At 35.5% G+C, this 72,089-nt stretch overlaps 4 protein-coding genes, 1 non-coding gene and 1 pseudogene across 10 annotated transcripts in view; 1 reads left to right on the top strand and 5 right to left on the bottom strand.

The window, feature by feature from the left end:
* Nucleotides 1–5,098: 5,098 nt before the first annotated feature.
* On the bottom strand, nt 5,099–7,664 carry LOC149407587 (uncharacterized; annotated as a pseudogene).
* Nucleotides 7,665–17,120: 9,456 nt separating this feature from the next.
* LOC149407588 (uncharacterized) lies at nt 17,121–21,110 on the bottom strand. Of its 6 annotated transcripts, none has more exons than XM_089614502.1 (6): nt 19,021–20,628; nt 18,761–18,895; nt 18,405–18,529; nt 18,098–18,286; nt 17,710–17,817; nt 17,121–17,396 (listed from the first exon to the last, which is right to left on the bottom strand). In XM_089614502.1, the coding sequence occupies exon 1, from the start codon at nt 20,345–20,347 to the stop codon at nt 19,454–19,456; it is 894 nt and encodes a 297-aa protein (XP_089470628.1). In that variant the 5' UTR covers nt 20,348–20,628; the 3' UTR covers nt 17,121–17,396; nt 17,710–17,817; nt 18,098–18,286; nt 18,405–18,529; nt 18,761–18,895; nt 19,021–19,453. The 6 variants fall into 6 exon arrangements, with proteins under 6 accessions (XP_089470628.1, XP_089470622.1, XP_089470638.1 ...); XM_089614496.1 differs by having other exon boundaries at nt 17,121–17,401; XM_089614512.1 differs by lacking the exon at nt 17,121–17,396 and adding an exon at nt 20,957–21,110 and having other exon boundaries at nt 19,021–20,349.
* Nucleotides 21,111–44,864: 23,754 nt separating this feature from the next.
* Nucleotides 44,865–50,533, top strand: LOC149407589 (dihydrolipoyllysine-residue succinyltransferase component of 2-oxoglutarate dehydrogenase complex 2, mitochondrial-like). The gene is made up of 15 exons (XM_089614524.1): nt 44,865–45,049; nt 45,391–45,455; nt 45,562–45,612; nt 45,707–45,767; nt 45,893–45,920; nt 46,006–46,076; nt 46,189–46,263; nt 46,357–46,412; nt 46,501–46,545; nt 47,038–47,304; nt 47,403–47,497; nt 47,621–47,711; nt 49,142–49,252; nt 49,343–49,537; nt 50,019–50,533. Exons 2-15 carry the CDS (start codon nt 45,420–45,422, stop codon nt 50,208–50,210), a joined length of 1,374 nt encoding a protein of 457 aa, XP_089470650.1. The 5' UTR covers nt 44,865–45,049; nt 45,391–45,419; the 3' UTR covers nt 50,211–50,533.
* Nucleotides 50,534–52,233: 1,700 nt separating this feature from the next.
* On the bottom strand, nt 52,234–57,555 carry LOC149407590 (DNA repair protein RAD16-like). The gene is made up of 16 exons (XM_089614532.1): nt 57,396–57,555; nt 57,171–57,281; nt 56,043–57,016; nt 55,818–55,940; nt 55,628–55,701; nt 55,335–55,398; nt 55,096–55,242; nt 54,921–55,006; nt 54,438–54,507; nt 54,140–54,259; nt 53,563–53,793; nt 53,374–53,478; nt 52,958–53,110; nt 52,785–52,873; nt 52,625–52,705; nt 52,234–52,528 (listed from the first exon to the last, which is right to left on the bottom strand). The coding sequence occupies exons 1-16, from the start codon at nt 57,442–57,444 to the stop codon at nt 52,459–52,461; spliced, it is 2,547 nt and encodes an 848-aa protein (XP_089470658.1). The 5' UTR covers nt 57,445–57,555; the 3' UTR covers nt 52,234–52,458.
* A 10,166-nt stretch (nt 57,556–67,721) lies between these two features.
* On the bottom strand, nt 67,722–67,916 carry LOC149407591 (U2 spliceosomal RNA). Its single transcript, XR_016301883.1, has one exon. It is a non-coding gene; the product is annotated as a U2 spliceosomal RNA (small nuclear RNA).
* Nucleotides 67,917–68,188: 272 nt separating this feature from the next.
* LOC149407592 (ATP-dependent helicase rhp16-like) overlaps nt 68,189–72,089 on the bottom strand; it is a 5,421-nt gene continuing 1,520 nt past the window's right edge. The window contains exons 4-16 of the mRNA XM_089626804.1: nt 71,907–72,029; nt 71,748–71,821; nt 71,501–71,558; nt 71,280–71,420; nt 71,106–71,191; nt 70,652–70,721; nt 70,407–70,508; nt 69,630–69,860; nt 69,443–69,547; nt 69,109–69,261; nt 68,934–69,022; nt 68,642–68,722; nt 68,189–68,564 (exon numbers count right to left, since the gene is read on the bottom strand). Coding sequence (XP_089482930.1) covers nt 68,495–68,564; nt 68,642–68,722; nt 68,934–69,022; nt 69,109–69,261; nt 69,443–69,547; nt 69,630–69,860; nt 70,407–70,508; nt 70,652–70,721; nt 71,106–71,191; nt 71,280–71,420; nt 71,501–71,558; nt 71,748–71,821; nt 71,907–72,029 — 1,383 coding nt within the window. The 3' untranslated portion in view covers nt 68,189–68,494. The remainder of the gene's footprint in view (nt 68,565–68,641; nt 68,723–68,933; nt 69,023–69,108; nt 69,262–69,442; nt 69,548–69,629; nt 69,861–70,406; nt 70,509–70,651; nt 70,722–71,105; nt 71,192–71,279; nt 71,421–71,500; nt 71,559–71,747; nt 71,822–71,906; nt 72,030–72,089) is intronic.

Raw genomic sequence — 72,089 nt, forward strand, 5'->3', positions numbered from 1 at the left:
CAAAATTGATTAAATAATATTAATAATTATTATTACTAGTCAATCTAAATTATTTAAGCAACTTTTATTCAAACGAATTACCTTTTTTGTCTTATTATTTTTCCTTTTTTAATATTTTAAATCTAATCTGATTTAGTTAGTTGAGTTTTCGCATATATATGCATTTAAGTCTAACAATTTAAAATTGTGCATGCTTAAATAAATAAATTAGAGAGTGTTTCTCTAGCTGCTCTTTTTTTCCGTGAGAGAATGAACGAGAATCAGAAGTACGGGTGGGGCTTTATTTATTATAGAAAATAGGGAAATGACCTCAATTAGTAGTAGGTTTGATACTTTTGATCAAAATAGTAGCAATTATGTTTTTCGACACTTTTACTAGTAACGGTAGACTTTTATATCTACAATTGTTGCTAATTGTAAACGTGTAAGTCTACAGTTTAAAACAACTGTATATTTTGATATTTACAGTTACTAGTAAAAGTGTCTAAAAACATAGTTGCTACTATTTTTGTCCAAAGTATCAAAATTACTACTAATTAAGGTCGTTTCCCTAGAAAATAAGGGATTTGAGTAGGATTAGGAATCCGGACTCATGAAGTTAGGGAATATGTTAAAAAGGCTTGTATATTTAGCCTGGATTTTGTTTTAATTTTATTAACGAGCAGCTGATCTGGGCTCCAATAGCCCACTGAATGGAGACAGCCCGACACCCCCTAACACTTTAAACTAAATAATTACGTAATTATTTAACAATGATGGGATTGCTGTTTAACAATGGGATTGCTATTTCGCTTTTAGATGTTTTTATCATCTGAATTTATTTATATCTTTGGTAAAACGATGGTTTCAAATATAAGTGATTTCTAGTTTATATCTACACTTTTAAAGAGCCTCGTTGTGATATATTTTTTAAAGTAAAAATGGTACAAAATAGGCATTTGAAACTTATTTATTAGCAAAATAGTTAAAGTTTTAACTTTTCAGTAAAGTAGCCGAATTTACGTTTTCAAAATTTTTTGACATCCAAGATTAAAATTTTTTACGATTATTTTTTTTTAGGGAAATTGTCTTAATGCCTGTCATTGTGGCATATCAGCCTTGATCAAAGAAAAAAGCCCAGGAGGAACACTCTCCTCCCAAATCCAGTCTACAGAGGCTCTTGCACCCCTTTTGTCAAACAGTGGGCAATAAAATTACAATTCCTCAAATGATAACTGACATTAAAGGTATTTTCTCATTAGAGGATACAAGGAGAGATTACAACCACTGTTGTTGTTCTAGCTCTTTATTTATTTTATATTTTTTTTAACAAATTTTAAAACAAAATGAAAAAATACGTGAGGGTAAACTAGAAAATTGTTGGAGTCATTTACAATAACCTAACACATTTCTAGAAACTAAAGGTAGGAACTTAAAATTCACATAGATCCCCAAAATATATACGTGTAATTTTCTTTATAGCTTTTTTGCTGTGAGGAGGATGGTTGAAGACTGTGGCATTTTGAAATATAGTTGAATAGTATTCACTTTAATTATCGAAGAAGTTATATTAATTTAGTGATCCTATGTGTCTAAAACAAAATAGTGATTGTATATTAATTAACTCTTCAATATTAATGAAGAAGGTCATACAAACAAAATAGTGATTGTATATTAATTAACTCTTCAATATTAACGGTATTGTTGGAAGTGCTTGACAAGATTGGGTTGAGACTTGAAAACGACGTGGCGGAGGTGGTCGAGGCTAGCTTGTTTGTCTGCATTGAGGAAAGGATCGAAGGAGGCCATGTCTCGGAGGAAGGTGGCGTAGGACTTGGGTGATTCGCGCTCCAGCTTCTCCAAGAACCCACCGCACTTCTTCACCGCCCATTCCATCGCATCATCGCTCGTCATTGCTGTGTGTACGGAACAGACTAGTAACGATGGACCCACTGTTGAAATAATAAATTGATTTTGAGTTTATTAGTTTTGGGCCTTAGGAGTTTTAAGCCCAAATATGTGTTGTAGTAGGTCCATATTCTAGAAGCTTATTCTAGAGAAATCCATAGACTACTCTAGAAGATAAGGATAAGATAGGAAATGTGGAGAAAACTCTAGAGAATTATTTCTAGCCATTAGATTAAATTTGTGGTGGCAAAATCCTATCTATTGGTTTAGGAATGACACTAGTATAAATAGGGATCATGTACTTGAATTTCCATCAAGCCAAAAAAATAAAAGTTCTATTTTCTACAAAGAAATTCTCTACCTCTCTACTTTATACCCATATTTGCTTTTTTTGCCGTGAGAGAATGAACGAGAGAACTAGAGGTACGGGTGGAACTTAATTTATTATAGAAATTAAGGGATTTGAGTAGGATTAGGAATCCGAATTTACGTAAATATGTTTAGATGCGTAGGTTCTTCACAACAACGAAAGAAAATCAGAGTGTGTTTCTTCAGGTGCTTGGTACGTATTTAATAAGGGATTCGGATTCGGATTCGGATTAGGAATCAGTGTACGTACGTTGCTAAGCAAAGGTTTAAAAGGCGATATATCGTTTTTAAGGGAGCCTCGGTAAAAATTCGTCCATATATCGTATCGTTTTATATGTATCGACTATATCTCGTGAAAATGACAAAGCTTAAATAAGTGAGGCTAAAATACTGCTTCCAAAGATTGTGGGAGTCATTTATAACAAACTAAATGTATTGAAATTTCTAAAACTGAACGTAGGAACTTCAAATAGTAATTATTGATACCATTGGCCTTGAAGTTAATTTAATGATTTTATGTGTCTAAAACAAAATAGTGATTTATTCTTCAACGTCAATGAAGAAGGTCATACGAACCAAATCAAGGACATAACAAACATCAGTTATGGTAATGTAAACATGGCAGCAAGTAGTGCTCAAATAAATAATTATTCTCAAATGAATACCTCCTCAAAGGATGACTACAACATTCAACAAACAAAAAATAAAATAAAAACAGAAAAAGAACATTCAAGTGTGAGTTATATTTTTTTGCTTTGGAGGTTGCACAAGATTATAAGCTCGCTTGATGAGTTGCGACTTGGAATTTGAACAAAAACGAATCATCCTATTCTGTACAACCAAATAACCATTGAAACTCATCTTCCTCATCACGCAAATCACCGACCCATCTTTCTTGGGCGTCGGAGCCTTCTCGCAGGCCTTTGCAATCCCGACCATGTAACAATCTCGAATCATGGTGTTCCACATGTAGGCGTTGGGGCTGTGGAGCCACGGGAAGAGAGCAAGGAAGATGGCCCTTGCAATCCCGGCCATGTAACAACCTTGAACACCCATTTTTGCCTTCTTCAATTGTTTCGGTCTATTTACACATGCATTCAACAATTTTCGAAACCTAATGAAATCAGGTACTAACATACCTTTTCTCGTCGATTTCGTTTTTCGTTCGTCCAATGATTTTTAATTTTTTCCTCGTCTTCCTCTCTTTTTTTTCTCTCAGCTTCCAATCTTTTTTTTTTGGTAAACAAAATGAAGAAAAGTGGTGTGTTCAAATGGATATAATTGGTTAATGAACAGCCTTCCCCCGATTTCCGGGATTTAAAATCAATATCGAATAAAATCCTCCCTCAATTTGTGCGAGTAGTTATGACCGAATATTTGTTTTCCATTTAAATTAATAGGCTGAAAATAATGTGCGAGAATCTGGCAGGGGTTATTTGAGGTCACTCACGTCTTTTAACATGCTGTAAATAGATTGTTGTGGCTATTAACAGAAAATTAATAAAATATTCGCTAGAACTAAAACTTCTATAGCCGTGTGGCTATATACCTATATAACCCTATTTTAATCCTTGGGTCTAACTAACTAACTCCCTTTTAAGTTAAATCGATCAGTTATTTCCTATAGTGTTCGACTCTACTTATAGGGCAACACGTAGAGAATTTAATATATTATTGACAAATATCATAATTACATTTCCATTTTTATTTTTATTATGAATGTAGTGTATTATATTTTATAATACAATATTATTTGTTCAATTTTTTTTTTTATGTATTCTCTATTTTCTAAATTTTGTATTACTATTATTATAACATTTTTTACATTATTGAATATTATAATTTTTAATATGAATAAATAAATGATTTAATGAAGTGTTGGATATGCTACTCATTAATATATTAATTTAGTGTTGAGATTGATTAAGATATTTGGTAAAATATTAGTTTAAGAATGATTTATAAACGGATTTTGTGTTTATGAACATTGAGAAATAAATTATTGAAATGTTTAGAACCATACCCAATAATAGAGTATATATTTATGTGATTTGGAATTAAGGTATTCTCTAACTTTTGATTAATTGTATATTTTGAGATATTTTTAATAATGATGAAATTCAATGTATATATACGTAAAATTATAATAAAGTAATAAGCCACATAAAACTTGCCAATTGTATTTTAGTCATCGTATTTAACTGGTTAGTAGTTGAAAATTAGTGAATTTGATGATGTGTAAAATGAAGCCAATTATTTATACTGAATATACCCCTTTATTAATATTCAAATTTTAAAAAAAAATAATAACTAATATTAAACTTTCCTAAATATGATTTCTTTAATTAATTCATTATGTACTTGTTCTCTCTCTCTCAATATATATATATATATATATATATATATATATATAAGTTTTATTTGAAAAGAAAGAATTTAAAATTAATCAGTTTTTCTTAACTACAATACATTAAAGAGATAATGTGCTAGTTTGGTATTGATGTGCTTTTAAAAAAAATGCTTTTAGATTTTGCTGTGGAAAAAAGTTGTTGTTGCCAAAAACAATAAAGTGTTTGGTAAACTGTTTTCAAAACAGCTGTTGCTGTAAGCAGAAGCAGATTTAGTGTTTGGTAAAATTGATATGAATATGAAAAATTACTAATATGGACATGTTTTTTTTATAATTAAATAGTTATATATAATGGATTTATATATTAAATAAAATATCTAATAATTATTAAATAAAATTGGACAATTACTACTAAAAAAACTTCATGATATGATCACAAATATAATACTAAAGTATCACATAAAAAAACTATACTAAATTGATGATGGACATGGTAATTATTTTAATTTAAGAAAATGAATGACGTACAAATTAACTATTCATTTATCATCTCTACTAAACTTGAGGCAATATCATCCCTCAATTTATCCATTAGTTGAGACGTACTACTCGTAGAAGTTTGAAACTCTTCTTCTTGATCTTCAGTTATGTTGTCTTCACCATTCTGTTCATCGTTCGTCTCTTCAAACGTCTAATCACATATTGCATGTCTCCTGATGTAGTTATGTAGTGCCATAGTTGCGATCACTATTTTAACTTATTTCTTGAATGGATAAGTTGGCATGTCTTTAAGAATCCTCCACCTCTTCTTCCACACTCCAAAACTGCGCTCGATGACACTTCTAAGGGAAGAATGTGCGCGGTTGAAAATTTCCTTGGGACTAGTTGGTTGTGTTCTTCTCGTGCGGAATTGTTCAAGATGGTACATTTGCCCCTTATACGGTCCAAGATATCCAGGTAGATTTGGATAGCCTGCATCTACTAGATAATATTTTCCTGTCACAAGCCAACATTCAAACACGATTAGTAAGTTACAAATGTATAATTTATTTAAAATTAAATGATACAAATTCTGTAATACCTTCTGGGGGTTTCGGAAAATGGAGCGTAGTATCACGAAGAGCAGCATAGAATACTCTTGTATCATGTGCACTGCCTTCCCAACCAGCATATGCATAAGTGAACTGCATATTGAAATCACAGACTGCCATTACGTTTTGAGTCGGAATCTTTTTCCGACCAAGAAATGGTACTTGATCTTCTGGCGGCAACGAAGCTGGAACATGAACACCATCTATAGCACCAATGCAATCCTTAAGAAAATACAAATAAGTCAATTTTCTTATATATATATATATATATATATATAATTAAATACTATTATGAAAACAATGAACACATAATTTAACAATAATATACCTTAAAATGTGGCATGTATCTTGAATCTCTTGCTATTTCCTCAGGTATGTCTTTAAATTCTGGATCAGATGGTTTGATAACATCTATCGCCATGAGACATAATGCATCCAACGTCGATGTAAAATATCGACTAATGGTCTCGCCTGAATGTTGAAACATCTCTTGCACTAATCGATTTGCCGATCCATGTCATAGAATGCTCAGAGTCATTCCTAAAATCTCCAACGCACATATTCTTCTTGATCCTTGAAATCCATAACTTGTTTCCAAGTCGTTGCATAAATTTAAGAGTACATGTTTCTCCATTCGAAATGCGCTTTGACACCGGCTTTCGTTTCCTCTTAACATTTCTTGCAACCTCACTTGTCCCGTATGTTTCGAATCCATACAAGGAACTACTTTATGTATATATAATTTGTAATAACATTCAATCATATGGACAGTGCTGCATACGACGTCATTGACCTCATTGTCATTATTGTTTACAATGACTTCCAACTCTTCGTCTTCAATCACATCCATATATTCCTGGAAATAATTATTATTATTAATATATGTAAAAGTTATTTCATTATTCACTTCATTGATTATTTAACACATAAAACAAAGCAATTTATAAAGAAAAAACAATTAGTACCCTCCGCGGGCCTATTTTTATATTCATAATTAAGCCAACAAAATCTATGTCTATCTTCTTTCATGGTCGCAAACATCTCTCTCTTCTCTTTATTTAGAAATAGTAGAGTAGCGTAATGCCACAACTCATCTCCAACTTCTATGTTGGGTAACGATTCAACAACTTCCATCACTTCAGCAATACTAGTACCAGGCAACTCTTTGCGCACTACATACGTCGTGTTACTTCTTGCTTCAATTGCACTTACAAGACGATCAATTTGAGTTGATAATTTGGCCGCACCACCAACTTTGTTCCTTCCGTCGACTTTTTTGAACTTCCGACTCTTGTTGGTGTTTAGGATATTTTTTTTTTGTCGTTCGTAGTATTTCTAGGATTTAGCTGAGGTGAAGACTCGTCTGCTTCGTCACTGCTTTCGTTGAGTGTTTGAGCATTACCAAACATATCGTTTGTCTCGTACTGAATAGGATCCGATGCAGACGAGAAAGCATGTACTCCAGTAGCTACTATATCCTTGAACATTATATCCAACTTATCTTCCATTTCAGGAGAAATGCCGTCTTTGCGAAATTTTGCAACATTTGGGTACGCCTATAAAGAAATAAGTATTATTGTACTACTAATTAGTTCAACATATTTTTTGTATTTATTTTTTATAGTGAGACAAACCTGTATTTTACTTTTCCACCACTCATCAGATGCATCAACTGTATTTTTCTGCTCATTCCAACCGAGACCGGTTTCCTTTCCGATAAATTGCTTCCATAGTTTCCAATCACCTTTTAGAGAATCCCATTTGTTCTTCAGCTGGGCCTTTGTGTAAACTTTATTAGTTCTATGACTAAATTTTTTCACCAAATTCTCTCATCCTGTCTTAGAAAAATGTGTCCCTGGACGATTGCCAGCTTCTACCTCTTCAATACAGATGTCACATAATAGATGAAGAGTATCTTGATGCCATATCGCTTTTAATCGCGACCCGCTGCTACTACTTTCAGCCATCTATATAAATGAAATATATATATGTCATTCACTAAGAATAGTGTTATGATGAACTGAGTGTCGCTACAAATTAAGTCCTTCAGTTCGTATATATAATCACACCTAAACACATTAGTGATCATTATTATTTGCAGCCATATATAAACACGTACTTACGCTTTCTCAAGAGTAGATCAGTTAGTATTTAATAATATTATATATATGTACGTTCAAACTTAGTTACTTTCTCAACTACACCGTGACTGAATTACCTTATTTATTGCTGTAAAGATATAGTGCTATTAGTATAGCAAAAATAAGACTATACATTATTAATATATACCAGCCTACCACTACTAGTAACATAGGACCTATGTGAGCAATCAGGAAGAGAGAAAAAATTACTTGGCAACAAAAAAAATATCTGACATATTGTTAAACTAAATATTTAATAATATTATAATAATTATACCACTTAATTGTATGATGTGGGTACAGCAATGACTAAAAGTAATATAATATGTATAAAAAATAATGTAAAGAAGTGGGCAGTACTCAATAGTATGTAACGACGAATAAATATAAAAAACATATAAAAAATAATAGAAAGAGTATTATTATAAACAACTCCACAACTCTAACGACTAGATGATTAGACTATACAACTTTTGGTACAATCTAATCTTCTTACTAGTTAAAAAAGAAACATTACAGTAAATAAAAAAGTCTATTAAAGCTCTGCAAAATCTGTAACATCACGTGAATATACAGAAAATGTACAAAAAGAGGTGTTCACACCTTTATTGTTCAGCAAACGTTGGAAAAAAAATAGAAATAATTATAGCTACGACACAAGCTTAAAATATTTTAATAACGTAAATGTATTCCATATTTTTAGCAGAGTATTTTCTTTCTCACTTTCAAAGCTATTCCCAGCTGAAACTTCAAAGTCTCTCCATAAACTTAGTAGAAAAAACCCTCCATAAAAAATAAGCAACCCTATAAAAAAAGGACGAACTGGTGTCGGGATTCTCGCCGCCGCGGTCCCTCCGGAGAAATCGATGACGGTTGAGCTCGGAGTCGTCGACGTTTTAGTCCCTCCGTCGCACGACGTCAATCAATAATTTCTAATTCTCCTCTCAACTCGATTTACTAGGGTTTGTTCAATGTTTTTATTTGAGTTTTATTTTGTTTTTCACATATTTTTATGTTTGTTATTCTTAATTTGTAATATGAGCATTTGTTGAAATATATAAATGTCTGAAAAATAAAATATTTGAGAAAAAAGGTAGTACCTTCAGGTAGTGATTCCAGCTTCACAATATTTGGAGGAGATGAACTGATGAACGTTTATTTGGAGGAGATGAACTGATGAAAGTTTCTATAATATATATATTTTGTCAAATAAAAAAATATTTCAGTAGTTTTTTCTACATCAATCCATCTAAAGGGTTTAAATAGTTTCATTAATTCTATGAAATTTTATCAGTTGAGATAAAATAGGATGATACGAACGTGAACATGTTACTCGCTCTTCTTACGTGGTCTTTAAGCAAATATCATTCTGACTTATTCAAGATTAAAACGTGTACTTTTTGTGTGTAATTTTGTTATATTGATCAAGGATAAATTAGTAATTATGTTCCAACAACAATGCTATTTACGTGCTTTTCAACTCTGTACGTATTTGTGAAAAGCACTTTTTAGCTTTTACAAAAAATTATTTTACCAAACGCTCAACAACGGTTAAACTTTCTAAAAAAGCCAAAAGCAGTCTGAAAAAGCAACCCCAAACGCAGCCAATAAGAATTATAAACGTATTCACAAACAATAAAGCAAGTATCGTATTGAATATAAATGAGTAAAATTAATTTAAAATAATGAGTTTCGCTTTTTATATATATATATATATATATATATATATATATATATATATATATATATAATATTATAAGTGCAAATCCGAAATCACTGTTCATAAGGTTTTACCCAATTGAAATAAGACACGTAAGCCCATTGAAATAGGATACACCCGTTCCTCTCCCTCTCTTTATCTCCGACCTTTCCTCATCTCTCTCTCTTTGATTCTCTCTTCACACCCATTCCTTTCACACCCGTTCCTTTCACATTACCTTCCCTCTCTATTTCACACCCGTTCCTCTTCTCCCATATTCTCTTGTGTTTTTTAACTTTTAACTACCGTTTTCTCTGTCTTTTGTTTTCAGACTCTTGCGTCTTTGCTCTCTCCTACGCAAGTCTCCTCGATCCTCGATGACGAACTCAGGTTCTCATCTCTCTCTATCTGTTACACACTCACTTTATTCAGTTCTTTAATTTTAGTCTGAATAGCTTGATGTTATTTTTCTTTGCTCTTAAGGAAGAAAGAACAACGGTCTAAGTTTGTTTTCCATGTCTTGTAGCTTGATCTATTACCGGAGGAGAAAATGGACTGATCAAGTAAGACTCGTATAAAAATAAAACAAAACAAAAGGCTTTTCAAGATTCGCTCGAAACATCCCCGTGTCGTTCTTCTGACGCTCGGCTCCGCCATCCACGGCCGCCACGTCAGATCGTCACTTTGGTCCTCATCTCCCTAACCCTCCTCTTACTCATCTACAAGGTGTTTCTTTGTTTCGCTTTCTTAAATCTCATAATCTTTCTTTCTTTGACGCATTTCGTCGAACAGATTGACGACGCCGCGTCAAATGACCAAAACCATTACCAGCCACAATCTCCACCCCACGCCATGGCACCTTTTTCTCGCCAAAATCCTTCTTCGGCGAGTCCCGCCGCGCCATAGCCATCAAGATCCTCCGCTGCTCATCCTATCTCTACTGTGGAACCGCGGTGATTCGGCGCCGATCTCACTCCCAATCCCAAACCCCAATGTCTAGAATTTTTCCGGTGGATCCACCATAATCTAGAGCCGTGGGTCTGGGAGGGGATCAGCGCCACGGCGGTGGAGAGAGCGCGGGCGTTTAGGGCGGTGATCGTCGGTGAACTCGAAGTCCAAACTGTCTAATCAGTGTAAAACTCGGTTAGTGTCGTAAATATTTAGTTCTCAGGATATGATGTTGGTTTTTGATTGATTGGAAGTTCAGAGAGTTTGTTTCATTTTTGTAGGTATAAAATATATGCAGAAGGGTATGCCTGGTCTGTGAGCTTGACATACATTTTGTCTTGTGGCTCTCTCCTGCTGATAACATCGCCCGAGTACGAAGATTTTTTCAGCCGCTGTTTCGTTCCTATGGAAAACTATTGGCCGGTCGATCTCCTCAACCCATATATGCCCATCCATAGAATGTGTCCTTGACTGGAGAATCGCTCACCCATCTAAGGTATGGATTTATTTATTTATTTTGTTGGTGATAGAAACAGACCTTATCTCATAAAATACCATCTGCATATAGTGAACTAACAGAAATACTACATAAAACAGTGGTCCTCACAGTACCACATCATTATAGTAGTACTAGACAACAAGGAAGGAAGAAAAGGGAAAAGAAAAAAAAACCGTGGACCTATAGAGATTTATGATATATTTTTTTTTTTGTTCTGATGTGTTACTTTTAAAGAGATTTTGCTCTTGCTTTTTCTAAAACCGAAAACAATTATGCATGGACAGCCTGAGAAAATATCTAACCGGGGAAGGACTTAATATCACGTCCGAGTATATGATCCAGTATAAATGACATGGTAGAAAGCTAAAATGGCAGTGACAATGACACAAATTGAATTCTTGACTTGTAGTTTATAAGACTGTAATCAATGACTTAGAGAACATGAAGCCACATATACATTCACCAAATAAACATTTTTAGTGCCCTTTATTTTATTTTTTTGTCACACTTATAGCCATAGGAACCATTTTTTAGGGAATTTATACAAGTGATTTCCAATGAAGTTCATGGTCGATAGAATACACATTTTGAAAGAGACAATTTTAACTTCTTGTCTATATAATTAAGAGAAATTGCCCCATTTGCCACCAATTTCATAACATTTTCCCATTTTCCACCAAAACACTAATTTGTCCCAAAATGCCACCGAGATGAATCAGGGATTTCATAGTGCTGGTACATATGCATCGAATTTTGGTTTGAAATCTTGTATTTAGGCTTCTGAATTGTCGTGGGTTTTTTTTTTTAATATATATTTTTATTTTGCATTTGTATACGCGGATGAAATAATCGTCGTAGAAAAGAAATTTAGTAATATTTGTACAAAAGAAACAAAGCTGTGAGTTTTAGTTCCTAGAATGCCTATTCTTACAATTTGTTAGAATGGACTCTTTACCGGGAAGAATCATAGTTCCACTATCCATATATAGTCCCAATTTTGAATTATGTTTCAGCCACACTCTATTTTCTATTAGAATTTTTGGCTAGAGTTTCCGACTCAATTATGTATGTCCATATTATAGCTGACAACTATGTTAAATGATAATTCGGGTTCTTGATTTAACTGATTGTCATTTTCGTCCTTCTCTTCTCCTCTTCCGATTTCAAAGAAAGTAACTAGGTTTTGAATCATGTGTATTTTTTTCTCTGAATCAGGATTTAAAATTGTTGTTAAATTCAAGTCTTTGGTTCACATCCTCTTTGATTTATTGCACGCAAGTTATCTATTTTTTCCTCCGAATCAGGATTTAGAATTGTTGTTCAGTTCAAGTATTTTGAATTAAATTGTCTATTTTTACTAGGTTTAATTTATTTTTTCCTTGCTAATATAAATAAAACTTTATGTACACCATCTATCTGTTCCTATGACTAATCACAGAGGTCGAAGCTTAAATCTACATAGTTTAAGAGATTTTGAACTCACATATTTGTTTAGCATTGTAGCTTCTCTTGCTAAATTAAATTAGCTAAGTTTTGACTTTTTGTCATTATAATCCATTTTCATTTACATCTTCCTATTTTAATCATTTCTATCTCTTCTTTTTCTTTAACAAAGAGCCTGGTGAGAAGTGCAGCGGTCGATGCCTTCGTGAAGTTTTATATTTTAGAATATTTGGTATTATTACTGGACTTATGGGAAACTAAACTCAGCCCTTCCATCAGAGGCCATTTCGGCCAACTCCCGCTGCGGGTACTACGCCGTCCTCCCGGCGGGGGCTTACCCGGCGGGCCACTGGCAGAGGATGGCCTCGTAAATATTTATTAGTACTAATGTCCACCTTGAAGTAAGAAAATGGCTTCTAGACAACGGTCAAAACTGGGTAGTGGTAGTTCATATGTATCTATGCTAATCATTTCTTCTTTGTGGTATTTCTATAATTCTATTCTCTATGTCTCTATGCTACTACTTCACACATTGAAGTTTCATCTATTGTTTCTTGATTGTTTTTCCTATATTTCCACGTACTAAGATTTTTATGCAAGTATTTGTAGTTTCAGCATAAAAGAATTTGCATAAGTTTGGAGTTCATGGATGTAGAGCTTGCAAAAGAACAAGTAGTTTTCATGTTTGTCTCTTTTCATTTTTTGGTATACAGAGCACTATCCTAGAAGAATGGTTCACTTTCGCTTGAGCTGAATGATTTATTTATTTATAACCGTTTTCTTTAAAGGTATTCTTTGTAGAGTATATTTTGGTCATTCGAAGAAAATCCAACACTTGAAAGGGTGAAAGAAATGCTTCGGTAGTTTGTTCAAAGCAGAGTAATAAAAAATGCTATTTTGACACTCTTGTTATTGGTTGCCAAGCGTTTTTCACATCACCTAGACGGTTTCACTCTGACCCACTGAGTCACAGGCTTGATTTTGTGGGGTTTTGGGTTTATTGTCATGTCTTAAAAAATGAGTTTGGTGTTTCATGGGTTTTGAGAATTTGGGTAGTGCATTTTTTGAACTCTTATACTTGTTTGCTTAAATCAAATAAGGGAAGTTGTCCTAGTGATTTAAATTTATAAGATTTCAGGTTGAACTGAGATGTGATGAAAGTATGCTTAATGTTCTAGATCACGTACAAAAAATCCTTCTGTGAATGTTGATCGTAGCGTTTTAAGGAGTGGTCGTTATGTCTGTCTTCTATGGCTAAAGTGTCTTTCGACAATAGAAAACATGTTCCCAAAAATAGTTGTAGACCAAAATTTGTTTTTTGACATTGTCTTCGATGATAAAAATGTCACTTGAAACCAATATCATTGCATAATTTGTTTTTCGACGTTGTCTTCAATGAGAAAAATGTCACTTGAAACCAATATCATTGCATGTAATTAAATATCATTTCATTAAATATGCTGAGTGTTTCCTAATTTTAACTACTATTATGTGGAAAATCTTTATTATTCACATAATATGCTTGAATAAAAATATGACAATAAGTAAATCTTTATTATTCACGTGTGAAAGCAAATAAGACACATCATAATTTAATATTGTAAATGGTTTAACAAGATGTATTAATAAGTCATAACACTATTTTAAGATAAATTTACCAATTAATATCTAAAATCATCACGTGCAAAGCACGTTCTACATCCTAATATATATATATATATATATATATATATATATATTTGTCATTGAAATTACATAATTTTTAGTAATATGATTTGTTATCCAAACACAATAACACATGACGTGTAGTACACATAGTGTGGTGCATATAAATTTCATTGGCATACATTTAGTAGAGATGATAAATAATTTTTTTTATTAGCAAGTAATTAAGGATTTCTTTGGAGGTAATTAATTATTATAAAATATTTCAAAAGATTAGCATCCAATACTCAAATATTCACAATAATGAAATAAGCTAATATATGTTGTGCATTCTTCGGAAATGATAAACTAAAAAACCATGAAAAAACAAAACGAGTCAAATTGATGAGACTGAAAAAAGTTGGCACACTCGACATAAACTGGTTCATAAAGTAATTTTTTTTCTCCATAATATACTTGTGTCATATTTTGTGTTTTTTATTTATTTTATGAATGATAAATTCAAAAAAAAAATTGACACTCTTGATATAAAGCATAATTATAAAAAATAAAAATAAAAAAAGTCGTGGATTAATACCAAATAAATTAGGAAAAACTCACACACCGACGACGACGAATGGCAATTGAAGCCAAGAAATCCCAAAACAAAAATAGATCTAAACAGCTAACCAAAAACATAGTCTTTTTAGAATGTTAACCAATTAAATTATCGTTCATAGCATCAGATTTTCCGCTTGCATTATCATTCAACTTACACTTTCTCTACTAAATAATTAGAAAAATAATAATTACTTGATCATTTACAAATAATCATGTTCGTCGCAGAGACGCTGCATGGAATTATCTTTTGACCAGTATGCGTCTTCAACTTTTCAATCACCTGCTCCCGAGTTCTTATGTATTAATATGGAACTCTTAAGAAAAGAACAAAAGAAAAATTAGTGGCTACATATACATTAAATATTAGCAAAAAACTATTGCCTTGACCATGACTTGATGGGATTGTATATGCGATGTTTTACTTCTTTTTTTTTCCATTTATACAATTAGTCATCGGTCATTAGATTTAAACAATGAAGCAACTACAAGAAAAAAGCATAGATTTAATTAGTGACTGTTCTTGTATGTATTTAGGTTCAAATGGCGGTTAGAGACTCAGAGAGTCTTTGAGCCTAAATTTGGTTTGTTATATTTTTTGTTGTTGCATATTTTGAACTTGAGATTCAGTCTCTCAAAACCTCGAAGATATCCTCGATAATGATCAGCCATTGTCAAAGTCCGAGAGAACCTTCGGGTTCGTTAAAAAAAACATTTTTCATCGAGGAATTTGTGTAACCTTTTTGTTAACGGGTAAAGCTTGAAAGACTCGGAGTTCACTGGATGCCGAGCCCTTGATTACTCGCACAAAAAGCCTCGTTCTTTGGGTGTATGCTGCGCGGTTTGGCTTAACATAGATAAAGTAGCTTTTGCTCCGACTCTTCCCTTGGTTAGTTCTCTCTCTCGCTCTCTCTCTCTCTCTCTCTCTCTCTCTCTCTCTCTCTCTTTGTAGGATGTAGGCATAACCTTTGCTGAAGATGTTCGACTTTTGAGACCTAATCGACTCTTCTTTAGCTGATGAATACGGTTCACGGAAAGTTAATCTCGTGCGCTTAGCTGCTTCTTTGTGTATACATCAGTCTTCGATCCGTCGCCCGACTATGAATCAGGTCAAAATCTGATTTCTTTTTCTCAAAAAGTTACTTAATTGTATTAGAGATGCATTTGAACTCTATTCTCAAACTTTGGTTTCTTGGCATGCCAGTTACGATTGTGAAGCTAATTCTTAATTTCCTTAGCTTTAATTAATTTTTTTTGGTAGCGAATTTATAGTACCATTGTTAAACCAAGATCCAAGTTCAACTACTATTGTATTTTCTAAATAAACTTTTATTAATCACGTGCGTAGCACGTGTGGAACTTAGATTCGAAATCAATGGGGATACCGTTCAGAGCTATACCATTATGACCATGGGTTGTCATGAATTTTTCCCACATTCAAGGATTGCAAGCTTTTATTTTAATTTTATATTAATTTGGTGTTTGATCAAGTCAAGATTTGGCTTAAATTTTGATTTCTTGATTAAGTTGTGTGCTCGCTAAAACTTCAGATGAAAATTAGACTTCTTTATTTAAAATGTATGATAAGGCTTATTTCAACATAGTTTTTTACTTTGCTATTAACTGAAATGTGGATTAAAATATTTATAGCCGAGATAGGCATAATTTTTCTTCTAATTTTCTAGTTCAGAACTCTGGAAGCCTGATCTTCAGCAGCTGCAACGTGTTGGTCGATAAGGAATAGAAGAGGAGATCGAGAAGAAGAGAATCAAGATCACCATAAAAAGAGTTAAGCCTTGGTCATAATCTTAATTAAATTTTCCGATTGTTTAATTATATTGACTGAGTAGTGGCACCCTCGTGGCTGTTGATCACCAGCTGGCCGGTGACCAAGATGCATGTTTTTGGTTTTTTATTTTTTGCATGTTTGTTCTCCGTTTTATTTTTCCTGGTATAATGCTTAGCATGTCTTCGAATTCCGTCGTTTAACGTGTAACGATGTGTATGTGGTATAAATAACTTTTGGCTCTGGCTTTTTTTTTGATGAATTTTTGGCTCTGGCTTAGGCTTGAATAAAAAATGTGCGAAATGATCGCCGCTGCAAAGTTCACTCTCATGTCCCCCAACTAAAATCTTGATTGTGATCACATCTAAGGTACTAAATCATATCAATTTTTGTCTACACGGTTATATCGCTTAACTTAATAATAAATTTTGCTTACAATTTTATTTTGAATAAGCAAATGGACCCGTGATAAAGTTAATAAGAAAATATTCTTGCAGTCTCATTCGGAGGGTTGCTACACATATCTAGTTGGGCACAAGGCCACAAATAGTGTGTGCTGTGATTGTGTACCCATACATTATATTTTCTTTTAAGCATTTATATTGACATATCTAGTTGGCTATGTCACAATTTGTAATTACAAGGTTTAAAAATACCAATTTAACATGGAAGATGTAAGATGAAAAACACAGCTGCATGTTGGACCTTTTATCAGACTATTACTGAACAAACCCAGCAAAAAACATGCCATTTTGAAAAAAAAAATATTTTAAATAAAAAGTGATACCAAAGTAAACTGGGATGGATGGCTTAAAAGCACATTCAAGATCAAAACTTTACCCTGTTATGAAGTAAATATCCCAAGCTATAACCAATTAAACTAAAGCCCGACCTTCCAAGAACTCGTACTCGAAGCTCCACCTTCTCTAATCACAGTTCAACAGGAAACAAACACTTTCGAGACAATTTATAACATAGAATTGAATATATCAATCATCATGTCAGCTTAATTACAGGCGAGCTCAAGTGCACAAATAAAAATTCACTTCTTCTGGGAAATTGGGTATTCAAGAACGAATTTAGTCAAATGATTGCAAGTCAACGGAAGCCAAGTTTGAACTCGTTTTCTTTTTTTTCTCTTGTTCTGCGTTTAACTTAACCAAAAACTAAGGAATGCTTTAATAAAAATAATGATAATATAAAAGTCAATTGTGAGAGTCGAGATAAGTCATACCTGAAACGAGGAATCGGAGAGAGAGCCTTCCAAGTCCCGTCGACGGTCGATCCGGTCTCCACAATTCTCTGGAAGATGGCGAGAGCGGAATCGGACGGCCAAGTTAAGCTGAAATTGGCATCGAAGCAAAGCTCTACTCTCAGAATCTTCTTTGTAAATGACCCGACCGAAAACGGGATGTAACAATATAACGAAAGACCGGTAAATTGAAGAAGCAGCCACGTAAAAGTAAAGTAACCAGATTCACTCGAGATTTCACATTGATGAAATTTGATTTCAAGAAGAACTCTCTTTCATATTGAAATTCTGTTAAATTCTTACTAAACTCGAGATTTCATGGGATAATGATAACATAAAAGTCAATCGTGAGAGTCGAGATAGCTCATACCTGAAGCGAGGAATTGGAAAGAGAGCCTTCTGACTGTAATAAAATCCATGCTGATGTGTTGAGCTCTTATTGGTTGAAAATGAAAATGAAAATGAACAGAAATGATCATTATTTAAGATATAGATATATATTAATTCGTGATATGGTATCACCTAGAAATGTCCGTACGAATTGCCAATTGCAGCTTTTCTGTAAGGAAAAAAAATTAGTGCAGAAGTTAGAGACAAAATGTTCAATGACTGGAATTCGAATCCCCTGAAACAAGTACAATATAAATAAATAAATAGATAAAAATCCATATGCTTGCCTGTTATTTCTTACTTCTGCAGCGACATCTCGATTCCGAGGCATACTAACAAGCCATTTAAGATTTTTGCGAGTCATTTCAACTGTCTCAGCTGCTATATGGAAAGCATTATCACCTTCATCATCCTGGAAAAAAATACGAGCAGAAGCGTCACAAACATGCGAGTGAAAATCATATTAATCAAGTGAGCGAAACAAATAGCCGATTGGCCTAGCATATATTCGAGGACTGCCTAAACATTCCATGTTTATCTCACAACAAAGAAACTCTGAGATTCACCCATTTCAAGACATCGATAAAAGGAATAGTCCAATTCAAACTACACAAGATGAAGAAAGAATATTAAAAATTCAGACCTGCAAATTATAATTTGCCCCAGCTGCCTGAAGCAACCCGGCACATGACTTGGCTCCTCTAGCCAATGCTACATGAAGAGGAACTGTATTTTGTTCATTCCGAATGTTCATATCAACCCCAACATCAAGAATAATCTGCTCAACAATAACAAACTCGAGGTCTGACATGTCTTGAAAACCGTGGAGAAAGAAACTTGCATTCAAAAGTTACAATAAGAAATACTTATAACATTCTTCTGAAATAGATATGTCGGGTATACCATGACCAGCTCGATATCATTAGCCATTGCAGCTGTATGAAGAGCAGTTCAACCATGTTGGGCGTCTTGAGACGTAGGATCTGCCTCAACATTAAGTAGTATCCGCATCATTTCCTTCCCCTCTGAAAACAGAACCAATACATCAAATTAAACCATCAAAAGATATCTTCGAAAGGTAAGAAGGTTATTTATGTATCTAAAACAAAATAGTGATCGATTGTGTATTCATGTATTCTTCAATGAAGAAGGTTAGAGAGTCTAACTCATACAAACCAAATCAAGCACACAGGACATAACAAACATCAGTTATGGTAATGTAAACATGGCAGCAAGTACTGCTCAAATAAATAATAATTCTCAAATTAAAAGCTCCTCAAAGGATGACTTCAACATTCAACAAATAAAAAATAAAACAAAAACAGAAAAAGAACATTCAAGCGTGAGTTATATTTTTTTGCTTTGGAGGTTGCACAAGATTATAAGCGGGTGATGAGTTGCGACTTGGAATTTGATGAGCCAAGAGGTTGAGTTCCAACTCCATTGTCTTCATCTTGGAGCGGAGATCATCCAAGATACGGTCGTGTTTGTCTTCTCCAGCAAGTAGATGCAATTTACGCCAATGTAGACGAGATTGAATGCGGCGATCCAAGATTGCGAGTTTGGATTCCACTCTCTTGTGGGTCAAGCGGAGAGCCAAGTGAGATAAGGCGTTGGGGGTCAGCTTTCGAATGATGCCTCGCGTGAGGCGCCTCTCCTTGATTTGGGCCTTGATGAGCTCAAGCTGGTGGGGTGTGAGGAACTTTGGGCCTGCCTTGACCAGCTTCTCCACGAGCCGCTTCAGCAGCACCGGCAGCATGTCCGCCTCGAACAGCTTCTCTTCGCGTTTCAACTCATTCTGTTCCTCTTCGCTGCTTATATTTCGGCTCTTGAAATTCCTCTGAGTCGCTGGCAACAGCTCGCAGAAGCCGTTGTTGAGGACGTGGCCACGTGGAATGTCGGACTCGGCGCACGCGAGGATGCTGTAGTTGGACTTGTTCCTCACGCGTAGGTAATCTGGTAGTCTCTTAGCATCATCACAATCCTGGTCATCGCTGGTTTCGGGTTGTTGGAGGTATTGTTGGAAGTGCTTGACAAGCTTGGGTTGAGACTTGAAAACGACGTGGCGGAGGTGGTCGAGGCTAGCTTCTTTGTCTGCATTCAGGAAAGGATCGAAGGAGGCCATGTCTCGGAGGAAGGTGGCGTAGGACTTGGGTGATTCGCGCTCCAGCTTCTCCAAGAACCCACCGCACTTCTTCACCGCCCATTCCATCGAATCATCGCTCGCCATTGCTGTGTGTACGGAAGAGACTGGTAATGAGGGACCCACAACAACAGCAACAAAGGAAACTCTGCTTTTTTGCCGTGAAAGAATGAACGAGAGAGGTGTACGGGTGGAAATTTTTTTTTTATAGAAATAAGCGATTTGGGTCGGATTAGGAATCCGAATTTTGGTGTTGTGACTAAATTAAATAGCCTCTAGTTAATAAAATTATAAAATAAGTAATGTCGTATAAAATCTACAAAATGTCAAAATATAATAAAATTTAAACTTATATATATATATATATATATATATATATATATATATATATATATATACATCTACTCATATGTATGTATAGAAATATACATTAATAGGTTATATAATGTCAAATCTTAGCTATTTTTGGCTAATAATAATATATTTAAGTGGATTACTATGTCAAATAAAAAAAATATTTTTTTACCCTAGAATTATTAGTTAAATTATTGGCCTCTACTCAGTTTCGTTCCTTGTCGTCAAAATACCGGTTACGAAGAGGGAAGAGGATGAAATACTGAAATCAAAAGGAAAAAAAAAGAAAAAAAAAAAAAAGAGATGTCGCGCTTCTTCTGCAGAAGCCTCTTGAACTCATACACGTCCTTCCCTTGCGAAAGACATAGCTCGATTGGCTTCCATATCCTTTTGCGCCAGCCACTGCGTGTCTGTGAAGTAATAGAATAGGAGGAAAGAAAGAAAGTAGAAGACAAGTGGAAAAGTGCACTGGATTTTCGGGAAGAAGAAGGGTGAGGCATCAGAATTTTTTTTCGTTTTTTTTTGCAGAGAAGAGGCGCATCTGGAGAGTTAGAGAGCCAACCATTACATTAGGTAAAATGAAAAGGAAATCTAATAAGCCCAACACATAGAAAAAAGCCCAAAATAATGTTGCTTAGCCCTTTATTTATAATTAGATTTTGAGCTATATGTTACTATACATACTAATATCAACAAGTGCACGAAAATAAGTTTCTCTAACTTTGTCTTTAACATAATAAAATAATAATGAAAATAAGAGGATAAATTTAAAGGGGATGAAAAACTAATTAATTAAAAAGATATAGGTATTTTTTTTTAAAAGGGTGAGAAGATAATTAATTAAAAAGCTGTAGTAATTAATTTGTACTTTTATAATTTGGAATTGATGATGTATATGCATATATATATATATATATATATATATATATATATATATTGGGGTTTTTAAAATTAATTTTTTATAGAATTTTTGTCGATATATCCGTTGGTAATCGATATATCACCGATATAATCGGTAGTCGGTATTGAAATTGTTATATAATATCCGTCGATATATCCGTCGATACTCGATATATCCGTAAAATCAGAACCTCGGTATGAATATCGGTATCGATATTTTAAACCTTGGTTTAAAGCGTTAAAAAGGCTTTGCTGATCTAACTTCTATGGCCCAGTAGCCCAATACCTTAATGTTTATCTTGGGTCCATCACGTTAGCGCATAACCAATCAATCGTTGGCACCAAAATTGATTAAATAGTATTAATAATTATTATTACTAGTCAATCTAAATTATTTAAGCAACTTTTATTCAAACGAATTACCTTTTTTGTCTTATTATTTTTCCTTTTTTAATATTTTAAATCTAATCTGATTTAGTTAGTTGAGTTTTCGCATATATATGCATTTAAGTCTAACCATTTAAAATTGCGCATGCTTAAATAAATAAATTAGAGAGTGTTTCTCTAGTTTTCCGTGAGAGAATGAACGAGAATCAGAAGTACGGGTGGGGCTTTATTTATTATAGAAAATAGGGAAATGACCTCAATTAGTAGTAGTTTTTATACTTTTGATCAAAATAGTAGCAATTATGTTTTTCGACACTTTTACTAGTAACGGTAGACTTTTATATCTACAATTGTTGCTAATTGTAAACGTGTAAGTCTACAGTTTATAACAACTGTATATTTTGATATTTACAGTTACTAGTAAAAGTGTCTAAAAACATAGTTGCTACTATATTTGTCCAAAGTATCAAAATTACTACTAATTAAGGTCGTTTCCCTAGAAAATAAGGGATTTGAGTAGGATTAGGAATCCGGACTCCTGAAGTTAGGGAATATGTTAAAAAGGCTTGTATATTTAGCCTGGATTTTGTTTTAATTTTATTAACGAGCAGCTGATCTGGGCTCCAATAGCCCACTGAATGGAGACAGCCCAACACCCCCTAACACTTTAAACTAAATAATTACGTAATTATTTAACAATGATGGGATTGTTGTTTAACAATGGGATTGCTATTTCGCTTTTAGATGTTTTTATCATCTGAATTTATTTATATCTTTGGTAAAACGATGGTTTCAAATATAAGTGATTTCTAGTTTATATCTACAGTTTTAAAGAGCCTCGTTGTGATATATTTTTTAAAGTAAAAAAGGTACAAAATAGGCATTTGAAACTTATTGATTAGCAAAATAGTTAAAGTTTTAACTTTTCAGTAAAGTAGCCGAATTTGGCGATTAAAATTTTGACTTATTGGAGACATCCAAGATTAAAATTTTGGATTCATATGGTTTTGGATCCAAAATTTTAATCTTGGATGTCTCCAATAAGTCAAAATTCAGTTTAAGCGCCCCAAAAAAAAATGGATCTTCTAAGGGCATTCCAAAGAAACTAGTTCTCTTCGACAGAGGGCAGGAAAAAATCATGTCAGATGCACCGTGACATCTTTGTTAGTGTTAACTTTTCTAGAGTTTTAGTTATCTTTATTGATTACTCTATGGTTTCAATTATTACATAGGAGTTTATCTCCAACTGTTTGATGTATTCAGTTTTTATAAATATCATAAATATTACCAATATTGTTTTTAAAAAAACATTAAACAAAGATATATAGAGCAAAATACATACAAATATATATATATATATATATATATATATATATATATAATACGTAAATATAAAAGCAAATGATTGTTTAGAATTTGAAAAATGTTATTTTCAATAGCGTCGACGTTAATACTTTAACTTAAGATCATTGGCTAGTCTAGAACAAAACACACCATGAAGATTCTGTATAAAAGAAGCAATGGCTATTCATACATGTGTCAGATTGACGTATAGCCGGTGCCGGTAGTCAAATGGCCCCTATACTAGCCATCTTTTCTTAACAACTTCTCTTCTCGATTCAACTCATTGTTTTCCTCTTCGCTGCTAATATTTCGGGTCTTGAAATTCCTCTTAGTCGCTGGCAACAGCTCGCAGAAGCCGTTGTTGAGAACGTGGTCACGTGGAATGTCGGACTCGGCGCACGCGAGGATGCTGTAGTTGGACTTGTTCCTCACGCGTAGGTAATCTGGTAGTCTGTTAGCATCATCACAATCATGGTGATCGCTGGTTTCGGGTTGTTGGAGGTATTGTTGGAAGTGCTTGAGAAGCTTGGGTTGAGGCTTGAAAACGACGTGGCGGAGGTGGTCGAGGCTAGCTTGTTTGTCTGCATTGAGGAAAGGATCGAAGGAGGCCATGTCTCGGAGGAAGGCGGCGTAGGACTTGGGTGATTCGCGCTCCAGCTTCTCCAAGAACCCACCGCACTTCTTCACCGCCCATTCCATCGCATCATCGCTCGCCATTGCTGTGTGTACGGAACAGACTAGTAATGAGGGATCCACAACAACAGCAACAAAGGAAACTCTGCTTTTTGGCCGTGAGAGAATGAACGAGAGAACTAGGGGTACGGGTGTAACTTCATTTTTTTTTATAGAAAATAAGGGATTTGGATAGGATTAGGAATCCGAATTTACGTAAATATATTTAAAAAAATTGCCTATGAAGTCATATATCATGGGCTTTCTGACAAATAAGCAGCTTATTTAAGGCCATGTATACCTAAAGCCCACTATAAAAGGAATTTTCAACGGAAGTTATTGGTTTGCTTGTTTTATATATCGGTTTGTATAAGTATCATTCTTCTATAAAAATATAATAATTTTTAATTTGTGGTATGCGTGATTTTACATCAAAATACATTCATTTATTGAGCGATGCGACTATTTAGCCATTTTAAAGTTTGGGTTTAGCAAAATAGCCCAACTTTCCAAAGTTGAGCAAAATAGCCAAAACTTGACAAAACCCCCAAAATATCCTTATACACCAAATACTCACGTTTACCCGAACAATACAATCGATGAAAAAAAACCTTAAAAATAGCTCTCGATCGATATTGGAGATTGTCGCCGTCATCGTCGTCGTCGTCGTCATCTCCGCCGATCGTCGTCGTCATCGATGTTCTCGTCTTCGTCGTCATCGATGTTCTCATCTTCGTCATCATCGATGTCCTCATCCTCGTCCTCGTCTTCGTCGATCACCATCACCATCGCCGTCCTCGTCTTCGCAGTTCTGTCTTCGTCGATGAGTACAAATTGCCGTACTCATCGTCAATAGCTCAGGATCTCGTTCTATCTCGTCGTCATCATCATCGTCATTATCGATTTCTTCATATTAGTCGCGAAGCAGGTGTTCGTGTTCGATCGCCGTCGGAGATCAAAATTCGGAGATCGTCGTCGAGTTTTTCTGCATCTTCTTCTTCTAATTTATCGCACAGTGTATTAAAATTTTTGAAAGTAAGATTAAATTTTTTGACATTTGATTCTTCTTCATTTTGTTCTTCTGATTTATCGCACAATGTATTAAATTTTTTGAAAGAAGGATTAAATTTTTTGACATCTTCTTCTTTTTCTACTTTTGGTTTATCAAAGAGTGGATTATATTTTTTGAAAGCATGATTAAATTTTTGAAAATAATTAAGGGTATATTAGTACTTTTACATTATAAGTGGCTATTTTACATCAACTTGTGAAACCTTGGCTATTTTGCTAAACACTAAGTTTGAAATGACTATTTTTTTAGAGTTGCTAGATTTAGACAATTTTAAGCCTGGACAGAGACCAAAGCTTGGTCCCTGACCCTCAGGACCCTCCATCCACTAGAACTCACTGCCATTCCTGGAAGTCTAGATTACAAAAACTTTTAATCTTTTACAAATAAATCATTAACACTAGAAGGCAAATTCAAATAATCAAATTTCGAAAAATCCTCCAAAGAATGACCGAACTTGCATAGAGCGTCCGCAACCATATTTTTTCGTGATACACGTATTTCATCTCAATATTCGTCATGGCATTCATCATGAAATTCCATCGACAACCAATAATCCATCGGTGTTTAATCCAACGAGTACTTTAGAGTCGCTCTCAATAATTTAAATGTTATGCAAAAAATTTGTTAGCATTTGGATGCTATATAAACAAACATAAATTTAGATATAAAATACAAGTATTTTAGAGTCGCTCTCAATGTTTTTTTTATGTTATCTGTTTTATGTTTTTTTTACCGTTCATCTACATATATACACAACAAGTATTATATGAATATTCGTCCAGTTTCTGTTATTATAGATGTCAAAATTATATAACATCTAATAAATAAAAATAAATAAATCATAAATTATGACTCTTCTTATGTCATTATAGTCACAAAATAAAATAAAAAATTTAAAAGAGTTATTTTTAACCTCTTTTAATTTAGGTGTTGTGACTAAATAGCCTCTAGTTAATAAAATTATAAAATAAGTAATGTAGTATAAAATCTACAAAATGTCAAAATAGAATAAAATATAAACTTATATATATATATATATATATATATATATATATATATATATCTACATCTACTCATATGTATGTATAGAAATATACATTAATAGGTTATATAATGTCAAATCTTAGCTATTTTTGGCTAATAAATATATTTAAGTTGATTACAATGTCAAATAAAAAATATTTTTTACCCTAGAATTATTAGTTAAATAACTGGCCCCTACTCAGTTTCGTTCCCGGTTCGGCCCCTGCTATGAATCATGCTTTCTATTTCCGCACTAAGGCTGTTAATTACGAAGACATGCCCTGCAAAACCAATAATACAAATACCATCCACATTACGAATATACTTCCAATCTCTCTCTGCCCATCACGAAAAGACCCATCAATGTTAAAGCTTGAGACCTCTAGATGCAGGCTCCAACAAACCCATCTAGATATATGTTTATTTGAATAATCGGTACACTGATTAGAAACATTGGTTTCACTAGCCATATGAAGATGAGCAAAGGAAATTATCAATAGACTTTTCCAGAATTTCAACATTCATGACATAATACTCAAATTACTTCTACATCTATATTTCCACAACTCCCAGAGAAGGATACAAACAGTTTGGATTTTAGTTTGAACAACTTTGCTCTTAATGTTTCATGTAATTCAATTCTTGAAAAGATGAGTAGCAGTTATTTCCTTACTTGGAAGGCAAAACATAGCTCGAAAGTGACACCAGATAGCAGTAGCAATCTCACCATTGAAGAGTAAATGAGATAAGAGTCTCAGATAGAGATTTGGCACAGCTATATTATTTTGAAACACCTAGTCTACGTATTTTATCATCAGTTTTGATAGCTTGATACCAAAGCTTCCATAGGAAGAAACACATTTTAGAAGGGACATTTGATTTCCAAAGCTTTTCATTCCAAGAGAAAGAATCATCATCCTTGAATTTATTTTAAGCAATTACAGTACATGTTAGTTGTTGCCAAAATGAATCAAGGAGTTTGTGCTTCAAATGATCAAGGATAATATTATTATGAAGACCCTCAAGTACATTCATATTAAAGTCACACACATTAAGCGCAAAAGGAAGGAGGGAAAAACCACACCAATTATCTAACCAAAAGAAACTTTTCCCTTACCGATAGACCACTAAGAATTATCCAAGAGATTGGGAACAATAATTATAATTCGTTTCCAAAGGATTGATCCTCCATTTCGAAGATCAGAGGTCCCCTTGGCATGACTAGATAGACCATATTTATCCTTCATGTAATTAGTCCACGGACTCTCCTCAGTAAGGTATTTTCATGCCATTTTTGCAAGGATTCAGCCATATCATCAGCTCGCCTAATATTTAAACCCCCAAAGGCCAAGGGTTTGCAAATCTTATGCCATGCCACCCGATAGTGTTTATTATTGTCATTATCATTCCAAAGGAATTTTGCAAAGCTTAGACTTCCAGCCAGCTAAACGCTTCCTCACAATATTGGAAATGAGAAATTCAAAATATAATGATTTCCCTTTTCCCTTTAAATAAGCCTTGTTTAGTATGAGGGAAAATAGAAAGAAGGATTGAGATGGATGAATTTTTCTATGGAAATAAATTCATCCTCTTGTTTGATAAAGAAGAAAGAAAACAAATTGAAAGGAATAGGAGAGATTTTTTTCCATGAAATCCACACAAAACAATCTCTTCTAAATTCGAAGGATTGTGAAGGATGAAAACAAAAAATGAAAGAAAATTACAAATATAATATTTAATATTCTAATTATTATACAAATATAATGATAATTTAGTAATTTTAATATACAAAACATCAATCATTCATCTCTACTATATCAAACAAAAGATGGATTTAAAAATTTATATCAAACAACTTTTTAAAAATTTATAATTCATCACTTTCATTTCTTTTCTTTTCCCTTTTATTCAATCCACCCATTCATTTTTCTCTCATTCCTGCCGAACAAAGCCAAATGAATGTCCAAGTATTTGATAGTAAAGAACAAGGCAGCAAAACCAGTAACATTCTTTATTCTTATTGATTAATTTTTAGATCTCTTAGTACTCGCAAATGCACTTTCTCGGTATCATTACCTGACCGGAAGCAAGTTTATAATCTTCATCGAACATGAGATTAATAACCATTGTAGATGACTACGTCACATGATACCCTTTCACTAAATCATTATTGACAGTGTGCTTGAGATGCCTACTCAAAATATCTTGACAAATAGGCTAGGCGATAATGGGTCTCCCTGTCTCAATCCTCTATAAGACTTAATAGAGCCAGTTTGTTGACCATTAATAAAGATAGAATATCAATTGTTACATAGTGTACGGAATATCATGGCAATAAACTTCTCAGAGAAACCATGTTTGCAAAGGGTGCGAGTAAAGAAAATACACTTAACTCAATCATATGCTTTCCATATGTCAATTTTGCCAATAAGATTACTATCACTACTACAAACTGTGGATTACACAATGGACTTTTTACAACACTACAATTAAATGTTGTGAAAATTAGATATTTTACAACGATTATTTTGAACTGTTGTGAAATATGAGTGCTTTTACAACGGTTATTATGTTCTGTTGTAAAAAAATGGACAGTCTGGACAAGGTTCGCCCTACCGTTATCTATACCGTACTGGACTTCAATTTTAGGGGTAAACAGCTTACCGGATGGGAAACCGAGGGGTATTCAGACCAAAAACAAAATCTGTACCGGCAGGAAACCTCTTACCAACGAGGAAACAAAAAAATGTAAGAAACCAAGAGGTATTTAGACAAATATTTTACAAAAATAAACATGTTTTTCATAGTTCAAACTTCAAGTGTTCATAGCAAACATAAATTGAGTTCTAAAACAAAAAGTACCATAACTAGAGTATAAATTTACTACAACACGTACGACAAAATACACTTATTATAAGTGTAGTGTCTCGGGAGTTGAGATCTGCGCGGCCTAGATGTGCGGTGTGGTTGATCATCCACATCATGTTATACTGGTACCACGTCATGGAACTAGAATATGTGTTCATCCACGTCATGTTATACTCCGACCTCTTCACTCAAAACTTGTTCAACGTTTATTCCTTTTGCCCGAGCATGAGATTCCACTAAAGGATCGAACAAGTTGTCAGCACCCTCCATGTGGACCGGATCGATCCAACGGTAAAGCTCATCGTCGCCCTCATTATCCGCGCCTGACCTATCGAAAGCCCTTTCAATGATATCAAGAGGATCGAGAGGTTCCATTTCATCAGCATATGTAAAGCGTTCTCGGTAACCCATTTCCCCTCTCAAGTGGACGATAACCTCAAATCCTCCCACCATTGAAAGGTGAAGAGGTTCCTGAGAGGTGTTCTTTTGGCTCAGAGACTTTTGAGAGCCAAGTAGTTGGTAGCGAACCTTGTCGTCCCGGGTCTCACAATTTCACCCGTACTACTCTCTCTCTCAACTTGGACAATACGGAGCCATGATTATAGATGAATTTGGTCGCCTGCCGAGCGGCTTTCACCACGTTGTCGACATTTGGCCTCTTCCCGATATCTTTGAACATCAGGTCTAGACAAAGTGCGGTGGGGTCCAATACATGTTGTACTTTCTCATTAGCTTCTTCCCCGCAGACTTGTAGCTGGATCCGTTATCGGTGACGTTCTGTACGATGTTCACGGGTCCCACTTGTTCAATCACCTCAGAGAGTATCCCGATGAGGTACTTCGCACTCTTGATCTTGTCGAACGCGTCAATTGACTTCAGGAAGATGGTCGACCCACCACAATAAACCATAATGTTTATGATGCTTAATCTCGTGGGTCCTGTCCAACCATCTACCATGATGATGCATCTGTACGTCTGCCACTTGATCTTTTGTTCTTTGACATAAGCTCGAATGTCTTATACCTCATCGTCGAGGATCCAGCCGTGAATGTCTTTTGGGCTAGGCACCGGGACATTCGGTCCTACAGTTAACCAAGATCAATATATCAAATATACGAGATTGCAATTTATACTTGTAACAGTACTTACCGGCTTCACCGGAAACATGAATCATGGTCAGGAAGTGATGGTCAAGCTTCTTGTTTGCGGCAACTTGCGAGTGAATGAAGAATCGGTTGATGGCTTTGGCCAACCTCTTCTTGATACCGGGGTGCGATTTGTCCACCATCCTCTGGCGCACTATCGCTTTGGTACAACGACGGTGCGGTCGTAGCATATCTTCTTAGCTCGAGAGACCCGAAAGATCCACCGGGACCTTCATGTTATTTTTGCCATTATTCGGCTGCTTGTGCTTCTCGGGACCTCCTCATTATCCGACAGAGTTCCTGCTCTTCGTCTACGTCTTCGTCAGAGTCTTGTCTCCCCCTAGACTTTTTTAGAGGTCGGCTCGTATCAACTCACCTAAACTCTTATGTTGTTTCTTCTTTTGAGAGTCCCCCTAGAGTAACTCTCGCATTTCCTCTTTTACTTCCGGAGGAACCTTATCACATAACCTCATGCTTTTTGTCTTGTCCACGTTCGCCAAGTGGTTCTTCACACGAGTGATTCCACCACCGCCCATGATGTGCCCACAAAACTTGCATTTGCTTTCACTCGGTCGTCCTTCGACGGGATCGCAATACTTCCATACTGGGTCGGGCGCCATACTTCATAATCATAATCATTTCAATTCCACATATTCACAAATCACCATAACAATCATCAAATAAATTTAAATTCAACATAATCATGATAATAATCATCAAATTAATTTTAATTCAACATAATCATGACAATAATTATCAAATTAATTTTAATTCAATATAACCATGATCACAATCATCAATTCATCATCAAATTAAGTTAAATTCAACATAACCATGATCACAATCATCAATTCATCACCAAATTAAGTTTAATTCAACATTTCAACATAATCACCATCACAATCATCAAATCATCCCCAAATTAATTTAAATTCAACATAATCATGACAATAATCATCAATTCTCATCATATTCCAGGATTAAAATACAAAATTTTGAAAAAATTGAAAAATCCCCAAATCTCTGAAACCCTCGTTACTTACCTCTCGGAAACCCCGGAAAATGGATAAACGGACACTGTGACCAACAGGATCCACTGGGAAGCATAGTGAGGATGACAGAAACCGTGAAATGAAAGCGAGATTTGAGCAAACGCATGCGAAAAAAAAAGAAATCGGAGGGAAATGGTTTCGTCACTTTTGGTCTCGGGAAGCTAGGTTCCCGAAATGACCCTCAAACTCTTTATACTAAAATCGGGAACCGGACCAAGGAATCTGATCCGGTTCGACCAGGTTCCGACCGTGTTCATGACACGAAAACGTTGTTTGCACGTATCCTCCCGGTCCTCTCCGGTTCGTCTGTTCCCGGCTGGTTCCCCATAAAAGTCAATCATTGGTTTGCAAAGGGTGAGAATAAGGAAAATAACTTAAGTCAATCATATGCTTTTCATATGTCAATTTTGCCAACAAGATTACTACCACTACTACAAACTGTGGATTACACAACGGACTTTTCACAACACTTAGATTAAATGTTGTGAAAAGTAGACATTTTACAACAATTATTTTGAACTGTTGTGAAATATGAGTGCTTTTACAACGGTTATTTGTTCTGTTGTAAAAAAATGGACAGCCTGCACTTTTCTACAACGGTAGTGTACCGTTGTAAAATATCGCCGCGGCCATGACTACTTCTCGCTGAGGCGAGATATAGTCATAACTTTGTACAACGGTAATGTGTACCATTGTACAATCTCGCCGGGCCAGTAGTACTTCTCGCCGCGGAGAGATATAATCATAACTTTGTACAACTGATAAATATACCGTTGTACAATCTCGCCGCAGCGATGAGTATTTCTCACCCCGTTGTGAGAGTTTACGAAAAAGTTTCGCTGCAGCGAGAACCCGATAAAAATTAGGTTTCGAGTTTAAAAGGAAACTTTAATTTTTTTTTCATTTTTACTCAGACCCAAACCTCTCTCTCTCTCTCTCTCTCTCTCTCTCTCTCTCTCTCTCTGTTTCGACCGATCTGTGCAGATCTCGTCACCATTTTCTTCGCCGCGTCCTCGCCGCCAATCATCTTCGTCATGTCCTCGCTGCCGCGACCACATCTCGCCACCACTTGCCGCCAGCCTCTCTCGGCCTCATTCTCTCTCTCACTCTCGCCAACCTCGGCCTCTTGCTCTCTCTTCCACAAAACTTCAAGGTATGATTTTATATGGTTGTTAGCTTAAACTTCATAGTGTTTTCCGAATTTGTATGAGCTTTTTGTATTAGTTTTCATTCACAATATGTATTGATAAACAAATTTAGGATTTTGTTTGTCATTATCTTGATTAATACACGAATTTAGAGTTTTGGCATGTGTTTTTGTGTAGAATTATGTTAGGAATAGACATTGTTTTGAATTTGAGATTGAAACTGAGTTGTAGGTTGACATTAGGATGGATTTGTTGTTAATTTGAGGTTTAGATAGAGTTTTTGTTAGAATATGTGTTAGAATTAGTTTGATTTTGTTAGAATATGTGTTAGAACTAGTTTGGTTTTGTTAGAATATGTGTTAGAATTTTGTATTAGTTGGGTTTAGTAAGAAGATATATGTGTTATAATTAGTTTGATTTTGTTAGAATATGTGTTAGAATTTTGTATTAGTTTGTTTTGTTAGAAGATACATGTGTTAGAATTTTGTTTTGAATGGGTTAAAAAGTATAATATTTATGTTTGAATTGATTTTGAAATTAGAATGATAATTCGATATGAATTTGTGATTGAATTATAGGTGAAAAATGGGTCGATCAAAAACCCCTGCATGTGCCGCGGCAACACCCAGCTCTTCTAGATAACTTTTCAAAAAATCCAAGTGCGCTCGTCAACCGTCACTCGAACTCGAAGTGGATTACAATAGTCGGATCTTTACTAGCAAGGCTGCTAAGGAACGCTATGACATTCTCCCGATACGTAGTCCGATCCTTTAACGGGGATTGAAGGTGAGCATAAACACGACAATAGGAGCGCAAATCCACAACACCATCGAAGGTCAATCTTGGAGGAAATTTTGTGCCACACCCCGAGCACAAAGCAAACATCACGCTCATGTACGAGTTCTATGCTAAATTACCAGATATCGATGGAGATATGGTGACGGTCCAGGGTACAGAGGTCGACTGCAGTGTCGGAGCCATCAACACTTTGCTATCGACCCCAGACGTTGATTACGATAACGAGGGTTACCGGGCATGGTTAAGTCTTGACTATGATAAAATGGTGAGGTTGTTGACGATCCAAGGAGAGGACTAGAGAATAGACAAAGGAAAGAGAGTTCTCCATCGTGATCAATTGAACAGGTTCGCAAAAACTTGGATTTATTTTATTTGCTCTCGTCTCTTTCCGATTAATCACTCCACCCATCTCGACGAGGATCGTGTCCATGTCTTATACTGTGTCGTTCATGGTGAATCTATCAATGTCGGTCGGTTCATCTATAATTGGATGAAGAGAATCGACTATACTAATAAATGACACGGTTTGACGTATCCATCAATCATCTACGGCCTATGTCTTCGAGCTGGTGTATGAGGCTCAAAAATGGACACAATCAAGAAGATTCTGAAGCCTATTGATCGACGAACGAGCGGTACAAAATTAAAGAGGCAGAAGAAGAGGAAGAGGAGGAACCACCACTTAAGGAGCCCGTATTTTGTCTACAAGCACCTCCGGTGATCGAACCCGTCACCATCGATTACATTGTTCACAACGTCCACTATCTCGTCAGCAGGTTTCAACACACACGACAATACATGCATCAACAAGTGGAATATGACGTCACTCATAACCAACTGAACGACCTCTACGCTCGATGTGACACGAATCAAGAGAATCAGGTGCGGTTTCTCTCATATCCTCAATACTACGATTATCCTCATCAACCCCCACAATGGCCACCATATATGCCACGTCTTCAGTATTTGGCGCCGCCACCACCACGATCGCCTATGAATGATGAGGAGTGAACATTGTTTCTCGAATTTGTGAAGTTTGTTTCTCGAATTATGTTTATGAAGTTTTAATCTTAATTTTCAATTTGTAAGACTATTTTGATTGAGACTTATATCGTTAAATTTTTATTGTTTATATTTTGATCTTTTTTTTAGACTTGTTAATGTTTTAAATTTGTTTGAGGATCGTTTATGTTTTGATATTGATTGTTTGATATAATGTTTGAATTTCATTTAGACTGCTTGATTGGTTGAAATAGGCTAAACGAACATTTTAAGTTCATAAACGGCCAAAAATAAATATGTTAGATAGTTTCGCCACGGCGAGATTGAAACGTCGCCACGGCATGAATGAATTCTCGCCGCGGCGACACATAAACCTCGCCGCGGTAGAAAAGTTATCGAGAGCATCCTTTTTGAATCTCGTCGCGGTGAATTGTTTTTGTCGCCGCGGCGACAAAAATACCGAGAGAAATGATATTTTTCTCGCCGTGGCAAATAATATGTTCGCCGCGGCGAGGGTACAATTCTTTTTTTTTTTGGGAATTTCTCGCCGCGGCGGGTATGATACAGAGCCGCGGCGAGATCACCCATTTTTGGAAAAAATAATCTCGCCACAACGGATTAGTTTTTCCGCCACGGCATGGTTATGTTGCCGCAGCGAGAAGTAGTCTTCGCCACGGCGAGAAAGTTACCGAGAGCGATGAATTTATTTTCTCCGCGCCAAGGAATATATTCGTCGCGGAGAGGTTACAAGCCTTTATTTTCTGAAATTTCTCACCGCGGCGAGTATATTTCCTCGTCGTGACGAGTTCACACCTTTTTGGAGTACATGATTTCGCCGTGGAGGCTTAGTTTCATCGCCGAGGCGAAAATATTACCGAGAGCAATGAACTTTTTCTTGCCACGGGAGAAAACAAATCTTTTTTTATCTGTAAATAAACTTTCAAACTAAATAAAATATAATAAAACATAAGAGTACATAAAAATACGTTATCCTTGTTTTTCATACAAAAATTGGATCTATATCCGAACAAAATAAATGAGAAACATCATCATCATCGAAGTCATCGATCTCTTGATCAATAGGCGGTAGTCCGGATGTGAACGGCGGAATACTACAAATATCTTTGTCTTCTTCTTCGTCAAAATTTCTAAGTTTCATATGAACCACTAATGTTAACTCTGGGTTGACTAGATCTGAGACATAAAACACTTGACTGGTTTGAGAGGCCAAAATAAATTAATCATTCTCGTAACTGCTCCGTCTAAAGTCAACAATTGTAACTCTATCATAGTCAACTTTAATATGATTGTTGTCCGCCCATTTGCACTTGAATAGGGCAACTCGCAACCCGTAATAATCAAATTCCCAGATATCTTCAATGTATCCGTAGAGGTTCATAAAATATTGTTTCGGATTGTTATCATTTGCCGACGAAACATGTAATGCTTCAGCAAATAATGTCACGCCACTATTTTGAATGGGATTCTTGTTGTCTCTTTTCTCTTGTGTAAAATGTAAAACCATTAATAGACCAAGCAGTGTACCTTGTAACCATTGAGGAAGGCCCTCCAAATATTTTACTCAATGTTGTTGAATGTCATGACTCTTGAAACAACCGTTTTCCAAGCCACTTCTGGAACGCACGATTGTGCTCTTCTTGTACCATTTTTCATTTCTAGCTTTCTTTGGATCATTTACTCTCAATTCATTCAAATGAATATCCACAAATGGTGTGACCTCGGACACGTTGTGTAGCACATGGAGAGTGGCTTACTCCCATTGTTTTCGGTCGACGCTATAATAAATACATATGGATAAACACTCACATAAATAAAAAGATACATTCATAATTAATTAAACACAAGAAAATATCACAAAAACTTACCTGTAGATAGAGCTTTTGATTCAAAACTTGTGTTTTTAGGCAACCCAATTACGTCTGCCTTAGCTAAATACTTGGAACAAAATTCAACCGACTCCTCTGCTATGTAATTTTCCACTATGCTCCCTTCCGACCTATTGTAATGCTTCAAGTAACTCTTCAAGACTTTCATGTAACGTTCGATTGGATACATCCACCATAAAAACATGGGACCACATAATTTTACCTCAGTACCAAGTGAACGGTTAAGTGAATCATGGTGTCAAAAAATGAAGGTGGGAAGAACTTCTCTAGCACGCTTAGAGTTTCCACGAACTCTGACTGCATAGAATCTAAACGAATGGCATCGATGACCTTCGAGCAAATCGTGTTGCAGAACATACATATCTTCGATATTTCAAATCTCACATCTTTTGATAAAATGTCATGCAAGGCGAGAGGTAAAATTTGTTGTAGCAGCATATGACAATCGTGAGTCTTCGTTCCAATAAGTCTCAAATCTGTCAAAGATACGAACCTCTTATAGTTTGAAGGATGACCATCGGGAACATTGATAGATTCAAACCAGTTACACAATTTCTTCTTCTCATTCCGATCTAGAGTGTACTTTGTCAGTGGTAATTTTGTTTTTTTTCCTCCCTCTTGTGGATGCAAAATTCTTCTTATATTCATCTCCTTGAGATCCTTCGAGCTTTTATTCCGTCTTTCGATTTATTTGGATCATCAAGTAGCGTACCTATGGATAAACACTCACATGAATAAAAATGGACATTCATAATTTAATTAAACATAAGAAAATAAAAAACAGCGTACTGATAATCGATTCGTAAACATTTTTTTCTCAATATGCATAACATCCAGACAGTGCCGAACGTAGTGTGTTTTTCAATACGGAAGGTCGTAGAAAATTGATTTCTTCTTCCAATGATTCTCTTTGAACGACTCTTCAGTACTATCACTCTGCTTTCTTTTTTCAAGCACTTCATTGACGTTTTTAACCATGTCATAGACATCTTCGCCAAACAAAATTTGAGGAGGGGGTCGTTCTTCTGTATCGCCATCAAATGCTTGTTTTAATCGTCTATACGGGTGATCTCTTGGTAAAAATCTTCTATGACCAAGAAAAACAGTCTTCTTGCCATGTTTCAACTGGATGGAAGATGTCTCTTTCATGCAAATCGGACAAACCAATTAGGCATTTCATAGAGTATCCTGACAAGTTTTCATAGGCTGGAAAGTCGTTAATAGTCCACTTTAATATTGCCCTAAACATGAACGAATCTTCACGGTAAGCGTCTTTGACTTCGATCCATTTCTCTCATAACATCTTCAAATCATCGACCAACGTTTCCAAATACACATCGATATCATTTTTTGATTGGCTCGGTCCTAATATCAAGAGCATTAACATCAATAACTTTCTCTACATACACAGCTTTAAAGGGAGATTATAGTTCACAAGTATAACCGGCCAAACACTGTATTTACTATTAATCCTGCTGAATGGGTTCATACCATCAAACGCTAAACCAAGACGCAGATTTCGGGGATCAACACTGAAATCCTTATAGTCTAAGTCGAATGATTTCCATTGTGAAGCATCAGTAGGATGTCTCAATGTTCCATCATCGATTCGCTTTTTGGAGTGCCAAACCATGTTCTTCGCATGTTTGGCACTGTTATAAATTCGTCGAAAGCACAACATTGGAGGAATGTACCATAATGACTGAAAAATGGTTTGACATAAATCAATAATAAGGAATGAATATAGGTTACATGTAATATCTAATCAAAGAATGAATACGTACCTTGACTGAAACACCTTTGATGCCGTCACTTGGCATTTTACCAGAGTCTTCTTTGCATCATACATATTTAAAGGAACTTTATTGTCTTTTGAAAAAGCTTCTTTAAGTGTTTTCAACAACTGTGTAAAACTAGTGTTTGTCCAACCACCCGACGCCTTTAAATGGAACATTGTAACTAAAAATGATAATTTCGAAAAGCTTGTACAACCTTCGCATAATGGTGTCTCCGCATCAATCATCATCGACTCAACCAATTCCGGTCATTCAACAAAATCGTCCTCCAAATCATTCATCATTACGCACATATCATCTTCAACATCATCATGTTTATTGTTTATCGTAGAACAAAAAACCTCACCATGGTAGCACCATCTTTGATACAAGGTCATTATTCCATACGCAAACAAATGGGTCCGAACAACATCAAGCAAATAATGTTGATGATTTCCACATTGAATTCAAGGACAACGAATAGATTTCACATCCATCATATTCTCTCTAGCGAAATCACAAAACTCATCTACACATTTTCGATATATCTCGTTTAATCTATCTCCCACATCCATTTTCTAGTCTTCATTGAAAGAAAACCCTAGATTTTGCAAAAAAAAAAATACCCATTCTAATTAATAAACTATATAAGAGAGCCACATTTGTAACAAGTTAAGAAGAACTTATAATATTTGGATGTGTAGTTGAGAGTTGTAAACAAGGACGACGCAAAATGATTCGAAATAGTGTTTGAAATTGTGTTCTGAATGAGGTTTTGAGATTTCTAAGTGAAAAATATGATAAATGAGAATTTATATCATCAGTCCCGCGTCTCTCGCCGCGGCGGGATATATACCTCACCATGCGAGACTTTCTACAACGCTAATTTAAACGTTGTAGAAAGATACTCGCTGCGGGGACAACGCGACGAGACTGTTACTGAGAGCAATTCATCTCGTCGCGGCTATATACAACCTCTTCCGTGGCGAGAAATTATTTTTGATTTCTTAGATTTCTCGATGCAGCAAAAGACATACATAGCCGCGATGAACTAGATAAATAAATTATGGAATTAGTTCGCCGCGGCTGCATGTATTTCTCACCGCAGCGATATGTTCTACAACTGAAATATTAAGCTTTGTAGAAAGATACTTCGCCGCGACGAGATTTATACTTCGTCGCGGTGACAAAGTTACCGAGAGCACTTTTTTTTAGTAAGGTACTCTCGCCGCGGCAAAAAATGTCCTTAGCCGCGGCGACAAAGTTACCAAGAGCATCCTTTTTTAAGAAGATACTCTCGCCACGACGATGTTTTTCTCTCGCCGCGTCTGCCATGGCGAACAATGTCCTTAGCCGCGGCGAGAAAGTTGCTAAGAGAAATGATTTCTTCTCGCCACGACTATATATAAATCCCGCCGCGGTGAGACAATTTTTTTTATTACCCAGATTTTTCTTGCCGCGACGAAGAATATACATTGCCACGGCGAGAGCTTCTACAACACACCTAAAATTTCAAGTTTTTTGAAATTCGCTCTCGAATTTCATACATAATTCCCTCTCTTCTTCATTCTCTCTATCTCTATCTCTCTCTCTCTCTCTCTCTCTCTCTCTCTCTCTCTCTCTCTTTTTCTCTCTCTCTCTCTCCCCTCCTCTTCTCTCCATCCTCTTCCTCATCGTCGCCGACTGGTCTGCTGCCCTCGACCTCAGCCGCGTGCCCTCGCTCCGACGCCCCCACCACTTCGCCTTCAACCACGCCCAGCGCACGTCTATTCTTCGACACCTTCACCCACGCCGAGTTCTTCTCCGACACCTTCAACCACGCCGAGTGCCTCTGTCCGGCGCACATCTCTTCTCCGACTGCCTCAGCCCCAGCGCCTTCAACCTCGCCCCACCACGTCTCCACCACCACGACCTCTCTCTCAGCGGGTAAGTTTTTTAATGTTTCAAATTTGTATTTTTGTGTACAATTTAGGTTTATATGTCTTTAAATGATGTTTGAATAGAGATAGAATTTGATTTTATGTTGAAATTAGAACGAAATTGTGTTGCATATTAGGTTTAATTGAGTTTTTGTTTGAAATTGAGTTCTTTATTGGAATTGAGATTGAATTTGAGAATGTTTTAACTTCGGGTAAGAGGTTGAATGTTTTGTATGTGTATTCTTTTGTAGAATTTAACTTGAAAATGTTGATATTTTGTTGGAATTAAGTTTTCATTGGTGTTAGAATGGGATTGTATTGAAATTGAGTTTGGATTTGATATTGTATGGAATTTAGAATGAAATTGTTTAGAATTGTGTTTGGATTTGTGTTGAAAATAGTTTTTTTTTTTTAATTGTGTTTTGCATTTTTTTCTTAGATATAATATCGTCTACTATTACTACTACTATCGATAGTGGTAATAAAAAAGAAAACTAGAAGATCACTCATTACCGAAGATGTGGGGAATAGAAGAAGTACTCATATGCCTAGAGTTAATAAGTGTAAAACTCTTGGTAAAAAATAAAAGTAGAATTTGATGACAAAGGGCAACCAATGGTTAGAAATGGTGATGAGTTGTCGAGCTATTTTGGTGTGTTAGCTAGAGAACACGTTTCAATCACGATGCTCGATTGGAGATTAAAAGAGAATATGGAATTGAAGGAACGGATTATGGAACGAAATATGTGAAGGATTTACGGTTGGTACCGATAAAAAGGCAAATTGTCTTAAGAGAGTGGGAGAAGCGGCAAGATTATTCTATCACGAGTTATATAATGATCATCTCAAAGACACAATCAAAGAACCAAGCCCCTTCAAGAGACCGAAGAGTGCTTTGAAATTATTTTCAAACATCACCGAGGAAGATTAAATAAAATTTGCTGAGTATAGACGAACCGAATTCTTCAAACAATCAAAGGAAAATGGAAAAACACAACAAGTAAAAAATGTGTACAAATCTAGAACCGGCCGAAATGGATATCAAAAACTTGATCAAGAAAATATAAGATTTATATGTTTTATTTGTTATTTAATATTTTTTTTAATTATTCATCAATTTATTATTTATTTGTCTTCATAATAGTACGAGAAACGGGAAAATGGCCTACGAGGGAGGAATTATAGGTTACCTCGCGAATGATAGATGATGACAACTACAAAGATCCCGCCGTTAAACCAATTACATTGTAAGTGTTTTTATTTTGTTACAACAATTAATATTGTCCCGTTGATTTACAAATGATTTTTTTTTTGTAGCATAAGTTATCCCAACAAGCAAACGAAGGGACATGGGTACCGGAAAAGAGAGGTATATTGCAAGAAGCGTTGGGAAATATTGAGCATCCCGGGTGAGTTCGTGGTCAATCCAAATACTCTTCGCGCATCAACTACTTTTCTCCTCCAAACCCAAATGAAGAAGTAATTAAGATGGGCCGCGAAATGAATGACCTAAAATCTTGGTTCATAAAAGCAATTAGCGGAAATGGTAATGTCAATTTGCCTAGTGTCGCTAATGTCGGCTCGCCTAGTGTCGGAGATGCTAATGTCGAGTCCCCAAGTGTCGTACATCCAAGTGTTGAACATGAGAAAGAGAATGACGATGAAGACATGGTCGAGGAAGAGAATGATGATGAAGACATGACTAATGTTGAAAACCACGTTAATGAAGCGGTCTTTTCGGGTATTTCTATTCTTTTTTTAAACTCTATTGTAATAAATCTAAATATTTTGATATTAATTTATTAATATTGCCCGCAACTTTCTTAGATAAACATTATGTTGACGTGGATCTCCATGTTGGTGACATGCAAGTTGACAAACCCATTGATGTTCATGCAAGTTGCTCGTTGAATCCAACCACGCCAATGACACCGAGATTGGATGAAAGCACCGGATGTCTTCTTCTCATTGACGATGTTGCGAATGGAGGCACGATTTATGTTACAAATGAGCGAGCGTACATGAAAAGAGATTTAGCTCACGTCTCATCTTTGGAGGAAGAAAATGTCTGAGTGAGCGTTATGGCGACGGTGATTAAAAAAGCTAAAATGCCAATTCCCACCGAAGAAGCTAACACTGTTGAAGAAGCCGTATGGGGTTCATTAACTGGCCAGAGAGATTGATAGAAGTAGAAATTGCTAGAGAAAGTCGTGATTCGATTGTCAAACAATCCTTGAAGCCCGATTATGATAGTGAACCTAGCGTTGGCGATGGTAAGAAGATTTCATACAAGGTAATTAATACCAAATTTCGATTGCTCGCTCAACATGCCAACAAAATGATGTTATAGATAAAGGCAAAGACAAAGTGTAAGGGCAAGAAGGGTTCGTCTAGTGTTGACCAATAGTAGAGAATGCTCGAGATTTTTATTTTATTTTATAAACAAGTTGTTGGTGTTTTTTCCTAAGCGTTTTGATGTAGTTGTTTGATATATCTTTTGAGCACAATATTGTAAATATTTTTTTGACAGCTTATGTAACGTTATGTTTTCGATGTCTTGAAACATTAAGGTCAGAGTATCTTTAATAGTATATAACTGAATCGTTGTATTTTAAATAGTATCGGTTATATTACATATTATAAAGTATTATAAAAAAAGTTCAAATTAAATCTTTACAAATTTTTTCGCAAACTATACTAAGAGATGGTGACACACGTCCCTTTAGAGAGTAAGAGAGAAGCTCCTAGGGGGCGGGCGTGACATCCGGTTGCAAATTTTAGACGCGATTCAGACTAGACCGCACCAGTCCTAATTTTTTGTGTTGGACATCTTAATTAATATATGTTTATGTTAATATATAAATGTTTTCTATTCTCTAATTATATTAGTTTAAAATAGTTATAAAAAAAACTCAAAATGCCTTAAAACAGTCAAAATTGACCCAGATCAATCTAAAATAGTTTGGTATAGCTTGATTTATTTTCTTAAATGGTCCAGTAGAGTCTAACAAATTTCAAACCATATAAAACGGTCTGGTCCGGTTGGGAGATCGATTTTAGACCGAATCCGACTGTGTAACTTTAGTATTCTCTTGATTCAAAAGTGGACCAAGACACCGAGGTAGAGAATGTGAGGTAGATGATCCGAATCTCGACAGATATTGGGAATAAGAAGCACACAGTTATCCATTAGAGTATCATAGTCATACTTTGACGAGGAGCAGATAAGCCAGTGACTCGATTTGCCGGCGGAGCTCCGAGTAGAACACACGGGAAACAATTTTAGAGACAATGAGCGCCATGAGGGATTTGCGGCAAGCTGGAAAAGACGAAAATGGAGATAGAGATCAATAAGTTATTTAGTGGGGGAGAAAATTGAGGCTTGATGTCGTCGAAGGAGAGTGAGTTATGGAGCGAATAAGAAAAAGATAATATGTAATAGAAGAAGCGTGAATGAAAATATGGTGATTGCGCACAAGAAAGATATTCATGAAGGTAATTGGACAAATTACAGAAATAGTATTTTTAAAGTAACCTTTTAAACTAGTTTAAATTATTTAAAGACTCCACGCAAGCATGTGTTTGTTGAATTATGTTCGGAATCTCATGAGAAATTTGGCGAATAGTAATTTTTATTTATTTATTTATTTTAAATCGGCATTTTCTTTATAAATAAAATAATGAACATTATCTAAATAAGCTAGAATTAGTGTTTTGCGATAACATTTGTATACACGGTATTCCTGCAATTGGTTTAAAAAAGATAATTGTAAATGATTAGCCACTTTTTAAGGAGGAAATTATAATAATAGCAACCATTTGACTTGCATTAAATATATAGTCAAAGTAATTTTGCGTATCTAAAATACCTTTTTCTAACCACACCTTGAAATTAAGCATATGTAAACGACTACACCTTTAATCTGTTATCGCATCTTTATAGTAAATGAAAACAAAGAAAATAAGTTTTTAACTTATAGCCTTTTCTAACCACGACGTTATAATTTTATCAACTGTAAATAATTAATATTATTAATTTTTTATGGTTAATGTTATTAACCTTTATGCATAATATTATTAACTGTCGATAATAAATATATTGAAGTCAATTTTAAAATTTCAATATTTTTTAGTTAAAAGTCATTAGAGTTATTGTAAAAAAAACTGAATAAAAAGTCACATAGTCATATTCATATTAAGCTTCATATTAATATTAAGCTTCATAGTTAATTTTAATAACTAGCAATAGTTATTATTATTAAACTCAATACCCTAAAATGAGGTCGACAAAACAGAAAAACGGGTTTTGTATTTGAATGTAAGAAATTATTGGAATATTGAAATGTTGTAGTTTAAATTAAGTATTAAAATATTGAAATGTTGATAGTTTAAATAAGCTAATTCCTTAAATAATTTAATAATTGAGCTAAATTTTTAAACACAGGGACTATTTGGGTTAATACCGAATCCGCTCACTTGACAATTTCATACAAGGTAATTTCCTCGCTACCAATTCCCTTTCAAAGAAACCTACGTAATCAAAATATAAGGTTCAATAACCTATTAAACCGAGCCGAATGCCCTTGTTGTTAAATATTTAAATATTTTGACATAAATATTACTAATTTAATGTCACTTTATTAAAATTAACTAAAATCTGAGTTGTGCAAAGATTGTAATATTTTTCATAATTTCGTTCAGTCACTAAATATTGTAACATATCATCGCGATTTACATAATTTTTTTTATCAATATAAATTTTTTCTGATAAATCTGGCCATGAAATAAGAAAATAAGAAACACAAAATAAGGAAGGATGATGTAGCTAAATAGCCAATTTAAATTTATGAATTTGCAAAATAGTTAAAGTTTGTCGTAAATGAGTGAAATAGCCAAAATGTGCAGCAATCTGGTTTCAAAAAAAAATTTGACCCCAAGATTAATTTTTTTGAAAAAGATAAATTACTTATAATAATCGTCAATAATTTTAATTCTGGATGTCATAAAAATTTTGAAAACGTAAATTTGTTAAAAAGTTGAAACTTTGACTATTTTGCTAATCAATAAATTTTAAATGACTATTTTGTACAATTACATGTGAATAATTTTTCTGTTCCTGATTTTAGTAATAAAACTATAAATTTGAGTTTTTATGAGTTTTGGTAAATTGGAAGGAGTTAGTGATATTTACGTCAAAATCTCAAATAATTCCTTATTTATGTTTTAAAAAATGACGTAATCTAGGAAAGGAATTTATTCAAAGGAAAAAAAAATAGGGAACCAAAATCGTGAACATTTGATGGTCGGCGCGACATAATCGCTAGAACCTTGAATTTTTACTTTTCTCATCCCTTTCTTTCTTCCTCTTAGTCTCTCTGAATTCGATCTCTCATACGAGGCTCCGATCTGCTGTACTACGCCTGGTAAAACCCTTTCTTTAATATTTATTTTCGTCAAGGTATTTGATATCGCTACGAGATATATACTCTGTGGTCTTCCTAAAAGTTAGGATCTATATGGTTTTTGGATCATATAGTCCATATACTGGACTGACAGAAATTCCTAGTCATTCTTCACATAGAAAAGAAAAAAAAAATTTGTATGAAAACCTAGGTAAAACCCTCCCTAGTCTTTTTTTTTTTTCGGTGCCGAAGCTAGTCTCTTATGATTTTTTATTTTTTATTTTTTCCTTTTGGGTATAATTGATTTATAAGCTCACTTATTTATGCCTTTTAAAAAAAAAAAAAAAATTGCATATGTTCAGGTAAAGGGTTTTGAAAGGATTTAAGAAATATGATTTGGGGAGTTCTTCGGCGCAGAGCTGCTTCGGTACGTTCGAAAGTCCCTCTCTATTTTGATTGAATCGACGGTCAGTCTGAATCTGAAACAACCTAATTGGATAGCTTTTGACCTTTTTTTTCGTCTTAATCACCAGTCTCATATTGTGGGACAAGCCTGGAAAGCTAGGGCTACAGTTCGTAAGGAGGTATTATTTATCCCTGAATTCAGCTTTGTTGTTCGATTTTTATTTCTATTTTTTTTACTTTTAATTTAATTTAACAAGGTTTTCAAATTTGCAGGCTCAGATTGTCTGGAAAGAGATTGCCTGTGTCCAGAGCTCTCGCTACCACACACTTCTGGGTAAGTCGTGAACTGATATCGTGGTTTCTCTAATTGATTAAAAATCATGAAAGATTTTGGTATTTTGTGAACATCTTTTTAGTCTCGAAATATTTTATTTCTTCTTCTAATTTACTGTTTTTCAGGTGGAAATGTCTGTCCTATGCCAGGCAGGTCTGCGATCTCTCAACCCTTAATATTTCAAACCTAACTCTGTTAGTCTTCTTGCTTGAATGTGTTTAACGATGATTGGTAGCAGGGAAGTCAACTCAATGTCCCGAACGGAGTCTTTCGTCCGGTTGACCAACAGATCATTCTCATCAGATAACGGTACGTACGCCCTTTTACACGAATCCCTAGCTTTGTGTTGCGTGATAGACAAAACATATTTTTTCGATTTTCATTTTCATATATATTTTTTTAATCCTATTGAACTGTGCAGGAGATGAAGTTGAAGCTGTTGTCCCTTACATGGGCGAATCAATTACCGATGGGACTTTAGCAAATTTCTTGAAGAGTATGTTAATTCCTTCAGTTGACTAAATTAACTCATTTTGTTGGTGTACTTGTACCGAATGTCTTCTCATACTTGATTTATATATTAAAACAGAAGTTGGAGACAGCGTTAAACTTGACGAGCCCATTGCCCAGATTGAAACTGACAAGGTAATCATCATTAAGCGTACCGTCTACGAATTTAAATAGTACTATAGTATCAAAGATACTAACTTTATTGCCTCACTGCTACACGTAGGTGACAATTGACGTCAACAGTCCAGAATCTGGTGTCATAGTGAAGGTAATTTTTTGTAGGCCTTTGCAAAAAATAACCAAATGTAAACCGATAGTTCGGTCAAAAACATTTTTTTTTTTTTTATTTTTTTTATTTATTTTTTTTTTTTTATCTCTAAACCAGTCTAATCAGGTTTTGAGTATTTGAACTGCTGTTTCAAGTTCTTATATTTTTGTAACATATATATATGTAATACTTTTAGTTTAACCTTATAATTGATGGAATGTTTAGCTTAATAGTGATAATTTTATTTTGAGCTATTTTTTCAAGTGAAATTTGTAAAAAAAAAATAAAAAAAAATAATAATTAGTCTTAAATCGAACTATTCTAAAGCTGTGTGGTCCGATTTGGTTTATTTTCTTATTTGGTTCGGTCAGGTCTCAATTTTTCCAAATCTTGTAGTCCGGCCTAGTTTGAAGACCGGTTTGAGACAAGCCATGTGAAGTTGGATTTTCTTCCTCACTATAAGTACTGATTGTGTTGTTATTGTTATAACAGCTTTTGGCGAGTGAAGGAGATACAGTGGAACCGGGTTTCAAGATAGCGGTGATCTCGAGATCGGCCGAGGGAACGCCACATGTCGAACCATCAGAACAGCCGAAAGAGAAGGAGAGCGTGGTAGAAAAGCCGACCCCCAAAGTGGAAACCAAGGAAGTGAAGAAAGAGGCTGCTCCGCCGCCTCCGCCACCACCGAAGGCAAAGGGCATTTCTTCACCCCCCAAACCCTCAGAACCACAGCTTCCTCCTAAGGACAGAGAGAGACGGGTACAATTTTTTCGTAATCGATCCGCGGACGTTTAAGGGGTTTAGGTTTTGGTTTAGAGTAGGCACTAAATTTTTTTTTCCTTCCTTCATTCGTATAGGTTCCGATGACGAGGCTGAGGAAGCGTGTTGCGACTCGTTTGAAAGATTCTCAGAACACGTTTGCTATGTTGACCACATTTAACGAAGTTGACATGTAAGTTTGAACTGTTAACACTATTGATATGAATGAACTTTGCAAACTTGTTTTTTTTGTCTTCGTGCTCACTTTTCTTTCATTGTTGTGCTGTTCTCTGACGGACATGCTTTGTTGATGCAGGACTAACTTGATGAAGCTGCGTTCGGATTATAAAGACACCTTTGTTGAGAAGCACGGAGTCAAATTGGGTCTCATGTCTGGCTTTGTTAAGGTACGCTCTCTCCTATAATCACTATTCTTCTTACCCACTGCCTTAATAGAAGATAACACACACACACGTATATATATATACGTGTGTGTATATATATATATATATATATTAAAAAAGAAAGTGTTCGTGTGTTCGACTAGCGTGCGCTCCATCACTTTTTAAGTTGATATAGAAGATAATACAGTGTTATATATATATATATATATATATATATATATATAGGATAAATTACACTCATGCCCCTTGAACTTTTGACCATTTAACAACGTGGTCCCTACTTTTATTTTTTTTACAGCGTCGTCTTTAAACTTTCATATTCTTACAAAGTTAGTCCTTCCGTCAAATTTTTTCTATATTCCGTCTATTTTAACTTGTGTAATCGACATATTACAACTTGAATATTTAAAATTACCTATATATCCTTTATTTAATTATTTTATATTTAAAATTAAAAAATTTCATTTTTCATTCATTTTGTTGTCTTTTTTTTTATACTTTTTTTTATACATTTCCATTATACTTTTTTTTTCTTCACGATAATAGAAGATTAATAATAAATAATAATTCATTTTTATTAAAAATTCATATTTTACATAATTATTTTTATTTATTTTTTTATATAATAAATAATAATTTTTAATAATATTAAATAATTATAAAATCAATATTTTTTTGTTATTTTACAATTTTGTCCCTGTTTAAATAGTCACATGTCAATCACATGGGCAAAAATGGATGGATTGTTGAGAAAAATAGACGGAATGACTACGTTTGTAAGATTGTCAAAGTTCAAGGGTGAGGCTGTAAGAAAAATAAAAATAAGGACCACGTTAAATGGTCAAAAGTTCAGGGGGCATTTATGTAATTTATCCATATATATATATATATATATATATATATATATATATATATATATTAGAAAAGAAAGTGTTCATGTGTTCAACTAGCGTGCGCTCCATAACTTTTTAAATTGACATGTCTGCAAGCACTGTATCCTTACGGCTTGCCCGTTGTTAATAGAACAGTCCTTTGTTTCATTTTGCGCTGTTCTTCCGGTAAAGAAAATTTATGTATTAGAATTTTAATACCGAATATATATTATTACCTTTTTTAAAAATAGGGTTTAGTTCCTAGGTGATGGTGAGACTTCATTTTAGGGGGTGTAAATGATTGAGGAATTTCTTAGGTGGGTATATTTGAAAAAATATATAATTTTGGATTTAAAAATAAATATTTTAGGAAAAATGGCATGGGCCCACATTAGGCCTCACGTAGCTCCGCCTATGCTTAGAGGGGACATGAACTGAGGGCCTTTTGGAAATAATCCAATGTCCTGACCACTAAACCAACACCTCTTAGGTTATACTTTTAAAAAGTGTTGTGTAACTTGTGTTCAAGCATTGATGAACCTCTTCTCAATTCGTTTTCAGGCTGCGATTAGTGCACTACAGTATCAGCCAGCTGTGAATGCTGTCATCGACGGTGATGATATTATCTACAGAGATTACGTCGACATAAGCATCGCTGTTGGTACCCCCAAGGTATGTCTATCGCTCAATGTGCTCAGTGGTTTTTCTTTTCATTCCCTTCCTTTTTCCGACAAGTTTGTTTGTTTGTTATGATTGAAAAAGGGTCTGGTAGTGCCGGTCCTGCGCAACGCAGAGAGAATGAACTTTGCGGAGATAGAGAAGGAAATCAACAGCCTGGCTAAGAAGGCAACGCAGGGTTCGATATCGATCGACGAGATGGCCGGCGGAACTTTCACCATTTCCAACGGTGGCGTCTACGGAAGCCTCATAAGCACGCCCATCATCAACCCTCCACAGGCATGCATGCATAGCTTCTATCCCATTAATAATATGTTAAAGAAAAAGAGGAACCTTTAGTATGATGATCACACTATGTGAGCGAGAATATACTTGGATTTTCATTCCACACATTTCAAGGAAAATAAAAGAGAAATTTACAAAAATATGACTTAAGTACGGAAATTGGGGTTTTTTTTTTTTAATTCAGATATCGTCAAAATTTGAAAAATACGACTCGTTTGACCTGAATACTTATATGACTTATATTTTCTCAGTCATCAAGGAAAGGGTATTTTGGTCTAACAAGTTATTTTTTCCAATTTGGACAAAAATCCAAGTTAATGTTGATGACTTAATATGTCATATTATTTTAAATTTCGAAAATAGAATCCGAATATAAATTTATCCTCAAACTTTCTCACACAAGGAAAATTTAATGGGTTCTTAATTTTTGTTTGTTTCCCTATGGTGAGAATTTTATTAATGTTTGTTTGTTCAGTCTGCAATACTGGGGATGCACTCGATCGTGAGCCGTCCGATGGTGGTGGGAGGGAATGTGGTGGCGCGGCCGATGATGTACATTGCCCTCACTTACGATCACCGCCTCATCGACGGAAGAGAGGCCGTCTTCTTCTTGCGCCGCATCAAGGACGTCGTCGAAGACCCGCGAAGGCTTCTCCTCGACATTTGAAGATAAAAACTACTATTATTCTCATTTCCCCGACGACCAACACCACATTTGCAGGCCTATCTGCATAAACTACAAAAATAATTTTATATCCCGCGTTTTTCAAAAAATTTTGTTCGACATATCTTTGCTTGCTTTTATTTGATCATGTTCAAGGATGGATATTGAAATAATACCTGATTTTCAATTCCCTTTCAAAGAAGAGAATTATGTCACATTGGAGGTTTTGTCCTATCAAAGGTTCCTCCATTTTCGGTCCACTTTTATATTTTTGGAATTTGTTTTTGTCCTATTATGTGGAATATAAAAAGTTTTAATTATGTTTACGAGTTGAAAGCATTTTACTAATAGTTCTAAAATTTCGAGATTTTTTTTTTTTTTTTTTCGTAACCAACCCCACCACACATCGCAGCTCTAGATCACGTTCAATGAGAGAGGATGCATAACCAGACTTGCCCCGCAACAACTTGAGCTGACAACGAACACATGATGAAATTCCAAAAGTTGAGGAACGAAGTGTGAGGTCTTAAAGCTGCCTAGAGTTTGGCGCCCGATTTCCGCAACATGTTGAAAGGCATTGCTTCGTCTTTCACCACAAATATCCTCGCAGAGGATTTCACGCGCGACCCTCTTGTCAGTCATGTCAACTTATGACGGGAAAATCGACCCGTTTTCCTTCTCGCATCCAACATCACCAGATGTCGATGAGGGTGTGGAGACACTCGCTGGCAATCATGTGCCAACTATTAGGGCCTCACTCTGAGTGGCCACGTTTATCAATGGTTCCTCAAGTTGAGGCCCGGGACCATCCAATCTTTTGTGAAACTGCAACGAGCTTACTCGCCGATTTCAGCGGCTCAAGAGAGAGAAAAAAAAACTCGAGAAGTGCCATTTTTTGAACAATCAATTAGAGGAGAAACGAGCCTTTACGTGAATACCTATCAAGATTCACGGAAGAGTTGAACAAGCTCGACAAATTTGAAGACGGCACGCCATCTCGGCGATACTCGATAGACTCCAACTTGGAGGATTCTCGACTCCATGATAAGAAAGGGACCGTGGACAATGACTGAACTCGCCGCTCGGTCTGGGAAGTATATCACCCTCGAGGAGTTTGTTCGTGGCCAGAAAGTCAACAACCAAGGACGCCGGAGAAGGGAAGAGGACGATTTTGATGACCAACAAAAGAAGAAGGCAAGATATGATGCCACCGGTCGCCCCCTGATCAACTCGAGACGCGAGTTGGTGAACAAGTTTCATGAGCAGATAAACTTTACCTCGCTGAACACAAAGCCTGCTTGGAAGGATCTTGGCACTAGTCCGTAAGAAATTCACCTTGATGAAAGCTATATTTTGTGCATATAATTAAAGCTACGACTTTGCCCATGTAAAAAATGACAAAAGTACCGCTTTATTTTCAAGGATATATTTTATTTATTGAAACTTTTCAAGTTTAGTATGTTTTTCTAAGATTTGCCTGCAATTTCTTATATATATATTTTTAAAATTACTAACTTTGTATTAAGTTTTTAGAATATTTGACATGCAAGAGCAACGACTCCAAAAAAGTTTCTTGCCAATAAACAAATTGCCCGAAAATCATCATAAAAAAACATACTAAACCTTCAAAAAATCAATTTAAAAACCCGTTAAAACTTCGAAATGACAATGATATTGTAAAACTTTAAAATATCAAAGGAAAAAACAAGCTAAAAAAAAAAAATCAAAATATAAGAGTAAAACTTCGTAATCAAAATAGAAGTGTAAGACTTGGAAATATAAGTTTGACACTAATGGTAGAACGTTTTATGATTTCAAAAGCACGTTTTCTGAAGTTAATTTTCGAAGCTTTAGCTTGTTTTTTGAAGTTGATTTATCTTTTTCTTTTTTTTTTTTTTTTTTTTTTTTTTTTTCTTATTCTGGCCTTTCTTTGAAATTTAGTGTAAAACATCAAATACCAAGTGCAAAACATCAAAAAAAAAAAAAAAAAAAAAAAAAAAAAAAAAAAAAAAATTACTTACACAACTCTCTGTTTCACCAAAATGTAACTAAAAATTATTCATAAATACATGAAACTAAATATGTGCTTAGAGCAACAAAATTTTAATCCGTAGCTCTTCATAGATATTTATGGGTTTAAAATCAAGCTCCGCATTTATCAACCTCCTTGACAAAAGGGGTTCATATATATATATATATATATATATGTCCGAATTTTCGTAACACGGCAAAAAAAAGTTGGATAATATGATCATGTAAAAAGAAACCTCATGTCCTCTTCGGTCAACTTCATGAGAGCCTCAGACGAACCACCTACAGTTCTGCCAAAACCCCAAACAAGATATTGAATAGTAAATAATTACAGAATCATATTTATAGACTCCAACATGCGAACAAACAAACAAGAAGCTTCTTACCCTTCAAACACCAGTTCCTTCTTCTGTTGCAGCTTCAGAACCTTCTCCTCGATCGTATTCTCGATCACAAACCTCACGATTCTAAACCCACAACCGAAAACAAAAGTCAGCCTGTCACGAAAACAGTCAAGCGAGCGACGGGTGAGATTTATGGACCAACCTGATTGGTTTATACTGTCCGATCCTGTGGATTCTATCCTGTGCTTGCCGCTCCACCGCGGGGTTCCACCATGGATCCATCAAGAAAACCTGAAGAAAAGTTTTGGAAGTCAAATTTCGCCTCAACGAAAATGAAAAGAAATGGATCAACGGTAATAAATTCGATTCACGTACATGGGAGGCAACAGTGAGATTGAGAGCGACGCCGCCAGCTTTCAAGCTCATCAGGAAAATCCTGCAATCGGCATCTTCGATGAATGTCTTGATAGCGGCGTCTCTCGCATTCATCGTCATGCTTCCCACCAATTGCACGCATTTTACGCCCGACTGCAATTACACACACATCACTACCATCGATAATTTCATAAATTACCTTTTTGCCCCATCAATCATGGTGGTCGTGTCACTTTGGCCCCCTCATTTGAAAATATTATAAATAAAAAATTGCAGTCATCAAGCCGTGCAAAATGCCATCATCTTACATATTTGTCATGTTTAGTTCAAAATTATTAAAAAAATAAAAAATGGGGCTAAAACTGACAGTTTAAACTGACACGATCACCATCATCTTTTTTTAGCAGTGTTCTTACCTTCTGGAGTGAGTAACTGATGAGATCCAAGAAAGATGTGAATTGGCTGAAAACTATTCCTTTAGCAGAACCATCCCTCTCAACCATATTTCTGATTTCTTCCCTCTGAAATACCAGACAATTTCGGTCAGCAACAACACGAAAACCCAAGGGTCTAATAACGTACGAAAAAGTAACATGAAAACATACCAGAGCCTCAATCTTGGTGCTTGTTTTGAAATTGATGAGCGGAATTCTGTTTAGAATACTGGAGGACTTGAAGCCTTTGACGGAGATTTTGCCAGTCTGATTGCTGGTCTCTGCTTTCGATGTCAGATCAACAGTGAGCAATTTCGAGCAAGTTGGGCATGAGACTTGCCCAAATGATGTAGAATAATCAATCAAACATGCCTTGCAAAAGACATGTTCACAGGCAGTCACCTGAAATATAAATTGGATGTACGGTAAGGATAGAAACATTGCGCCATCGTACAATAAAATACATCAAGTTTCTCACACTGGTAAAAACTAAAGCCAATAAGCCACGTACACTAGAAAACAGTAAATAATAATAATAACAATAAAAAATAAAAAAATAAACAGTTTAAAATTAACCGGCAAAACTATTAAGCACAACATAGCCCAAATATACATTTGTTTTGTTTTAAGTAGTTATTTATGGCATGCTAGTAGAGTATGAACAAGTGGGTTTAAAAGGTCTCTAGAAGCCTAATCTCATGGACTGCCATGATAATATGAAACGTGAGATGAAACAAGAATGACTGACCACATGATCTTCTGCTGTTTCATGACAAATGCCACATACTTTCTCGCCAATATCATTATTCCCCTTATTTCTCAATGCAGCACTTGCAGAATATACCACAAGATATGGATGATCCACTGCCTGTAATTAATATATATATTAAAGGCCAGTACAATTAGCTATGATGACATTGAAAAAAGTGAAAGGAGAGTGAAGCGAAGTTTATATGTATTTAGATACAAATTCCCTGTGAAGAAATTAAACATTTTCGTACTTCAGAGATCATTCATTTAAATTTAATTGCACAAGATCTTCTTACCTGACGCAGGCGTGTGAGGAGGTCAAATATGTGAGCATAATTATTCAACAGTGTCCCCGCTTGTACATATCTGTAAGATGGAAATTATATCATGGAAAATTCATAAATACCCACTAAGTTTCAAAATTAATAACCTACCTATTTCAAAATGTAAACACAAGAATTATATTGTAAGCACCAACTATGGAATAGTAAACATTTGCTTATACTTTGTAAACAACACGTAAAAAGTAAATGAATTAAGTACTTAGTTTAATTTTGAAAACCTAATTAATAGTAGTTTCAATATAATAAGGTTAAAATGGGCAGTGGATCTAATTTATTCGTTATATTATATACAGCCAGGCAAAAGAGATATTACAAAGAATGACACTTAACAGAGCCCAATAAAAAGCATTAACACAATGAGCCTTTCGATAAAAGAATAACAAACTTTCATAATCTGTTTGAGAGAGAGAGAGAGAGAGAGAGAGATTACAGTACGTGTTAAATTCGGCCTGACTATCAGTGTACAATGACTCGTAATAATCATGCTCTCTTATATCCAGTGTGTCACTCCTCAATGAAATCTACGGCAAGCACGATAAAAGCCCATAAGACGGTTACATCATATACTCTAATATAACGTTGGAAGAGAAGATATAGAGCTAGAAATTACGATTCTTGGAGGAAGTGCAAGATCGGCTGCACGGCCTTTCTTTGTTCGTCTCAGCACCGACATCTTTAAAATTTTGTGTTTGAGCAAGATCATTGCCCTTCTTCCCCTGTCTTCGTTTGAGTACAATTGTATTGGCGTCGCTATATACTAGTAAAATCAAATATATAGGATTAGCATATTATTATCCAGTAGAAAAAGAGGTAAGTAAGAAAACAAAGAGGAATAAATTGCATACTCACTTTGTTCCACCAACAAAAATGTCTAACAGATTTATGAGGGCATTGTGAACATTGTGTTGAGGCACTGCAGAAAGGAATCAAAGGCACCATGTATGGAATAAATGTTATATGTTTGCAACTAGTCATATTGCAATGAACTAAAAGGAAACAGACCTTATCTAAAAGAACAAAAGACATAGTTTCAGTATAAGCAACTAACTCTATAACCGATTATCCCCAGGAGAAGTATAAATAAAGGTTAAGTTAGACATGCTGAAAACATAATCGGATTCATTTTATAATGCAGACCATACCTGTGATCCGGAGCTCTACAATCACAGTCCTTACACAAGTAAAATGAGTACGGGACAATATGCAAAAAGCGTATCTGAATAAGCGAATTGAAACTTTATTAGCTGAAATGACGATAAAATGTATTTAACTTTTTACTTTTACAACTAAGAATGATAAACTAGTAAATAAATATAAAATACAATGACTTACCAAAGAGTAAAGTTCGCCGACTCGATTCTGAATGGGAGTGCCGCTCAGAGCCCATTTGTAGGAGGACTCTAAGGAAAGAACACCTTTCGCCGTATTGCTGTGTCTATCTTTTACATAGTGCGCCTACAAAAAATTAGCAGTACAATCTGTTCATACAAAGGTATTGTCCAGTAATACATTTTAGAAATTAATAATCTCTAAAACTGATACACCAAGCAAAATCACCTCATCCAAAATGATACGCTCCCACTTTGCAGAAAACAGCGCCGATTTTCCCTTGGGAGGCAAATTCTCGTTCTTTTCTGGTACGTAATCATCTGCCTTGTTCTTGTTCTTGTTCTTCTTCGGATTCTTCTCTTTGGGTGGATCAATGACGTACTTTCTTTTCTTCAACTGCTTAGCTTGCTTCTCGGTTCTATTGGCCTTAAGCCCACAATAATAAAGCAAGTGAATTCTCATCTTCTTCTCGAGATACAGCCTACCACAGTTGGGACACTTCTGTTTTGGAGGCATTATGTACTTCCTATACTCGCTCTCGACGATCGAATACGTAGTGATGACGAAATCGTATTCGGAGAATTGCTTCGAGTACCTCTCTCGGTTGGGTCCGTGGTATACCAAAACCTTTGTGCTTCCCTTCAGTGTGAACCTGTCTATCTCGCCTACCCACTGGCTCACTGCTACCACAGGGCAAATTACGAGTGTGCCCTTGAGTCTGATCGATCCGGAAGATGAGGATTGCGACGATGAAGCACAAGCTTCTCGGGAAAGCTCTCGTTTGGCGAGGACCAGAGCTATGGCTTGAATGGTCTTTCCCATACCCATTTCGTCGGCGAGAATTCCTCCTCTGATCGGTGAGCTTTCTTGTTTCAGAGCCCAGGCTAACCACTCCTTCTGGTACCTCAGCAACTCCACGTTCATATCCGAAGGCGCTTCGGTAGAATCGATCATCACTTCGTCCTGTTTTTCAAGATCGAAATCCTTATCTTCATTCTCGTCAAGCCATTTTTCGTGTTCCTCTTCCCATATATTCCACATCAAAATCGGCTTCTCTTTCTTCTTTTTACTGCCCTTATTCTTTCCCGTTTTCATGCTAGGCCCAGGAATATCATCGATGTCGTAGTTTATTTCCACTTTGATATCGTTCTTTGGTCTCTCCTTCCTTTTCAGCGAGTTGGTTTTCCGATTATAATCATCATCTGCTTTCAATTTTCCAGAAAGTTTAACATATAATCTAAAACTAAGATCAAATTCCATAAAAAAATAATAATAATAATAACGACAATATTGGACAAAACTCCGAAAAATCAACCACAACTTTCAAGCTTCAATTATATCATTTAAAATCATTACCATCGTCGCTGAAATCGCTATCATCGTCAGTCTCCGAAGATAAAACCTCGTAAACCTCATCATCATCGTCAGAGAAGTTGTCGTTTTCATCTTCTCTTCGATCTTCATCGCCTGCGTTGTGAATCGCGTCAGATTAATCTTAACATTCGAACTATTTTAACGAATAGCAATCAAAAGCCAAAAGTATCAAAGTGGGTATTGAGAGAGAGAATAATTTTGTAATACCGTCGTCAACGGGAGTGGAGGTTTTGGTGCTGCGAGAACGAAGCTCCATTGTCGGAAACGAGAAATCGCTGATTTAGGGTTAATCAGAACAGTAAAGGAAGAGATAACAGTCGTTTCTTCTTCAACGACTCTTGAAACGGCGGGAAATCTTGGGAAAGCAACCGAGAGTGCTGACGTCAGCACGTACGCATATATAGAGCGCTCTAATGGGCCGTAACCAGGGCGGGCCCAACAACATATACTGGGGGGCCTTAGGCAAGAAAAGGCCTCTAATGAGCTAATTTTTTTGGTGTAATTTTTTATCCTTGTGAAGATAATAAATTGGGATTATTCCTATTCTATGACTATTACAATTGTTTTGGACCAAAATCAAATAAGTCAAATTTAATCCTAAAATATGACTACCTAAATTGAGCTATTACATTTATATCCTTTCAGTTTAATTTAACCTTTTCCTATTAATTTTATTACGTATGTCAATTTGGAATTAATTTTTGAAACCGTCCAAAATTCATCATTTCTTCTTCTGCGTTTTCTTTTCTTCTTCTTCTTCTTCTTCTTCTTCTTCTTCTTCTTCGTCCAAAATCTCTCTCTCTCGCGTCCAAAGTCTCTCTCTCTCTCTCTCTCTCCATATCGCTCACCATCTCTCTCCATTTCGCTCTCTCTCACCGAAACCTTAAACAAACCCACCGCACCTCTCTCCCACTCCAGTTCATCTTCCACGTTTCTTCGGCCGAAACCCACCACGCCTCTGACCCAGACCTCACTGACACCACCGCGCCTCTTTCGCTCTCTCTTTCTCTCTCCAGTTCTTCTCCATTTCTTTGGCAAAAACCACCCAAAATGACGAATACCCAGACCCCTAACGACGAACACCCAGACCAAAACCCTAAAACCACACCCATTTTGGCCGAAACTCAAACCCAAATACCGGACCCAAACTCAAACCCGAAGAAGAAATCCCCTGCGAAGAAACCCAAACCCTCGCCTGAGAAATCTCCCCCGGTGGTGCGTAGAAGTCCTCGCGTTTCCCATCCATTGCCTGAGAAATCTCCTCCGAGCGTGGCGAAGAAGAATCCGAGCGCTGCGAAGAAGAAGCCGAAGCCGAGTGTTGCAAAGAAGAAGAGGAAGACGACCATCTCAAAGTCACTGAAGTCTCCGGCCAAGCGACCAAAAATAGATACCAATGTGGTATCCGAAGATGATTCCTTTGACGATTTCGTCATAAAAAAACCATCCTCTAAGCCCAGAATCACAAAGTCATCCAATAAAAATCAAAAGGTTAGTGATTATGTTTTATGTTGATTATAGTGTTGATGTTGATTATAGTTTTATGTTGTTGAAGAAAGATCATTGGCGCCCAAATGTGAGATGTTAATTATAGTTTTAATCCGTTGACGTTGATGTTAGTTTCTCATGTGTTTGGTGTTGCCGGGGTCGTTGACAGTAGCTGGTTTATTCACATTGATGTCAATAAACCGTCTGTTATATTGACATTGATGTCAATAAACTGTCTGGTTTATTGACATTGATGTCAATAAACCGTCTGTTTTATTTACATTGCTGTCAATAAACCGGCAGGTTTGACAATGGTACTTCAACGATATCATGTTCTAAGTAATGTTTTTTTCATTTAGGGATGGAGCAGAGTCTTGGACGTTGACCAAATTGCCGGGGTTACGTTCAACCTTTTGGGCGGTATTCAAAAGTTCAATGAGGTCATGAAGAAATCAATGTCCGAGGAAGAGACCAATATATTCAGGCAGTCTTGTTTTGGGCATTTCCTTGACGTCCCCGAGATAGCCAATTCTTCGGCGATAGTCAACCATATTATCTCGCGGGCTGGACAATACAAGGACTCATCTTCTGACGCTTTGTTTTTTGAAATTGGCGGTGAACCTCGATCATTCAGTAAGGAGAATTTTGCGGAGATCACCGGCTTACGGTTTGTTGACGACTACACTAAATGTTCTTATTCGGAAGTTGTTAAGGATGGTCTATACGAAACTGCCTTCCACAAGGGAGCCTTAAATAAGAGGGACGTCGTGCAGTCATTGGTCTCTGAGAACGAAGAATGGCAGACTGAGAAGAAGGCGAAGTTTAAAATACTATATTTTTTGCTGAACGTGCTCATCCCCGACAACTCGAACTGTTTGGTAATCATAGTAATTATGAGTATTGCATTTTGATAAACCTTTTTGTATGTCTAACATGATAATGTTTTGTTTAGGTACCGAACATGAACTATGTCAAGTTGGTGGATAACTTGGACGAGTTCAACCGATACCCGTGGGGAAATGTGGCTTGGAATTTCCTCCATGAAAAGATTACAACCTTCATTGAGAAATCAAGGTCGAGGGACACAGGTAAAGTGAGACTGCCGGGTTTCTTTTTGCCTCTTCAAATTTGGGCATTCGAGTCTTTTCCCATCCTCTCGGAGCAAAAAATCTGCCACAAAGTCTCCGACACGGTCATTCCTCTCATGCTCCGATGGAAATCTACATTTAAGGTTTCTGCGCTAAAGATGCGAGAAATCGATTTCTCAAGCTCGCAGGTAAATCTAGTAACATGTCCTTTGATTAATGTATCACCATTGTTTACTCATCATGTTCTTGAATTAATGTACCAGATTGTTTACACTCCAATTCGCTCATCCACTCTGACGGCGAAAGCAAGAGTTGTCGAAAGTCGTGAAAAAAAGTCAATGAAATCCACTGTGGCAGCGAAAGAAGCCTCGAAGGTGTCACCGACGAGTAATGACAAGCATTCCCAGGTAAATACACACGTTCCTATTGACATGAATGTCAATAATTACAGGTTCCTATTGACATTCATGTCAATAAACATAAGTGTTTATTGACATTCATGTCAATAAACCTAAGTGTTTATTGACATGAATGTCAATAAAAACATGTCTTTATTGACATTAATATTAATAACTGATGTATATTGAAATGTTTTTTCATTCTATTAGGAGGAGCGGTTGCAAGCTTTGGAGAATCAAATGGCTACTGTAAAGTCTGATCTCAAGGACATATATGGCAAAATTGACGAGTTAAGCCAACATGTCAAGGGCCTTGACGAGAAGATCCAATTGATCTTTCCGAAGAATAAAGACCCACGAGATTATGACGAGAGAGAAGAGACGCGTGAAGAAGAAAAAGAAAGAGAGCAAGAAGATGATGACACTCAAGCCGGTGAGGGAGACAGGGAGAACACAGAGAAACGGGTATACGGAGAGAACGACATTTTCACTCAATCTCAGGTAGTCATTTTTACTCAAACATTCCAAACAAATTTATTTATTTATTAATTTATTTATATTTGTTTATTCAATTCCAGGTAGTTTATGGAGAATGGGGTTTTTTAAAACATACTTCATAAGAACTGAGAGATATTGAAGTGGAAGAAGAGGCTGGCATGTACGATGACGATGTAGTTGTTACCCAGGATATTGTATTTAGTTACATTAAAGTCAATAAATCATAGTCTTTATTGACATTGAAGTCAATAAATCACAGTGTTTATTGATATCAAAGGTAATAAATCAGTGTTTGTTGAATTTAATGTCAATAAATACTGTGCATTAAGGTTCGTGAATATAACTAAATAATTATGTAAAAAAGAGAAAGGTAGGGAGAAACACATACCTCATGATCTGGAAAACCTCGGTCTCCCTTAATCTAACCGCACGAATTGCCCACACACAATTGTCACCCGGGCAAACGACGTGGAGATACTTCTTACAAGAACTCTTTGTCGTGAATGCAAAGTGTTTACTTATCGCATACATGTTCAAATGCTTCTTCAAGGCATGTTTGGTAGCATATAGAGCTCCTAGCTCGACTCTTATAGGCGAGTTCAAATCCATCACTTCATTCTCCCCAATGTGCTCACGCCCAATCCTGGACGGTTTGGTAGGGGGCTGTGGAGGTCGTTGTGTCAAAGGAGTGGGTTGAGAGGGTCCTTGTGTAGAGGAATGAGGTCGTTGTGGAGATGGTTTATGTGTCGGTGGAGTTGGCTGAGACGGTCTCTGTGGCGGAGAAGAGGGCTGTGATGCCAACGCACGCGGCTGTTCAAATGTGTATTCTTCCAATCCAAGTGTGGACGGAGATGCAAACTCTTCAAATCTAGACTCCCCCTTCATTGGACTTGATTCTAGGCGAGACGAGGACGGCTGATTTGCTGCCTCATCGGGCGTTAGCTTAACTATCTCAATAACAAGATGATAATTTGACATGGAAAGGTCTCGGCTCCTCAAATACAAGTAACTTTTGACGTGGCTATCGTTTGTAATCTTTATTGGCAATGCCGAAAATGGTGTCTCATATTTGACCACAATGGAATGAGTGGACGGTAAGAGCCCCATCTCAGCATACTAGGCGTCCATGAGATGGTTGTACTCAAAACCATCTGAAAGCACAAGTACAAACGATGCACCCTCCTTGTATACACATGGTTTAACCCATGTACCACTATGCTTGACATACACTAAAATATCACCCATTACTGCATAAAAAGAGTGTAATAGGGATGTTAATTTCATATATTAAACGTTTAAAATTCCTTTATAAACATTTAAAATCATAACAAAAAAAATTAAAAAACTGTGAAGATTTATTGACATTGATGTCAATAAAATTGCATTTTTATTGACATTGTTGTCAATAAATCTTCAAAGAATTTTTCCAGAATCGTTGAAGATTTATCGACATTAATGTCAATAAAAATGCAACAATGTCAATAAATCTTCAACGATTCCCAAAAAAATTTCCAGATTTTTTGTGCTTCCAAAACTCGTTCTTTCATTGTTTTTTTTAACTTCAAAGACCACAAAAACGTTTTTTTTTTTCATGAAAACCATTAAACCCTAATCAAAGTGACGAACTTTTTTTCATGACAAAGCTTTTCCACAATCAAAGTGATATAGATGAACGAAAATGATAACAAACCTTCTTTCCACGAGCATGAACCCACTGAAAAACAAGTTGAAGATGACAGACAGAGACACGAGATGAGACAGAGTTGAGAGAGCGAGAGAGACGAACATGAAAACAGAGAAAAATATGTAAACACGCGAGAGAGAGAGAGAGAGAGAGAGAGAGAGAGAGAGAGAGAGAAAGAGAGAGAAGTCTAACTAAATAAAAGTCAAATACTAAAATAAAAAATAAAACAAAATGTCAATAAAAGTGGGGTTATTTTTGTAATTAAAGAAAATAGGTAGTCATATTTTAGGATTAAATTTGACTTATTTGATTTTGGTCCAAAACAATTGTAATAGTCATAGAATAGGAATAATCCCTAATAAATTCGGTCGTTGTGGTGAACCAGAAAAGTTAGGATAGAGTCAGACGCCAAGACCTCTTCTTTAGTTAGGGGAAGAATCCGCACGAATCGGATTTTTTGAGGAGCATATTGAGAGAGAATTGAGTTTGACTAGACAATGTGTGGTTGGAAAACAAGGAACCAAAATCTAATAAGTCAAAATTAATTCAAAAGTATGACTTTCATATATGTGTAAGAACAAAAATACCCTTAATGAAATATTTTTTATTTTCTTTTGCATTTAATTTTATTATTTACTTAATGGTCACATAAGCAAAGTTAGAGATAATTTTTCGTTTGGTAAAAAAAATCTGAAAGAAAGAAAAAATGATTTAAAAAATTTGAAAATTCGTTTGAAGATTTATTGATATGCATGTCAATAAATCTTTAAACGATTCTGAAAAATGCATCGTAGATTTATTGACATCATTGTCAATAATTTTTATGCATGTCAATAAATCTTCAACAGACCTAATTCTTTGAAGATTTATTGGCATTCAGAAAATTTATTGACATTGATATTAATAAATTTTCAAAAAATTGCCTATGACCATTTGAAGATTTATAGACAAAAAATCTCAAAAACAGAATAAATTCTTGTCTAGGATCGAAAAGTCGACCAAAGCTTCAAATGAGCACCAGAAAAATCCTTTCCTGCTTTTCTCATCATTACTTTTTTTTTTTTTTTTTTCATATTTGTTTGTAAAGATGCTAGGAACTATTTTAGCCATGCGATCAATAATTTCGGGAAAAAAAATTATTGAGCTTGGCTGAGAGCGCTCAGCTTCTCGAAAGACCTCGTTTTGAATCCGATAAGCCTTTCTTCAAGCAAGTTATCCAGCCATCACATATCAGCCGTCTTGGTTACATTGTAAGTTTTGTTATTATTATTATTATTAGGTCCTAGACCGAACTGCGCACCGGTTTAAGTGTTGATCGGCATTAACAGAAACTAAATTCTAAGAGTTTAAACTTGACTAGACGATTTGAAGGGATTTTGTATGAAGAGTTTTTTCACGAAGATAATAAATGAATTTCTATCTTGGGGCTGCATGCTTTCAGATTTGGATGCTTGGAATACGCATTGATTATAGGTCTAAGCATGCATGCTAGATTGTTAGAGGAAGATAAAAAAAAATGAGCATTGGATGGAAACCACTTTGCATATGGAGTATTTAAATTATGCGAGTAAAATCAAGTATTATGACTTTGCTACGACGTTTGGAACTTTCATTAAGGCTTGCGATGTTTTAACTCAGTCTTTGTGTCTTTGTTTTGTATCTGACTATGGTTGAGGATATTGGAAACTGTTTTAATATGCCGGTTAGAAATTACATTTAAGGTTTTGAAAAATATTTATCGTATCACAAAATGGCGGAATCTAAATTTATTAAATTGGTTTATAAAACCTACACATTGATACATGAAAACTTTAAATCCCAAGATCAAATCTTTTGGATCTAGAAATGAGCTTATTAGATCTAGACCTTCACTCTCTCACACGTCTCCTCCTTGCTGAAGATGAACCATTGCAAGAATCTTCACCAATAATATAAAAATCGTGTATAAATGTGTGTGGGCACAAGTAAATTCTAATGAATAATAAAGCCACTAAAACTACTTGGAATGTCTCGGTTTTTATCATAAGAAAACAATACTGAGTGCCAAAAAGAGAGATACTTATTTCGAAAATAATTAAACAACGATGCTTATTGAAGTGTGTTTTAAGTTTTAACAGAGGCAAAAATGTTTATGGCGTTCTAATGACCAGTGTGAGTGTAAGTTCATGATCCACAAAACGTAGATCCATGATCACCACCATTCAAGGCAAAAACACTCATTCTATTCTATGTCACACATGACCTAGTCTCACTTCCTTGAACCGAGTAAGTGAACCAATAAAAATAAAGCATAAATTAAATCATTTTATTTTTTATTCAAGAAAAATTCACTGTGTCATTTATTCTCTTCGTACAAAAAGTTTACGGCCAAAATAATCAATATCATTAATTCAATATCCAATTATAATTATTTTCATTTCAATTTTATTTAATTAGTCGTACAATAGAAAAATGATTATTTTTAGCATGCGGCTATCTAGCCATTTTAAGTATGAGTATGAAAAAATAGCTAAATTTTTCAAAGTTAAGGCAAAGTAGCAAAAAAAAATTTAAAAATCCAAAAAATACCCCTAAACCGTAGAATTCTCTCTCGACCAAAATTCTTTCTTCTCTTATTACTCAAACCATACAATTCTCTCTCGACCAAGATCCCTAAAACGCTCGTCATTGTTATTTGATCGCCGTCGTCATATTCGACGAACGTCTTATTCATTTCAGAACTTCAGATCTCGGACCTCGCGTGTGCCTACTCGCTCCGCTACGTCCAATGCGCTGTCACAATCACCGGTGTTGAGAAGGTCGTACTCTCGCCTATCCGGCATCGTCCTTGTGATCTACGACGGAGGGAGGCTAGGGTTCACCACCGACGGCGTCAAGGACATAACTCCGATCGAGCAAAGTCGCAGAGAAGACGGAAACGGTCGGGGAGTAGACACCTAGGCTTTGGATTTTGTGGCTATGGGATCTGTTTGCTAGAGGAGAGAGCCGCAACAGCTTTTGACTTGGTTTAGGACTTGATCGAGTCGAAGAACAAAGGTCAACGTCGATCGTCATTACCATCGCCGTCACTATATGAAAAGTGCATTAAAAATAGTTGATTAAAATTTTGGAAACCTAGATTAATTATTTTAAAATCTTGAAAAAATGAATTCACCCAAACATTAAGAGTATATTAGTGTTATTACACTATAAGTTGCTAGGATGCATTAATTTGTGAAATCTTAGTGATTTTGCTAAACACTTAATTCGCGTTTGTACAAAGAATTCTTAGAAAAAAATACAAAAAATTAAATTTTCTTTTAAACTCTTTTAATGACACAAATATACATTTTAAGATTAAATGGACATTTAAGTGATGAGTTCGATTAAATGGACATTTAAGTGATGAGTTCGATTAAATGGACATTTAAGTGATGAGTTCGATTAAATGGACATTCAGGGATATTAAATATTATCATTGTACTTATAAACTAAAAGCCAAAACATCATTTTAACAATAAATAACTCTTTGGGTCATTTCATACCATAATAGCAAACTTGATACTATTGCCGGACTCACAATTTAAACTTGAGTGACGTACAATGATAATAGCAAACTTCATACCAAGGTTTGAAATCTCGCGCGAGATGGGGGTATCTCGCGCGAGATCTCGCATTTTGGAAGGCTGCGAGAGAGGTACGGGTATATCTCGCGAGTTTGGTCAAATCTCGCGAAATCTCGCGCCTTATCTCGCGTGTGTGATACCATCGAATCTCGTCCGAGTTAAGTTAGTTTTTGCTAACTTTTCCCTCATTTCCGCATGTTTTCCGCGGAAGAAGAAGAGAAAGATGAGCCCCATTTCTCGCGAAGCTGAAGACCAAATATGGGTATATCTCGCCGGATCTCGCCGTTTACCCCCGAATCTCGCGCGCTGGAGGTGTAAAACTGCTCAAATCTCGCCGTGTACCCCCGGATCTCGCGAGGTAAGGTTCAAAACTGAAATTTAATTTTTTTTGTTGAATTTTGAATGAATTTTTTAATGGGTTGTTGAGTATTTTTTAATGGATTGTTGATATGAATTTATTATAATCCGAATTTAGGTAGTAATTTTGAATAATTTGATGATGTTAATGTTGATTGTGATGAGTTCTATTTTATTCCGAATTTAGTTGGTAATTTGAATTATATGTTGTTAACCTTGAAGTTGTTTTGATTTTGAAATGTTTTTTTTTAAATCCGAATTTAGGTAGTAATTTATTTAATTAGATGTTGTTAATGTTGATGTTGATGTTGTTGTGAATATAGCGTACCACAAACGGACGATGAATACGACTGCTTGAATCCAGCCTTTTTTGAGTCAGGATATGGAGGCAATACGTACGAAGGTTTGTCTGATGCAATATCATTCTCTTCTACTAGCAAAGATGTTGATCAATTGTCACAGTTTTTCGGTGGGTTCTCGATTACACCGGAGGACTCAGAATCCTCGCATCCAGTTGAGCCGCATGGCGGGTCTTACACTTATCCTGAGTATCCGATGATAGTCCCCGTGCCCGTACCTATCCCCGTCATCCCCGTCTCTCCCCCCATTTTAAGGGATTTTTACCAGCCACATGAGCCCCAACCTCGTATTCATTACCGACCAGGTTTCCCAAAATACTTCATTTATGTTGCATTAGATCAGTATAATTACGATCGTCATGTGGAGATTTATATGACTACATATGCTCACATGATGACTTGGTACGAATATTGCCTGATGCAAGACCAACAACCTCATACATTTCAGGGCCCTCGACACTCTACCTACGAGTAACGACAATGACTGTGAACTCTACTTTTTACTATGCTTTGGTTTGGTTTGTAGTACATTTATTATATTTTGTGTTGTTTTGTGTGAGAACTCTCTATTATGTGTATAATTATTTGTTTTCTTTATTTAGCGTGACTTTGCTTGAGAACTCTATATTACATGTGTATTGATTTGTACTCTACTTAGAATTTCATGTCTGGAATTTTGAAAACTTTATTTTAAAATTAATATAGATTGTGTATCATAAACTTATACAAAATCATAACTAAAAAGTTGTTTAAATACCCCGCGGAATACCCTTTTTTTGGCGGTATATCCCACGGAATGCGGTATACCACACGGTACGAGATATCCCGAACGTTCATCAAATACCACGAGATACCATGGTACGAGACGAGATACCCCAAAAAATAAAAGTGCGGTACGACCGCGAGATGATGCGAGATTTTAATCCTTGCTTCATACCATAAATGAGTAACAATTTGATTTAAAAAAAAAAATATTGATCCAACTCTTCGTTTTAACTTTCAGCCAAATGTCACAGAAAATAATCCAATCCCTGGATTTGAATTATTTAACTCGATTTGGAGGGGTGCGCCGGCCCAAGCGGTAGTGCAAGGCATGGGCGACGCTCGTGGGCCCCAGCAGCAAGCTACTGTGGTGGGCCCACCCCCTTAAAAAATAAATTTAATATCGTATGGGCCATTGGCCCATATATCAGATATTAAACTGATAAGAACAGATACTACACTTGATCTTAGCCAAAAGGCCGAGAAAGGTATGATTTGTAATAGAAATTCATTCTCAATTTATACTCCTTCAAATTAGTTCTACTCTACTTTCTTTGTCCATGTGGGACTATATCCATCTAAGTTTGTAGGTATAAATGTCATAAACTACAAATTACAAAGTATCGTACGTTTGTAGTTTCTTCATTTACTTGAAAATTTAAACAATGTTTCTTCTTCCTTTTTTTTAATACATATATCTGTAAAGAGAAAGACTTTGGATGAAAATTTAAGTTATGCTAGGAGATCAAGATGTATTTCGGACATTGAAAGCTAAATTTGTATAGAGTTTGGATTAATCTCTTACAAGATATTAAATGGAATCAAAATCACATTTGCGACATAAGACCTCGAGAGTGGATCAAACTGAAGTGTTTATTAGCTTAAGTGTTCTAATTTTATGTACTTAGAAAGGGGTTTATCGTCTCGTATACAGTACTATACTTATATGAAACACATCAAATGAATTCAATCCCAGTAATGTCATTATTTTTTTATTTGTGAAAACCTATTGATATAATTGTGTGTACGAACACAATACATGAGAGCCTATTTGATTTTCAAAATGGCTCTCAGCGGAACAGATCTTGTAAGTCCGATTCACCCAACTGACCAAGAGCCTCAGATGATCCACCTACAGTTCTGCCAAAACCCAAAACAAGACATGGAATTATTATAGAATCAAATAAAATAGTCCAACAGACAAACATAAAGCTTACCCTTCAAAAAACAGTTCCTTCTTCTTTTGCAGCTTCAGAAGCCTATCCTCCACCGTGTTCCGGATGATAAACCTCACAATTCTGCACCCCAAAAAAACTGTCAGTCATAGAATAGTCGCAGCAATATTGCATTTTCTTTGTGTTATGTGGAATGAGGAACATCGAGGGAGACAAAATTTGAGGGAAAACTTAAGGAAATATGGATAGCTAAAATTAAGATTTCATTTCAAACCACTGCATCGTAAAACCCGAGAGCATAGCCTATCTGTATGGAGAGAGATTATGGACCAACCTGATTGGTTTATGCTGTCCAATTCTATGGATCCGAGCCTGTGCTTGTCGCTCCACGGATGGGTTCCACCATGGATCCATCAGGAACATCTGAAACGAGCCCGAAAAGGTTCAAACTCAAAATTTGGCTCGACGATAATGAAATAAAGTTATAAAAAAAAATTCACTTTACGAACATGAGAGGCAACAGTGAGGTTGAGAGCGACGCCGGCGGCTTTCAAACTCATCAGGAAAATCCTACATTCCCCATCTTCGAAGAATGTCTTAACAGCAGCGTCCTTCTCTCTCATTGTCATGCTTCCATCCAACCGAACAAATTTCACGCCCGACTGCATTCACACACATTTTATATTAGTTTTGGGATTTGAAAGACTCCTACAATTTTCGACGGTTTTAATACTTCAAGGAGGCTAAACTGATACAATTAGCAAAAGGGGCATATAGACAATTTATTTATAATCAAGCATCTCTCTTCCGATATGAAGACGTATTTTTTTTCAAGTGTTTTACCTTCTGGAGCGAGTAGCTTATGAGATCCAAGAAAGATATGAACTGGCTAAAGACTATTCCTTTGGCAGAAGGATCCCTCTCAATCATATTCCTGATTTCTTCCCTCTGAAATCCCAGAGAATTTGATCAGAGCATTAAAAACACAATGAGACTAAATATTGTACGGAAAATTAACTGAAACACACACCAGAGCCTCTATCTTAGTGCTTGTTTTGAAATTGCGGAGCGGAATTCTGTTTAGAATACTGGAGGACTTAAAGCCTTTGATGGAGATTTTGCCAGTCTGATTGCTGGTTTCTGCTTTCGATGTCAGATCAACAGTAAGCAACTTCGAGCATGTTGGGCATGAGACTTGTCCAGATGATGTGGAATGATAAATCAAACATGCCTTGCAAAATACATGTTTACAGGAATTCACCTGAAATATCGAAAACACATTATTTTGTAAGGAAAGTGATAAACTAGCAAGGCTAAATTAGTAATTTTTCGTTTATTTATATATTTCACTACGTAAGTCATTAGTGTGGGTCATTAAGATTATGACAAGAGATATTCAGTTAGTTAGTTGTAAGTCATTTGTGTTCGAGATACCCTGAATTGTGTATTCCTCGAAAACATTATAAGAGCAAACATTGGGACTTCACAAGATTAAACTTTCCTATACACCTTTAAAAACTTAAAATAAACTTATAAGAACAAACATTGGGACTTCACAAGATAAACTTTTCTATACACTTTTAAAAACTTAAATAAATAGCTTAGATCTAGCAGTGAACATTTAACGAACAGTTAAAAAATCAAAAGGTAAAACTACTAAGAAAGCCCGGAAAAGTTCTCTAGAAGCAGTCATTAAGATCATGCTAGTACATAAGTATGAAAAGTGGATTTAAAAGGTCTCTAGAGGCCTTATTCCATAATTTGTCATGTTTATAATGAAACATGAGATGAAACAAGAATGACTGACCACATGATCTTCTGCTGCTTCATGACAAATGCCACATATTTTCTCGCCAATATCATTACCCGCACTTGCAGAATATTCCACGAGATACGGATGATTAACTGCCTATAATTGATATATTCAGAAAATAGAAGTAAAATTAGCAACATCATAACATGAATCGAAGATGATATATGAACTAGATATCTTCTTGCGTCAGAGATCATTCGTTAAAATTTAACAAAATAGCCCATTACAACAAACATTACCTGACGCAAGCGTGTGAGAAGCTGAAATACGTGAGCATAATTATTCCTCAGCGCCCCAGCTTCTACATAACTGTAAGATGGAAACAATATCAGGGAATCTTTAAAAATAACCACAAAATTAGAAAACGACTGATTTCAAAACGTAAACACAACTATTAAATAGTATACACAAAATTATTGAATAGTAAACATTTTCTTATAAATATTCACACATTAAATTAGGTAGTGGATCTAATTTCTTCATTATGTTATGCAGCTTGGCAATGGATAGATTACGAAGAACGACACTTGACAGTTTCCAATAAGCATATCACAGAATCAACTTATTGATAAAAGATCGAAACATAAGGTTTTTAAATCATTGAAACGTTGAAAACAGAATGTAAGCAACACTATCCGTTTACGCTTGTAAGAAACAAAATATATATACATATATAGAGAGAGATTACTGTACGCGTCAAATTTGGCCCGGCTATTAGTGTACAATGTCTGGTAATAATCGCTCTCTATTACATCCATTGCGTCCATCCTCAATGTAATCTACGGTAAGTTTGATAAAGCCCATCAGACAGTTTACATGACATACTTGATAAAATGTCAGAAGAGAAGACATAAAGCTAGGAATTACAATTTTTGGAGGGAGTGCAAGATCAGCTGCACGGCCTTTCTTTGTTCGTCTCAACACTGACATCTTCAAAATTTTATGTTTGAGCAATATCATTGCCCTTCTTCTTTTGTCTCCTCTATAATCTATCTGCTTCGATACGTACTAGTAAAGTTGAAGATGTGGTGGGTTAGCATTATACTAAAAAGAGGTAGGGAAAAAAGAGCAATAAACTGCATACTCACTTTATGCCACCAAGAGAAATGTACTTTATGAGGGCAGTTTGAGCATTGCGTCCAGGATCTGCAGAGAGGGATACGGATCACAGTAAAAAATCAGACAGGAGGAAAAAAATAGGACTTTACTTCTCGAAATAAAAAGAAATGAATGCTAAGTTAGACGTGTGGATAAGATAATCAGACTCATGTTTTATGCAAACTTTGTTTGGATCAAAATTAAAAGTAAGAAATGAAATGGGTTACCAAACCATACCTGTGATCCAGAACTATACAGTCACAGTCCTTACAGAAGAAAAACGAGTATGGGAGAATTTGCAAAAAGCGTATCTGAATCAGTAAATTGAAACCTTATTAGCTCAAAGGATGATAATAACTTGTATAATATATTATTATATAACATAGAGTAACTTACCAAAGAGTAAAATTCGCTGGCACAATTCTGAATGGGAGTTCCGCTAAGACCCCATTTGTAGGTGGACTCTAAAGCAAGAACACCTTTCGCTGTATTGCTGTGTCTACTTCTTATATAGTGTGCCTACAGAAAATTGACAATATTGCTGTTCAGACGAAAGTATTATCCAGTTATCCAATGCAA

This window comes from Urtica dioica, chromosome 1, assembly GCF_054948205.1.
Source record: "Urtica dioica subsp. dioica isolate 48M chromosome 1, U.dioica_male_clone48M_v1_H2, whole genome shotgun sequence".
Lineage (NCBI taxonomy): Eukaryota > Viridiplantae > Streptophyta > Magnoliopsida > Rosales > Urticaceae > Urtica > Urtica dioica.

Coding starts and splice junctions, on each gene's coding strand:
- LOC149407588 (XM_089614502.1), bottom strand. CDS start 20,347: ATGGCGAGCGATGATTCGATGGAATGGGCGGTGAAGAAGTGCGGTGGG.
- LOC149407589 (XM_089614524.1), top strand. CDS start 45,420: ATGATTTGGGGAGTTCTTCGGCGCAGAGCTGCTTCG. Junction 45,921..46,005: donor GTCTGTCCTATGCCAGGCAG/GTCTGCGATCTC, acceptor GATTGGTAGCAG/GGAAGTCAACTCAATGTCCC. Junction 46,413..46,500: donor CCCAGATTGAAACTGACAAG/GTAATCATCATT, acceptor TGCTACACGTAG/GTGACAATTGACGTCAACAG.
- LOC149407590 (XM_089614532.1), bottom strand. CDS start 57,444: ATGGAGCTTCGTTCTCGCAGCACCAAAACCTCCACTCCCGTTGACGAC. Junction 55,702..55,817: donor TCGGCGAACTTTACTCTTTG/GTAAGTCATTGT, acceptor TCGCTTATTCAG/ATACGCTTTTTGCATATTGT. Junction 52,529..52,624: donor AAGGAACTGGTGTTTGAAGG/GTAAGAAGCTTC, acceptor GGGTTTTGGCAG/AACTGTAGGTGGTTCGTCTG.